Raw genomic sequence first — 72,089 nt, forward strand, 5'->3', positions numbered from 1 at the left:
ATGTTTATAAGTGGGTGGTAATAGTTTACAGTTTAAAGTGTATGAATACAGGATATGCGGAATTAGGTGGCACAAGATGCAAGGCACTGAGATACCCGCAGTTCTGCTATAGCGGGGATGTACGTCTGTATTTATGCCTTACTTATAATTTTTCATTATGAATCACCACTGTATGTAACTCTTTACATTTTGAAAATAAGAAAATAAAAATAGTTTTACATAAAAAAATAATAATAAAGTAATAGTTTCTTAAAGCATCATATTATATGTGGGTGGGGCAGGTCTTCAAAAGATACCTCACAACTTCAAGGTATCACAGCTGTCTACTATCTTCCTATGTGTAAATTAAGGGAAAAGGGATACTCCACTTTATGGTTAACCTTACCTACTACAGTATATTATCCTCTTTTTTATTTATCTTTTCATGTCTGGAGATTCATCTTCAACTAGAAAAAATGGAAAACATTAAAATATAGTGGATGAGCCGGCCTTCCGCTTGCAGATGCAGGTATACTAGCCATACACAGGCATTGGCATGATGTATAAAGATAGAAATTTAGTATATTGGAAGGACTTTCCAGAAATATTTTAAAAATTATTTTACAAGGAAGGTATTTATGAAAATATTTGCTGTAGCCTGTCCTCTTTTATGGCATTGGTTTGAACTTTGTTGTCTCTATAAAATGCAACAGTCATAAAGATTAGTCGCTACGTTAACTAATTTTATACAGGAACTGTGAATATTTGCATGTTTGTGGGGCTGGCATAGAATGAGCACACTAAAAATAACAAAGCTTTACTTTAAAGTATAACCTGTTGTGGCGCCCTACAAAAGTAAACATTTATTGTTATATAAAAAATAACTTACTAGGCTTATAAAAACGTTGTGGTTAAACCAAATGGAAGGCATGTTTCAGATGTGGTTTTATGCAAGTAATTCTTCTCTAAGTGGTAGGGCAAGTCTAGAAGACTATCTGGGCCTAATTTATGTTTCCACAAAATGGGCCTAATTCAGACCTGATCGTAGATGTGCTAAATTTAGCACATCTACGATCAGTCTTCACACATGCGGGGGGACGCCCAGCACAGGGCTAGTAGCATCACGCAGCTGCTGCAGCCACCCCACCCAATGGGCCGGGCATGCCTGCATCGCCCGGACCGCGCCACCTTAACGGCGGGCCAAACGCCGCCGACCCTCCTTCTCCCCCGCCCAGTGACCTCCTCTGCATATCAATCAGGCATAGGCGATCGCAGGGTTAAGACAGCCGTCGGCTGTCTGGCATGCGCCGGTGCACTGCGGCGCATACGCAGTTTAGACCTGATCGTTGCTGTGCGAAAACACACAGCAGTGATCAGGTCTGAATTACGCCCAATGTCCAGTGGGGGTGATTCAGACCTGATCTCTGAGCTGCTAAATTTGTTGTGCTGCGTTCAGATAGTCGCCGCCCAAGGGGAGTGTATATTCGCCGTGCAAGTGTGCGATCGCATGTGTACGCCGAGCTGCAAAAAAAACAAACCTCTGTCAGCGGACAGCTGCAAATCCATTCGCACCTCATTCACCATTGAAAGATTTTTTCACTGTATGCAGTCTGTGCGCAGCCCGGGACAACTACAATGAGATGAGAAGAGGCTGGTGAGGTCTGGAGCTGCTGTCATACACTCTCCCTGAAAACGCTTGGGTACGTCTGCATTTTCCCTGACACTCCCAGAAAACGGTCAGTTACCACCCACAAACGGCCTCTTCCTGTCAATCACCTTGCGAATGGCTGTGCGGTTGAAGTTTCCGCACTAGCCTGTCGCTGTCTGGCAATGCCTGTTGTTGTTTGCTGATGCACGTGCACATTGCTGTGCATACACATGTGCAGTCTATCGCTGATCTCTCTCTGGGCCTAATTCAGACCTGATCGCTGCTGTGCGTTTTCACACAGCAGCCGATCAGGTCTGAACTGCGCATGCGCCAGCGCTGCAGTGCACCGGCGCATGCCAGACAGCTGACGGCTGTCTCAGCCCTGCCACCACTTCCGCCTGATTGACAGGCAGAGGCGGTCCCTGCAAGGGAGGAGGCGGGCCGGTGGCATTTGGCCCCTGTTTTAGGGGTGCGGCTTGGGTAACGCAGGCATGCCCAGACCGTGCGGGAGGCTGGTGCGTAGCGGCTGCGTGACATCACACACAGCTGCTGCGACCCGGACAACGACGAGTAGCTCCCTGCCAGCGTTCAGAAGTGGCGCAGGCTGGAAGCTACTCATCAAGTACAAAAGCATTGCCGCTGTGCGATGCTTTTGTACTTGTGCGGCAAGGTAGGACCTGACATGCGGGAGGACTAGCCCTGTGCTGGGCGTCCCCCCCCCGCATGTCAGGGAACCTGATCGTAGATGTGCTAAATTTAGCACATCTACGATCAGGTCTGAATTAGGCACTCTGTGCCAAAACGCACAGCAGCAATCAGGTCTGATTCACCTCCAATGTTCACGCAATGGAGCAATTATTGGCAAACTGCGCATGTTCTGCGATCGCAATGTGCATGTGTGAGGGTGCCGCTGCGATCCCACTTACACTGAGAACTTTGTTGCAGAGTGATTGACAGGAAGTGACCATTTGGAAGTTTAACGGAGTTATTAATTTATTATTTTATTTATTAACAGTTTCTTATATAGCGCAGCAATTGGAAACAACAGTGATGAAATAGAACAATCAAAACAATTGGAAACAACAGTGATAAAACAAAACTGGGTAAAACAGACAGTCATAGAGGTAGGAAGGCCCTGCTCGCAAGCTTACAATCTATAGGAAAATAGGCATAGATACACAAGGATAGGTGTTATCTTTTGCATAATGGTCCATCAGATTGCAAAAGTTCTTTGTGGGCTGAATGATATGATCACACCCATTCACTAGTGCGATATTACCTGTTTTCAAGTGTCACATTGCATCTCCTTTTCGTGCAATCGCAGATCACACGTGCTGCACGTAAGATTTATCTCAATTGCATGGAAATAGGTTTAATAATATTAGATTGCATAAGATAATCACATGTAAAAATACATTCAAGTAGAAAATCGCAATCCCAGGCCTCCCGGGAAGCTCCCAGCCAGATTGCAGGAAAATTGCATGCATGTCATTGCTGAGATACATCTCCTCTCCATGGTGTATGGGGCCCTTTAGACAGGGGTCAGGAGGATGTGAGAGTGTGTAGAGAGAAAATATGTGAAGATATGTGTGGACTGTACAGTGGAGATTTAATTGGATAGGAAAGTTCTATAGGTGGCCGCAGTACCGGAATTTGATAGGCTTGCCTGAAGAGGAGAGTTTTTAAGGAGCGCTTGATGATTTGGAGAATAGAGGAGAGTCTTATTGTGCGTGGGAGCAGTTAGTTAGGATGAGAACTAAAGCTGGCCATACATCAGGACGATATCTTTCCAACCAGCCAACTAGTTGGCTGGTTGGAAAGATAATCTGGCAGTGTGTGGAAGCAAACGATTATCAGCCGTTTGCTCCCACACGCTGAAAAACGGACAGAAACGGTCTGTCCAACTAGTTGGGAAAATCAAACCTGTTTGATTTTCCCAACCAATCGTTCAGGTGTAGGGGAAACTTTCCCCCCAACTGAACGATAAGTAGGCGGACACTGCTTGCTAGTGTCCGCCTACTGTGCCGGCAGCATGAAAAGCCCCCCTCCCCCCCCCAATCACCTGTGACAGCGGGCTGTGCAGTGCGGGGTCTGAAATGGGGGCGGAGCTACGGCGGCACGAGGGGCGTGGCTACACTGAATAGAGGGGCGGAGCTACACGGAACCAGACAGCTTTGCAGTGACAGCCAGCCAGACTTGGTAAGTGGAGGATGAGAGAGAAGTGAGTGTGTGTGTGTGTGTGTGTGTGTGTGTATATATGTGTGTGTGTGTGTGTGTGTGTGTGTGTGTGTGTGTTTGTATATATGTGTGTGTGTGTGTGTGTGTGTATGGTGGAGATGTGTGTGTGTGCAAGGTGGGGTGTGTGTGTGTGTGTCTGTATATATGTGTGAATTGTGTGTGTGTGAGGTATGTCTGTGTGTGCGCGCTTTATGGACGCCACTGCTAGGGGGGCCATTACATGCAAGGACGCTACTACTATAGGAGGGGCATTACGTATAAGGACGCTACTACTATAGGGGGGGCATTACGTATAAGGACGCTACTATTGCTGGGGGGGGCATTACATATAACGATACTACTGCTGGGGGGGCATTATGTATAAGGACGCTACTATTACTGGGGGGGCATTACCTATAACAATGCTACTACTACTGGGGGGCATTATGTATAAGAACGCTACTACTACATGGGGGCATTACATATAACGATGCTACTACTACTGGGGGGGCATTATGTATAAGAACGCTACTACTACAGGGGGGCATTACATATAACGATGCTACTACTACTGGGGGGCATTATGTATAAGGAGGCTACTAATACTGGGGGGGCATTACATATAAGGACGCTACTACTGGGGGGGCATTATGTATAAAGACTCTTACTACTGGGGGGCATTATGTATAAGGACTCTTACTACTGGGGGGCATTATGTATAAGGACGGTGCTACTACTACTGGGAGGGCATTACATGTAAGGATGCTACTACTACTGGGGGGGCATTATGTATAAGGGCGGTACTACTACTGGGGGAACATTACGTATAAGGATGCTACTACTACAGGGGTGGCATTACGTATAAGGACGCTGGATCAGATGAGTATAATTATCTTTTATTTTCAGGTACCCGTGGATTCTACTTGGAGAAGAGGACCGACTGCTTCGTGTCAACATAGGTAAGTATGTGTGTGTCGACATGTGTGAAATAAAGTTTTACTGTCACGGTGTGTGTCTCCTGTTTTTATTTGGGTATTTTTTTTCCATTAGAACTGCAGGTACCAGCGGGCCCGTTTTTCTCCCGCATGCAGGTACTTGTGGTTCTCCAAGTACCAGCTTGCGGGGGAGGCTTGCTGGGACTTGTAGTACTACTGGACAAAACAATATTCTTTAAATTTTCTCAAGGCTATCAGCCCCCCATCCGCAGCCTTTGGATGGGGGGGACAGCCTCGGGCTTCACCCCTGGCCCTTGGGTGGCTGGGGGGGGGGACCCCTTGATTGAAGTGGTCCCCACTCCCCCAGGGTACCCCGGCCAGGGGTGACTAGTTGGATATTTAATGCCATGGCCGCAGGGCACTGTATAAAAGTGACCCCCGGCTGTGGCATTATCTGTCCAGCTAGTGGAGCCTGATGCTGGTGTAAAAAATATGGGGGACCCCTACTCTTTTTGTCCCCCGTATTTTTTGCACCAGCACCAGGCGCAGAGCCCGGTGCTGGTTTTAAAAATACGGGGGATCCCCTGTCCGCTTTTCCCCCGGATTTTTAGAACCAGGACCGTCTCGAAGAGCCCGAGGCTGGTTATGCGTTGGAGGGGGGACCCCACGCAAATTTTTTTCGGGTTTTTCCCATTCCATTTAAAAAAAAAATATATATATATATATATATATATAATAATAATAATCTTTTTAAAAATATATAAATAATACTTGTGCCTCCAAAAAAGAGGGCACCAGGCAAGCTGTACATTTTACTACATTGGGAGTGCCGAATATCTACATCTTATATATATATATATATATATATATATATATATTTGCCTTGGCAGCCCAACCATGCTGGTATCCATAGTTCAGTATAAAAATAAGTAAATCTAATAAATGTATGGTGGTGAAAGAAAAGCCCAGTTTCACTGAAAAAAAGACACTTCTGCATGTTTTGAAATTAAAAAACAAAACAAAACTGAAGAACTGTAGGCAGGCATTGTCCGCCTACTTCGGTGACATCACAAGTTGGACAGAAGTTGGAAGGTTGGTTGGTCTGTTGAAAAGTTGGTTAGATGTGTGGAGCACTGGTAAAAAGTTGGTGAGATGTGTGGGGCACTGTTTTAGTTGAACAGACAAGTTGGATGGTTGGAAGTTTGGAGTGTTGGAGAAAAGTTGGTCTGATGTATGGCTAGCATAAGAAAGGGTTATGTCCTGAAGACCTAGGGATTGTATTGTTTGTGTAAGAAGATAAGAGTGGTCAACAGTGTCAAAAGCAGCACAGCTGGAGCTAATTATTATTTCACTTGTGATTTTGTGAGGAGACCTGAAACTGTTTGGGGTCCTGAGGACTGAGATTGAGAACCTGTGCCATAGTCCAACCCTTAACTTTGATGTTCTCCGTAATTGCGTATATTCCGCTAATGCATGCGCGATTGCTATTGAGTTTGGGATGACTCTGGTGGGCGTCTCTTTTTCATTCCTGGGTGGCAGCTTCACTTGCTAACATTGGCAGTTCCGTAGCCTTGAGGACCACAATTGCAATTGCATTTGTGTACAAACATGAATTAGCCCCTCCATGCAGAAGCATTTGTGAGATATATATTGGTTTAGCTCTTTAATGTTGAGAATTGTCCATATACATCAGTCTGCCTTTTTTCTGTGAAACAGGTGGCTGATCAAACCCTTGACTGAGTGATCTTACAACTCTGGGGCTGAATCTGAGTTGGGAGCGAAGCAAAATCAATCATGTAGCTTTGCACATAGGCAATCCATAATCATGTTGCAATGCAAGGGTTGCAAATTCTGTACATTAATTTCTATTTTTCAAGTGGGGTCAAAACTTGCTGCTTTTGCATGTTGCCCACAAATACTGGCCAGTGTACTTTTTATACTGCTATTTAGATCTGAGTTTGGATGCACTAATCTTAATTCTAAATCTCTCTGCACATTATATCTGGCCCACGTGCAGTTAAACATGGTTTTGCCAAGGTGCAAAGTTACTTGCTTTTTTATTTTTATTTTTTGCTCTGCTTCCTGCTCGGAATCAGCTGATTCCAATGCCTTGTTATCAAGAAACTGCTGCTAGGTGTGATATGGTGGTGTTAACAACTCTTCTCAGAGCCTCTGAAGTTCAGATCAGTTGTGAGCAACCCTTCCTCTAAAAGAACTTCCTTGGGTGAGAAGTGCATTTCTTTAGATCTGCAAATGATTTTCTAGCCTTATGACTTAATTTTATGCATCTCTCTGATAAAATATGAAAAGTCCGAATTTTGTAGATTAGTAAGCTTCTTAAACCTGGGTGCTAGATTGCTTAACCTCACCTTGTACAGCTATCAAGATCTCCAAAGATTAGATATCTGGTTAAATGATTGGGCAATTATAAGTAGTGCCCTGCTTATGAACTTGTGCAGTGCTACTTTCTAAGCCATAAGGCTTTTTGTAAAGACCTTGGGGCCCATTTATCAAAGTATACTTGTGGCTATATCCCGAAAACCCCTGTATTTGGGGGGTCATTCCGAGTTGTTCGCTCCTTGCTGATTTTCGCTATGCTGCGATTTGTTGCTAATTGCGCATGCGCAAGGCACGCAGGGCGCAAGCGCTTAGTTATTTAACTAAAAAGTTAGCAGATTTGCTGTGGATCCTGCGGCGCTTTTCAGTCGCTCTGCTGATCGTGAAGGATTGACAGGAAAGGGGCGTTTCTAGGTGGTAAATGAGCGTTTTCCGGGAGTGTGTTAAAAAAGGCATGCGTGTCAGGGAAAAACGCGGGAGTGTCTGGAGAAACGGGGGAGTGGCTGGCCGAACGCAGGGCATGTTTGTGACGTCAAACCAGGAACTAAACGGACTGAGGTGATCGCAATGGGCTCACTATGGTATGCCGGCGGTCGGGCTCCCGGCAACCAGCATACCGGCGCCGGGAGCCTGACCGCCGGCTTACCGACAGTGTGGCGAGCGCAAATGAGCCCCTTGCAGGCTCGCTGCGCTCGCCACGCTACGGGCACGGTGGCGCGCGTATTCTCCCTCGTGGACCCCCACGAGGGAGAATAAGTGTCGGTATGCCGGCTGTCGGGATCCCGGCGCCGGTATACTGTGCGCCGGGATCTCGTCAGTCGGCATACTGAAAACCACCCGATCGCAATCTGTGAGTAGGTCTGGAGCTACTCAGAAACTGCAAAGAATTATTTAGTAGCAGTTCTGCTAATCTTTCGTTTGCACTTCTGCTAAGCTAAGATACACTCCCAGAGGGCGGCGGCTTAGCGTGTGAAATGCTGCTAAAAGCAGCTAGCGAGCGAACAACTCGGTATGACACCCCTGGTGCGATCAACTCGGAATGAGGGCCTAGGCTCCGTATGTGTGGCTGCACCCTACATAGATCTGCTCAAGTTCCATGCTGATTTATTTTTATTTTACAAAGTGCAAGTACTGTAGCTTCATATAGTTAGAAATCTCATAGTTTTATGCAAGATCAAGTAGCTCAATGAGTAGATGTTTGACTGGAATGGAATAGGTTATGGGTTTGAATGGCAGTATATTGAAATGTGTTATTTAATAAAGGGTATTGCAACTGAATAACAACAAGCTCTCAAGTGCATGAATGTGGTTTAAAGAGGATTTGTGTTCAAATTTTTTCATGCCCCTTCCCCATGAGGGCATGCGCCTCACGTCCCAACGAGGGCAAGCGATGTCATCTTACTTGTGCGATCGCCTCTGCCTGCTTGACAGGCAGAGGTGGTCGGGGGGGGTGTCGGTGGCCTTAGGATGGCATTGCTGTGGCGTTGGGGGGGGGCATGCCTTTGACAACGGAGATATGTGTGGACAGTTGCTGAGGTTGGTCGCGGCGATTGCATGATGTCACGCGCAGCCGTTGAGGCCAAAAACATGGCAGGTAGCAGCCAGTTTTCAGCATTTTTTTAATCATATATTCAACTTTTATAACTGGTGCAGAGCACCCCTAGATTGGCAGAGGACCCCTTTATGTACAACAAAGCATGGACAACCTACAGTGTCACAATACATGTGTGATTATTAGAGATGAGCGGGTTCGGTTCCTCGGAATCCGAACCCGCCCGAACTTCAGGGTTTTTTACACGGGGCCGAGCAGGCTCGGATCCTCCCGCCTTGCTCGGTTAACCCGAGCGCGCCCGAACGTCATCATCACGCTGTCGGATTCTCGCGAGGCTCGGATTCTATATAAGGAGCCGCGCGTCGCCGCCATTTTTCACACGTGCATTGAGATTCATAGGGAGAGGACGTGGCTGGCGTCCTCTCCGTTTATAGAGATTCGAGAAGAGAGTGAGACAGTCTCACTAGAGAGAGACACAGTAGTAATTTTGGGGAGCATTAGGAGGAGTACTACTACTACTAGTACTTGCTGAAGTGAAGTGATAGATAGTGTGACTGTATTGTATTATCTGACTTGTGGGGGAGACACTGACAGTGGGGAGCAGTTAGAGTCTGAGAGCAGGACTCAGGACTCAGGAGTACATACTACATATAACGTACAGTGCACACTTTTGCTGCCAGAGTGCCACACCAGTATAATATATATTGTGATTGTATGCTTAGGAGTACTACTTGCAAGTTTCTGATAGTGTGACCAGTGACCTGACCACCAGTTTAATAATCACCACCAGTTTAATTAATATATATATATATATAATTGTATATAATTAATATATATATAATATTATAATTGTATACCACCTACCCGTGTTTTTTTTTTTCTTTCTTCTTTATACATACTACTATAGTAGCTTACTGTAGCAGTCTGCGGTGCTGCTGAGCTGACAGTGTCCAGCAGGTCCGTCATCAGTCATTACATAATAAATATATATACCTGTCCGGCTGCAGTACTAGTGATATTATATATACATATATATATTGATTTCATATCATTATCATCCAGTCTATATTAGCAGCAGACACAGTACGTTAGTCCACGGCTGTAGCTACCTCTGTGTCGGCACTCGGCAGTCCATCCATAATTGTATACCACCTACCCGTGGTTTTTTTCTCTATTCTTTCTTCTTGATACATACTACTATAGTAGCTTACTGTAGCAGTCTGCGGTGCTGCTGAGCTGACAGTGTCCAGCAGGTCCGTCATCAGTCATCATTACCTAATAAATATATATCTACCTGTCCGGCTGCAGTACTAGTGATATTATATATACATATATATATTGATTTCATATCATTATCATCCAGTCTATATTAGCAGCAGACACAGTACGTTAGTCCACGGCTGTAGCTACCTCTGTGTCGGCACTCGGCAGTCCATCCATAATTGTATACCACCTACCCGTGGTTTTTTTTTTTTCTTTCTTCTTGATACATACTACTATAGTAGCTTACTGTAGCAGTCTGCGGTGCTGCTGAGCTGACAGTGTCCAGCAGGTCCGTCATCAGTCATCATTACCTAATAAATATATATCTACCTGTCCGGCTGCAGTACTAGTGATATTATATATACATATATATATTGATTTCATATCATTATCATCCAGTCTATATTAGCAGCAGACACAGTACGTTAGTCCACGGCTGTAGCTACCTCTGTGTCGGCACTCGGCAGTCCATCCATAATTGTAAACCACCTACCCGTGGTTTTTTTTTTCTTTCTTCTTGATACATACTACTATAGTAGCTTACTGTAGCAGTCTGCGGTGCTGCTGAGCTGACAGTGTCCAGCAGGTCCGTCATCAGTCATCATTACCTAATAAATATATATCTACCTGTCCGGCTGCAGTACTAGTGATATTATATATACATATATATATTGATTTCATATCATTATCATCCAGTCTATATTAGCAGCAGACACAGTACGTTAGTCCACGGCTGTAGCTACCTCTGTGTCGGCACTCGGCAGTCCATCCATAATTGTATACCACCTACCCGTGGTTTTTTTTTTCTTTCTTCTTGATACATACTACTATAGTAGCTTACTGTAGCAGTCTGCGGTGCTGCTGAGCTGACAGTGTCCAGCAGGTCCGTCATCAGTCATCATTACCTAATAAATATATATCTACCTGTCCGGCTGCAATACTAGTGATATTATATATACATATATATATTGATTTCATATCATTATCATCCAGTCTATATTAGCAGCAGACACAGTACGTTAGTCCACGGCTGTAGCTACCTCTGTGTCGGCACTCGGCAGTCCATCCATAATTGTATACCACCTACCCGTGGTTTTTTTTCTTTCTTTCTTCTTGATACATACTACTATAGTAGCTTACTGTAGCAGTCTGCGGTGCTGCTGAGCTGACAGTGTCCAGCAGGTCCGTCATCAGTCATCATTACCTAATAAATATATATCTACCTGTCCGGCTGCAGTACTAGTGATATTATATATACATATATATATTGATTTCATATCATTATCATCCAGTCTATATTAGCAGCAGACACAGTACGGTAGTCCACGGCTGTATCTACCTCTGTGTCGGCACTCGGCAGTCCATCCATAAGTATACTAGTATCCATCCATCTCCATTGTTTACCTGAGGTGCCTTTTAGTTGTGCCTATTAAAATATGGAGAACAAAAATGTTGAGGTTCCAAAATTAGGGAAAGATCAAGATCCACTTCCACCTCGTGCTGAAGCTGCTGCCACTAGTCATGGCCGAGACGATGAAATGCCAGCAACGTCGTCTGCCAAGGCCGATGCCCAATGTCATAGTACAGAGCATGTCAAATCCAAAACACCAAATATCAGTAAAAAAAGGACTCCAAAACCTAAAATAAAATTGTCGGAGGAGAAGCGTAAACTTGCCAATATGCCATTTACCACACGGAGTGGCAAGGAACTGCTGAGGCCTTGGCCTATGTTCATGGCTAGTGGTTCAGCTTCACATGAGGATGGAAGCACTCAGCCTCTCGCTAGAAAAATGAAAAGACTCAAGCTGGCTAAAGCAGTAGCACCGCAAAGAACTGTGCGTTCTTCGAAATCCCAAATCCACAAGGAGAGTCCGACTCCAATTGTGTCGGTTGCGATGCCTGACCTTCCCAACACTGGACGTGAAGAGCATTCGCCTTCCACCATTTGCACGCCCCCTGCAAGTGCTGGAAGGAGCACCCGCAGTCCAGTTCCTGATAGTCAGATTGAAGATGTCAGTGTTGAAGTACACCAGGATGAGGAGGATATGGGTGTTGCTGGCGCTGGGGAGAAAATTGACCAGGAGGATTCTGATGGTGAGGTGGTTTGTTTAAGTCAGGCACCCGGGGAGACACCTGTTGTCCGTGGGAGGAATATGGCCACTGACATGCCTGGTGAAAATACCAAAAAAATCAGCTCTTCGGTGTGGAAGTATTTCAACAGAAATGCGGACAACAGGTGTCAAGCCGTGTGTTGCCTTTGTCAAGCTGTAATAAGTAGGGGTAAGGACGTTAACCACCTCGGAACATCCTCCCTTATACGTCACCTGCAGCGCATTCATAATAAGTCAGTGACAAGTTCAAAAACTTTGGGTGACAGCGGAAGCAGTCCACTGACCAGTAAATACCTTCCTCTTGTAACCAAGCTCACGCAAACCACCCCACTAACTCCCTCAGTGTCAATTTCCTCCTTCCCCAGGAATGCCAATAGTCCTGCAGGCCATGTCACTGGCAATTCTGACGATTCCTCTCCTGCCTGGGATTCCTCCGATGCATCCTTGCGTGTAACGCCTACTGCTGCTGGCGCTGCTGTTGTTGCTGCTGGGAGTCGATGTTCATCCCAGAGGGGAAGTCGTAAGACCACTTTTACTACTTCCACCAAGCAATTGACTGTCCAACAGTCCTTTGCGAGGAAGATGAAATATCACAGCAGTCATCCTACTGCAAAGCGGATAACTGAGGCCTTGGCATCCTGGGTGGTGAGAAACGTGGTTCCGGTATCCATCATTACTGCAGAGCCAACTAGAGACTTGTTGGAGGTACTGTGTCCCCGGTACCAAATACCATCTAGGTTCCATTTCTCTAGGCAGGCGATACCGAAAATGTACACAGACCTCAGAAAAAGAGTCAGCAGTGTCCTAAAAAATGCAGCTGTACCCAATGTCCACTTAACCACGGACATGTGGACAAGTGGAGCAGGGCAGGGTCAGGACTATATGACTGTGACAGCCCACTGGGTAGATGTATGGACTCCCGCCGCAAGAACAGCAGCGGCGGCACCAGTAGCAGCATCTCGCAAACGCCAACTCTTTCCTAGGCAGGCTACGCTTTGTATCACCGGTTTCCAGAATACGCACACAGCTGAAAACCTCTTACGGCAACTGAGGAAGATCATCGCGGAATGGCTTACCCCAATTGGACTCTCCTGTGGATTTGTGGCATCGGACAACGCCAGCAATATTGTGTGTGCATTAAATATGGGCAAATTCCAGCACGTCCCATGTTTTGCACATACCTTGAATTTGGTGGTGCAGAATTTTTTAAAAAACGACAGGGGCGTGCAAGAGATGCTGTCGGTGGCCAGAAGAATTGCGGGACACTTTCGGCGTACAGGCACCACGTACAGAAGACTGGAGCACCACCAAAAACAACTGAACCTGCCCTGCCATCATCTGAAGCAAGAAGTGGTAACGAGGTGGAATTCAACCCTCTATATGCTTCAGAGGTTGGAGGAGCAGCAAAAGGCCATTCAAGCCTATACAATTGAGCACGATATAGGAGGTGGAATGCACCTGTCTCAAGCGCAGTGGAGAATGATTTCAACGTTGTGCAAGGTTCTGCTGCTCTTTGAACTTGCCACACGTGAAGTCAGTTCAGACACTGCCAGCCTGAGTCAGGTCATTCCCCTCATCAGGCTTTTGCAGAAGAAGCTGGAGACATTGAAGGAGGAGCTAACACGGAGCGATTCCGCTAGGCATGTGGGACTTGTGGATGGAGCCCTTAATTCGCTTAACAAGGATTCACGGGTGGTCAATCTGTTGAAATCAGAGCACTACATTTTGGCCACCGTGCTCGATCCTAGATTTAAAGCCTACCTTGGATCTCTCTTTCCGGCAGACACAAGTCTGCTGGGGTTGAAAGACCTGCTGGTGAGAAAATTGTCAAGTCAAGCGGAACGCGACCTGTCAACATCTCCTCCTTCACATTCTCCCGCAACTGGGGGTGCGAGGAAAAGGCTCAGAATTCCGAGCCCACCCGCTGGCGGTGATGCAGGGCAGTCTGGAGCGACTGCTGATGCTGACATCTGGTCCGGACTGAAGGACCTGACAACGATTACGGACATGTCGTCTACTGTCACTGCATATGATTCTCTCCCCATTGAAAGAATGGAGGATTATATGAGTGACCGCATCCAAGTAGGCACGTCACACATTCCGTACTGGCAGGAAAAAGAGGCAATTTGGAGGCCCTTGCACAAACTGGCTTTATTCTACCTAAGTTGCCCTCCCACAAGTGTGTACTCCGAAAGAGTGTTTAGTGCCGCCGCTCACCTTGTCAGCAATCGGCGTACGAGGTTACATCCAGAAAATGTGGAGAAGATGATGTTCATTAAAATGAATTATAATCAATTCCTCCGTGGAGACATTGACCAGCAGCAATTGCCTCCACAAAGTACACAGGGAGCTGAGATGGTGGATTCCAGTGGGGACGAATTGATAATCTGTGAGGAGGGGGATGTACACGGTGATATATCGGAGGATGATGATGAGGTGGACATCTTGCCTCTGTAGAGCCAGTTTGTGCAAGGAGAGATTAATTGCTTCTTTTTTGGTGGGGGTCCAAACCATCCCGTCATTTCAGTCACAGTCGTATGGCAGACCCTGTCACTGAAATGATGGGTTGGTTAAAGTGTGCATGTCCTGTTTATACAACATAAGGGTGGGTGGGAGGGCCCAAGGACAATTCCATCTTGCACCTCTTTTTTCTTTAATTTTTCTTTGCGTCATGTGCTGTTTGTGGAGTGTTTTTTGGAAGGGCCATCCTGCGTGACACTGCAGTGCCACTCCTAGATGGGCCCGGTGTTTGTGTCGGCCACTAGGGTCGCTTATCTTACTCACACAGCTACCTCATTGCGCCTCTTTTTTTCTTTGCGTCATGTGCTGTTTGGGGAGTGTTTTTTGGAAGGGCCATCCTGCGTGACACTGCAGTGCCACTCCTAGATGGGCCCGGTGTTTGTGTCGGCCACTAGGGTCGCTTATCTTACTCACACAGCTACCTCATTGCGCCTCTTTTTTTCTTTGCGTCATGTGCTGTTTGTGGAGTGTTTTTTGGAAGGGCCATCCTGCGTGACACTGCAGTGACACTCCTAGATGGGCCCGGTGTTTGTGTCGGCCACTAGGGTCGCTTATCTTACTCACACAGCTACCTCATTGCGCCTCTTTTTTTCTTTGCGTCATGTGCTGTTTGTAGAGTGTTTTTTGGAAGGGCCATCCTGCGTGACACTGCAGTGCCACTCCTAGATGGGCCCGGTGTTTGTGTCGGCCACTAGGGTCGCTTATCTTACTCACACAGCTACCTCATTGCGCCTCTTTTTTTCTTTGCGTCATGTGCTGTTTGGGGAGTGTTTTTTGGAAGGGCCATCCTGCGTGACACTGCAGTGCCACTCCTAGATGGGCCCGGTGTTTGTGTCGGCCACTAGGGTCGCTTATCTTACTCACACAGCTACCTCATTGCGCCTCTTTTTTTCTTTGCGTCATGTGCTGTTTGGGGAGTGTTTTTTGGAAGGGCCATCCTGCGTGACACTGCAGTGCCACTCCTAGATGGGCCCGGTGTTTGTGTCGGCCACTAGGGTCGCTTATCTTACTCACACAGCTACCTCATTGCGCCTCTTTTTTTCTTTGCGTCATGTGCTGTTTGGGGAGAGTTTTTTGGAAGGGCCATCCTGCGTGACACTGCAGTGCCACTCCTAGATGGGCCCGGTGTTTGTGTCGGCCACTAGGGTCGCTTATCTTACTCACACAGCTACCTCATTGCGCCTCTTTTTTTCTTTGCGTCATGTGCTGTTTGGGGAGTGTTTTTTGGAAGGGCCATCCTGCGTGACACTGCAGTGCCACTCCTAGATGGGCCAGGTGTTTGTGTCGGCCACTAGGGTCGCTTAGCTTAGTCATCCTGCGACCTCGGTGCAAATTTTAGGACTAAAAATAATATTGTGAGGTGTTCAGAATAGACTGAAAATGAGTGGAAATTATGGTTTTTGAGGTTAATAATACTTTGGGATCAAAATGACCCCCAAATTCTATGATTTAAGCTGTTTTTTAGGTTTTTTGGAAAAAAACACCCGAATCCAAAACACACCCGAATCCGACAAAAAAAATTCGGTGAGGTTTTGCCAAAACGCGGTCGAACCCAAAACACGGCCGCGGAACCGAACCCAAAACCAAAACACAAAACCCGAAAAATTTCCGGCGCTCATCTCTAGTGATTATACACTGCGGTCTGACCGACAGTGTCACAGAAAAATAATAGTATAGTAGCACCAAAAATACATATATATTTTTTTTTTAAATCATATATTTATATGACTGCTGTATGTATAACAAAGCACAATATATACAATATACAGTATATGTGTGTATATATATATATATATATACATACACACATATACATATACACACACACTGCTCAAAAAAATAAAGGGAACACTTAAACAACACAATGGAACTCCAAGTCAATCACACTTCTGTGAAATAAAACTGTTCACTTAGGAAGCAACACTGATTGACAATCAATTTCACATGCTGTTGTGCAAATGGAATAGACAACAGGTGGGAATTATAGGTAATTAGCAAGACACCCCAATGAAGGAGTTGTTCTGCAGATGGTGACCACAGACCACTTCTCAGCTCCTCTGCTTTCTGGCTGATGTTTTGGTCACTTTTGAAAGCTGGCGGTGCTTTCACTCTAGTGGTAGCATGAGATGGAGTCTACAAACCACACAAGTGGCTCAGGTAGTGCAGCTCATCCAGGATGGCACATCAATGCGAGCTGTGGCAAGAAGGTTTGCTGTGTCTGTCAGCGTAGTGTCCAGAGCATGGAGGCGCTACCAGGAGACAGGCCAGTACATCAGGAGACGTGGAGGAGGCCGTAGGAGGGCAACAACCCAGCAGCAGGACCGCTACCTCCGCCTTTGTGCAAGGAGGAACAGGAGGAGCACTGCCAGAGCCCTGCCGAATGACCTTCAGCAAGCCACAAATGTGCATATGTCTACTCAAACGATCAGAAACAGACTCCATGAAGGTGGTATGAGGGCCCGACGTCCACAGGTGGGGGTTGTGCTTACAGCCCAACACCGTGCAGGACGTTTTGAACACCAAGATTGGCAAATTCGCTACTGGCGTCCTGTGCTCTTCACAGATGAAAGCAGGTTCTCACTGAGCACATGTGACAGACGTGACAGAGTCTGGAGACGCCAAGGAGAACGTTCTGCTGCCTGCAACATCCTCCAGCATGACCGGTTTGGCAGTGGGTCAGTAATGGTGTGGGGTGGCATTTATTTGGGGGGCCACACAGCCCTCCATATGCTCGCCAGAGGTAGCCTGACTGCCATTAGGTACCGAGATGAGATCCTCAGACTCCTTGTGAGACCATATGCTGGTGCGGTTGGCCCTGGGTTCCTCCTAATGCAAGACAATGCTAGACCTCATGTGGCTGGAGTGTATCAGCAGTTCCTGCAAGACGAAGGCATTGATGCTATGGACTGGCCCGCCCATTCCCCAGACCCAAATCCAATTGAGCACATCTGGGACATCATGTTTCGCTCCATTCACCAACGCCACGTTGCACCACAGACTGTCCAGGAGTTGGCGGATGCTTTAGTCCAGGTCTGGGAGGAGATCCCTCAGGAGACCATCCGCCACCTCATCAGGAGCATGCCCAGGCGTTGTAGGGAGGTCATACAAGCACGGCGAGACCACACACACACTACTGAGCCTCATTTTGACTTGTTTTAAGGACATTACATCAAAGTTGAATCAGCCTATAGTGTGTTTTTCCACTTTAATTTTAAGTGTGACTCCAAATCCAGACCTCCATGGGTTAATAAATTTGATTTCCATTGATAATTTTTGTGTGATTTTGTTGTCAACACAGTCAACTATGAAAAGAACAAAGTATTTAATAAGAATATTTCATTCATTCAGATCTAGGATGTGTTATTTTAGTGTTCCCTTTATCTTTTTGAGCAGTGTATATATATATATATATATATATATATATATTGTATGTATAATGGTGGTCATTCCGAGTTGTTCGCTTGCAAGCTGCTTTTAGCAGCTTTGCACACACTAAGCCGCCGCCTACTGGGAGTGAATCTTAGCATAGTAAAATTGCGAACGAAAGATTAGCAGAATTGCGAATAGACACTTCTTAGCAGTTTCTGAGTAGCTCCAGACTTACTCGGCAACTGCGATCAGTTCAGTCAGTTTCGTTCATGGTTTGACGTCACAAACACACCCAGCGTTCGCCCAGACACTCCCCCGTTTCTTCAGACACTCCCGCGTTTTTCCCAGAAACGGCAGCATTTTTTCACACACACCCATAAAACGGCCAGTTTCCGCCCAGAAACACCCACTTCCTGTCAATCACATTACGATCACCAGAACGAAGAAAAAACCTCGTAATGCCGTGAGTAAAATACTTAACTGCATAGCAAATTTACTTGGCGCAGTCGCAGTGCAAACATTGCGCATGCGCAATTAGCGGAAAATCGCTGCAATGCGAAGAAAATTACAGAGCGAACAACTCGGAATGAGGGCCAATATGCAGTATATATACATATCACAAGGGAAAACTAGAATTACTCATACAATAATGTAATGGCGCCCAAGATGGCTGCCTCACCTTTTGTATGCTCCTGATCATCTCCATAAAACAGCTTAAATTCACCACAACTGACCTATGAATCATCATAAATATCCAAGGACTTACCTTGAACTTGTACTACTCTACGCGGACATTTCATCAAAACCAACGGATTGCATTCCTGCGCTGAGATACACACTGGATTGAATCCTGGACTGAATCCTCTGCATATCTCCACTGAGAAATCCTTCAGTTTAGCAGCTGCTGTACTCTGCATTGGACATTACCCAGATAAGGTACTGTGGATTACAACCTATCTTTGGCTACATCCAGCCCCTCACTTAGACATCATCCACCTCTGTTCTCTGAGCAACAAATAACTGACTTATTGCATTAATCTACTAATATCAGTATATTCAGGCTCTGAATTGCTGAAGGCTCACTGTTTAAAATCAGGATCCATTTCAAGGACACGTTATCACTACCCCCACACAAAAAAAAAATCTACTTCAAAGGCCTCTCACACTGAGACTTTTCACACCTACACAGTAGGAATTGGCTTCTAACACCTTTCCAAAAGGCTGCCTATCCTAGGATAATTGACTAAATCAGCAGTTATTTTATTTATTACTTGATTCAAATATACACAATAGGTTATAGCAATAACTTTGTTCATAATCCCATTATCATTTTGGATCACATACCGAATTGGGGGAAAACAAAACACAAAAAGGAAAAAAAAACACTGCTTTCTCTCCCTCTCTCATCATCATATGCAGCTCAAATTTATAGTAATCTGTCATTGATGACCAAATGTATACGTATTGCTCCAGCTTCATTCTTTCACTCCGCCCACCACGTTCTGCAGTTCCTATCACACCATCACAGGCTTCTATTCTCCAATCCCTTGGCATTTTAAAAAGAAAACACTGGCGCATTCGTGGGAAGCGAGCAGGCCGGAAATGTATTTCCCCCGGTAACCATCTAAGTCCTTTGCCCACCTGCTCACCCCCATACTCAAAGAACAATCAAATAGAAGTGATACCCAAAAGACGGCCCAGTGTTTGGAAGGACAGAACTGTCAACTCTCACTTTGTGACCCCCATACCCAGAGCTCCTGCACTTAACATAAACAAAACTGAAGGCCCCCTGGTATGCCCAATCAGGTCAGTCCTTTGTAATGCCAGATCTATAAGAAACAAGACTGCAACAATTGCTGACCTTATTGAATCTGCAGATCTAGCCTGTATTACAGAGACCTGGCTAGATGAAAATGCAGCACCTATATTGGAGGCTGCAGTACCAACAAACTACTCTGTCATCCACAAACCAAGACTGGACCGCAGGGGTGGCGGGGTGGCTATCTGCTTCAAAAAAGAACTTAAACTTAGGGTCCACCCTATTGAAACTACTCGCTCATTTGAGTGCATTGCTGCCCGGAGTTCGACAGGATTAGGTTTCAGAGTACTTCTCATTTACCGGCCACCTGGAGATGGAAAGATATTTCTGCAAGAAATTGCAGACACTGTCGCTGGCCTGGTTCTGGAACATCAAAGATGGCTCATCCTCGGGGATTTCAATGCATGGGTGGATGATGAGCTCTCACGGCTTGGCCAAGACCTCCTGTGCACAATGAATGGTCTGGGCTTCACACAGGCCATTCCTTCTGCCACATATAAAAGCGGTCACACTCTTTCAGATTGGATTAGAAGTCACTGACCTAAAAATAAACCCAGTCATCTGGTCAGACCACTACTCCCTCTGGTTCTCAGTTGCAACCCCTCACTTAAGATCTCTGCCCGTGGAGTTGACCAGGTATCGTCCAAGGAGGGGTATGACTCCCCAGGCTCTTGCAGCAAATCTGGATCTCTCTGCTATACTGGGTGCCTGTGAAGGCTGGAATCTCCACAGTGCCATCAAAGGAGTGCCAAACTACAAAGCCTGCCAATATAAGCTACCTGCCTTCATGGACCAGCTTTGATCCAGTGGATGTAAAGGACACTGCTGAAAATGCTCGGATTTTGCGTCCCACCACCTGTGATCTGGACCCAGCCTCAACCAAGCTTCTAATAGGTTGTATGGATATAATTGGTCCTGTCTTTACAAAAATTGTTCACTGCTCTTTGCAGACAGGCATTTTTCCTGGACCCTAAAGGAAGCAATTGTTAGACCGCTTCTTAAAAAACCTAATTTAGATCCCGACTGCATGACCAACTACAGACCGGTATCAAACCTTCCTTTCCTGGGAAAGATTATTGAGAAAGTCGTTGCAAATCAACTGGAAACCCGCCTGACAACCCATGATATTTATGATCCATTTCAATCAGGATTCAGGAGAAGACATAGCACTGAAACAGCCCTGGTGTGTGTGTTAAATGATCTTCTGATGGCAAAAGACAGAGGTGACTGTTCAATATTAATCCTTCTGGATCTCTCGGCAGCATTTGATACCGTGGACCATGGGCTTCTGATTGAGCGACTGATACATTTCTGTGGTCTGGATGGCACAGTTCTAAGCTGGTTCAAATCATTTCTCACAGGCAGGTCACAGAGAGTATCATCTGGATTATACTCATCACCACCAGTGCCATTGCCATGTGGTGTCCCACAAGGTTCTATACTATCCCCCATGCTTTTTGCAGTATACATGCTCCCATTGTGCGAAATAATCAGGCGCCATGGCCTGGTCTACTACTGCTATGCAGATGATACACAACTGTACTTGTCCTTTGCTCCGGGCACTGATAACCCAATAGCAACCCTAAATGGCTGTCTAGCTGAACTACTGGAGTGGATGAGTGCCAGTTGGCTGCGACTGAACCCGGATAAAACAGAGGTCCTTATGATACGACCGCAACATCAAAGGACAAGACTGCAGCATAGCCAACCAACTGGACTTACACTCGGGGATTCAGAATTACAGACCAGTGATCATGTGCGGAATCTTGGCGTTGTCCTGGATGGTGGCTTGACACTTAAACATCAGATATCAGCCACAATCAAATCCTCATTCTTTCACCTGAGGAACATAGCCAGAATCAAGCACTTAATTCCCTCAGATGATATGCCAAAAGTCATACATGCATTTGTATCATCTCGTTTAGACTACTGTAATGACCTCTACCTTGGTCTACCAGCAAAAGAATTGCAGCGCTTACAGCTGGTGCAAAACACAGCTGCCAGGCTATTAACCAACCAGCCCTGTTCTAGCCACATAACACCCATCCTCTACTCCCTTCACTGGCTGCCTGTACGATGGCGAATCATCTTCAAGATTGGCTTACTGAGTTTCAAAGCATTACATGACCAAGGCCCAAGGTACCTGAAACAGCTTCTGACCCCATACTGCCCCACTCGATTACTGCGATCTGTAGATGAAGGACTTTTAGCAGTACCTAGAATCTACCGTAATTCATCTGGGGGTCGAGCTTTTAGTCATGCGGCTCCGACTCTATGGAACTCACTTCCCCGCACAGTGCGAGAGGCCCCAACTATAGAATCCTTCAAAAGTAGACTCAAGACTTTTCTGTTTACTCAAGCATTTCCATAATGTCCCTTTTAGTATCTTCATGCTTCTGTATTTTATGAAAATGTACTTCATTATTTTCTGTACTATATTATGCTATGTATCTGTTAAGCGCCTTGGGTTCTATTGGAGAAAGAGCGCTATATAAATAAAATTATTATTATTATTATTATTATTATTATTAAACCTATCTAATTACAAAACATTTTAATAGTATGGGCTAGATGTAATGGCTTGTGAGATGGCCAGGGCTCCGAGACTCCGGACGAACTCATATGTTTTTTTTAAAGCAGCAAACATTTACATGGCAAAAAACGGATGAGTTTGGCTGGAGTCTCGGAGCTCCAGCCATGCCTCAAGCCATTACAGTGCATCCGGAAAGTATTCACAGTGCTTCACTTTTTCCACATTTTGTTATGTTGCAGCCTTATTCCAAAATGGAATAGATTAATTTTTTCCTTCAAAATTCTGCACGTGGCAGCCCGACTAGAGTTTTCAAAAATGTGCCTGAAGGACTCTCAGACCATGAGAAACAAAATTCTCTGGTCTGATGAGACAAAGATTGAACTATTTGGCGTTAATGCCAGGCATCATGTTTGGAGGAAGCCAGGCACCTCTCATCACCAGGCCAATACCATCCCTACAGTGAAGCATGGTGGTGGCATCATCATGCTGTTGGGATGTTATTCAGTGGCAGGAACTGGGAGACTAGTCAGGATAGAGGGAAAGATGAATGCAGCAATATACAGAGACATCTTCGATGAAAACCGGCTTCAGAACGCTCTTGACCTTAGACTGGGGCGATAGTTCATCTTTTAGCAGGACAACAACCCTAAGCACACAGCCAAGATATCAAAGGAGTGGCTTCAGGACAACTCTGTGAATGTCTTTGTGTGGCCCAGCCAGAGCCCAGATTTGAATCCAATTGAACATCTCTTGAGAGATCTAAAAATGGCTGTGAACCGACGCTTCCCATTCAACCTGATGGAGCTTGAGAGGTGCTGCAAAGAGGAATGGATGGAACTGCCTAAAGATAGGTGTGCCAAGCTTGTGGCATCATATTCAAAAAGACTTGAGGCTGTTATTGCTGCCAAAGGTGCATCAACAAAGTATTGAGCAAAGGCTGTGAATACTGATGTACATGTGATTTCTTAGTTTTTTATTTTTAATAAATTTGCTAAAAATCTAAAAAAAAAAAACATTTTTCATGTTGTCATTAAAATGAAGATAGACTTAACACAACACATCAATATACAGAGCAGTGACTAGACTTTTTGGTGCCCTGTACTAGAAAGAGAATTGGCACTGACCCTCTCCCCCTTCCCCCCATTTTTCCAATAGGGACATAAAGCGCATGCCCTTGTGGGGAAGGGGCATGAAAAAATTTGAACACAAATCTTCTTTATACCACATTCATGCACTTGAGAGCTTGCTGTTATTCAGTTGCAATACCCTTTATTAAATAACACATTTCAATATACTGCCATTCAAACCCATAACCTATTCCATTCCAGTCAAACATCTACTAATTGAGCTACTTGATCTTGCATAAAACTATGAGATTTCTAACTATATGAAGCTACAGTACTTGCACTTTGCAAAATAATAATAAATCACCATAGCAATTGAGCAGATCTATGTAGTGTGCAGCCACACATACTGGGCCTAGGCCCTCATTCCGAGTTGATCGCATCAAGCAACTTTTTGCTGCTAGATACTTACCCTGTGTGACGGCCCCAGCGATGAAGGTCCCGGTCCTGATGACAGACATCCGCCCAACAAACGCCTCGACACGCCTGTGTTGGACTCACCACACCTGAAAAACGGTGAGTATCTGTCCCGGAACGCCTCCCGCCTGTCCATCTACTTGCAATCACTGCCGCACACGCGCATTTCTAACCCGTTCGCACCGCAGCGAAGAACCGCTGCGTGCGAATGGGTTGGAATTACCTCCCTAATGCAGATCTGACCGCAGCAGCAAATTTGTTAGCTAATGGACAAAACCATGTACACTGCGGGGGGGATGGGGGTGCGGGGGTGCAGGTGTAACAAGTACAAAGAGAGTTAGATTTGGGTGGGGTGTGTTCAAACTGAAATCTAAATTGCAGTGTAGAAATAAAGCAGCCAGTATTTACCTTGCACAGAAACAATATAACCAACCCAAAATATAACTCTCCCTGCACATGTTATATCTACCCCCCCCCCCCTGCAGTGCACATGGTTTTGCCCATTAGCTAAACAAATATGCTGCTGCGATCAGATCTGAATTAGGCTCACAATCCTTGCAGCCACACACTATATAGAGCTGCTCAGCTGCAATGCTGATCATTTTTCACACAGTATAAGGTAAGCCTCAAACAGTTAGAATTCTCTAGCTTTCTATGTAAGGATAGATAGCTTAATGAATAGTGTATGACTGCAATGCCACAAGCAATGGGTTCAAATCCCGGGTATGTCAGCATCTTGAAATGTAATAAAGGACAGTGTGACTGAATAACAAAGTTAACAAGTTGAGTTCATGAATGCTGTATAGGTATTAGTGACAGAAGTGGTCAGGAGATGCTGGGCTTCAAAAAGGGGGAAGCTGCAAGTGAAGGTAATAAAACAGAAAATTGACAAGTGCTGCCAACAGCTCCTCCTACCCTGCAGCGCTGTGTGCGGTGACACACTCCGTACAAACCTAGTTACAGCCCTGTCAATATAGATGCACACACATAAATACATGTACCCCTGAGGTAATGCCAAAATTAGGTAATAAATTAACAATAAAATAATCACTTAGCCAAAGTCCAGCAAATAGCTTACTTAATAATTACAAACAGATAACCTTTCTTTATGTACAATAATTAATAAAATATTATCATTTGATCCTCTAGAGCTGCATAGTACACACACGGGACTCCAGTTGACCGGACTTCTGCAGCATGGCTGACCAGTTATAGTCCCTTTTCTTATTCTGGGACAAGTGCATCTGGGGTCTGATACAGATGTGGTTGGAGGTGCTATTACTGCTGTTAGAACATGGAACCAGCAGTAATAGCAATAATGGGCATAATTCAGACCTGTTTGGTGCTGTGAGTTTTCGCACAGCAGCCAATCAGGTCTGAACTGGGCATGAGCCGGGGGCCGCAGTGCGCCGAAGACTGTCTCAGCCCTGCGATCGCCTCTGCCTGATTGACACTGGGTGGGAGGGACGGGCCGGTGGTGTTTGGCCACCGTTTTAAGGGCGCGGTCCGTGCAACGCAGGCGTGCCCGGACCGTGCGGGGGGTGGGGCGCGGCAACTGCGTGACATCACATGCATCCGCTGTTACCCTCACAGCGACAAGTAGCTCCCTGCCAGCGCTTGTGTGGGTGTGGGGTCGGGCCTGACATGCGAGGCAGACTAGCCCTGTGCTGGATGTCCCCCCGCATGTCTGTATGACTGATCATAGATGTCCTAAATTTAGCACATCTACGATCAGGTCTGAATTAGGCCCATTATGTTAATGCAGTAGGAAGCTTCTGATATAAGTAGACGTCTACTGCTTGCACTAGTGATCACCTGCAACACCATCAGCCAGCTGCACGACCCATGGACCCCATGAAAGGATTTGATCTGGTAAGACCATAAATTCCATTTTCTTTTCATCCACTAGAGGGTACAGGAGAGTTAGCTGTCCACTCAAGGGCAGGGATGCCCCTGGACTGCACTCAGGACACTATGCCGAAATACTGCAGCAGCCGATGCAAAAGTATCAAAGGCATAAAACCTGATCTCTGAGCAAAAGACCACATGGCCACCCTGCAAAGTTGTTCTGCAGAGGCCCCATGGCTAGCTGTCCAATAAGCTTCCACGAACAAGTGGAGTGAGCTGTGACTCCCGTAGTGATAGGAAGTTTTGCTGCCAAATAGGCCTGAAGAATAGTCAACCGGAGCCACCTGGCCAAGGTCTGCTTTGAAGCCCCATTTGTAAAAATCATACAGGATATTAGGAAATTTAATTTACAAACTTCTTTCATTCTTTTCACGTAAATGTGAAGAGCCCGGACAACATGCAGAATGGTCTTCTCAGAGGATCCCCCCGCAAAAGCTGGGACTACTATCTCCTGGTTCACGTGTGTAGGTAGTCCAAATGACTTGTCTGAGAGCTGTATCTTGGAACCTGGTGGTTGTGATGAGATGCCATCATGTCACTGTCTGGGGACCCCACAATTAGACCAGCATCTTAAACACCTCTGGGTGTAAAGCCCACTTGCCGGAGTGAATGTCCTGATGATTTAGAAAGTCTGTGTCCCAGTTGAGCACTCCAGGGATGAATACTACTGACAGAGCTGGTAGATGACATTCCACCCAGTGGAAGATCCTTGTTACCTCTGCTGTCACACAGCGATTGCGGGTGGCTCCTTGATGATTTATGTAGGTGATGGCTGTCGTGTTGTTTGACTGCACTTTTACTGGGTAACCCCAGAGGAGGTGCTGTGCTGCAGAAAGGGCTCAGAAGACTGCTCTGAGCTCCAGTATATTGATGGGGAGACGGCTTTCCTGAACTGTCCAGTGGCCCTGGAATGACTGAGGGTCGCAGACTGCTTGAAGGCTCGAAGACTGGCATCAATGGTTATCCATACCCAATCCAGAACGAGTGGCCTTTATGTCAGGTTGGATTGCAGTAGCCTCCACGTGGGGGATTGCCAAACATTCCAAGAGAGGACAATGGTTTGTGTTTTGATGTGCGATAGGACCCATTCAACTAGTTGAGTACCTGTAGCTGCAGGGGATGGGAGTGAAACTGAGCGTACTCCACCATGTCTAATGTTGCTACCATTGATCCTAGGATCTTCATACACGCATTCTAGTGCCAGAATAATGGATTGGAGGGACGCCATGCGAAACTTGGGTATTTGAAGATACTTGTTTAGTTTCTTTAGGTTGTGAATGGGTCGGTAGAAGCTATTACTGTAACCTGCTGAAGTCCTGTGCTACAGAAACTCTGTGGAGAGCGTCTCCGAAATGTCAGTGCTTATCCCTGGGAGATGACACCTATGACTCATTGTTATGCACACCAGTGCCTGCAGGAAAGTACTGGTGTCAGAACTGTTATGCACTCCAGTGCCTGCAGGAATGTACTGGTGTTTGAACTGTTATGCAAAACAAATGGACTCACAGACAGACTGGGGAATATGACATAACGTACACAGAAGGTGATAGGGTAACAAAATACACACAAGGTGAACAGAGAAGCCCAGAGGCTAAGGAACTGGGTATCTCCCTTGTATTAGAACTGCTCAGATGGGAAAAGCAAGATGTTGTGTTTTAATACGTAGAGAACCCGAAATGCTGTTGCTAAGGGCAACAGCAAAACCCTAAAGGGTTACCAACGGGTGTGGCAGTAAACTCCTTGGTCAGAGATGGAATGATAGACACAAGGAGAGTCTCCACAATCCTAATTCTCACTTGCAGTGCACAGGTTCAGCTTACTGCCACTAAACTGACCCCTGACACCTAGCACAGTGAGACAGGATTAGACAGGCAAGTCTTAGAATACAGCCGCAAACTTGCTAAGTTCACAGAGTAGTAACAGAACCCCAGCAAGCTAAACGACTGACTCCAGTCTTACTGCTAGGTCTGGATTGGCAGAGTGTAATACCAAATCCCCAGGCCTATTTGCAGTAAGCAACAAACAAATACAAAGCTACACAGTACTGGTTAACTTTCAGGAACTGACTAACCAACAAAGATTCAGCAGCATCTGCTTACCCTGAGAAGAAGCCTTATAAAGCAGGTGCTGTCCACGCCCCACTCAGACCTCACAGACTGTGAGCACAAAAACCAGCACCGGATCCCCTGCCGTGCACAGAGCCTATAACCACTGCACAGCAAAAGACCCGAACCGGAGTATCAGCTGCGCTCAGGTTACTCCGCTAGCACTTGTCTCCCGGTTGCCATGACGACGTGGCAGCACAGGGCAGGAGACCCTAACAGTAACCCCCCTCTGACGAGGGGTCAAAGAACCCCTACCACCGGGTTTATCGGGGAACTGCGAGAAGAAAGAGCGTATCAGTCTGGGGGCATGAAGATCACAACTGCGCACCCACGACCGCTCCTCCGGGCCATACCCCTTCCAGTGCACCAAAAATGACAGCCGACCCCGAACCACCTTGGAGTCAAGAATCCTTTCAACAACAAACTCCCTCTGGCCACGTATCAGAAGAGGGGAAGGTCTTCCACTGGAAGAAGGATTACTAATCGCCCGTTTTAAAAGGGAACAATGAAATGTTTTATTGATACCCAAAGAACGGGGCAGATCTAACTGAAATGCCACCGGATTGATAACCCTGGTGATCTTATAAGGGCCGATGAACCGGGGGCCTAACTTATGAGATGGCTGTCTCAACTTCAAATTCTTGGTAGACAACCAGACGAAGTCTCCTAATTTGAAGCTGCAGGGTCTTTTCCGCTTATCAAAAACCCTTTTGGTCACTAATGACACAGACACAAGGGCTTTCTTCACTTTCCGCCAAATACCTCTAAGGACCGAAACCACAGAGGAACCACCAGGCGTGAAGTCCAGGGGGTCAAAAGAATTGGCCTTAGGATGATGCCCATACACACAAAGGAAGGGAGAGATCCCTGTAGCAGAGTGAGCCGCGTTGTTATAGGCAAACTCCGCCATGGACAGATGAGCAACCCAGTCAGTCTGACACTTGGAGACATAACACCTGAGGAACTGCTCCAAGGACTGGTTCACCCTTTCAGTCTGCCCATTAGACTGCGGATGGTAGCCTGACGACAAGCTGACAGAAATCTGGAGATCGGAACAAAATGCCCTCCAGAATTTGGCCACAAACTGGGATCCGCGGTCAGAGACCACATCAAGTGGCAACCCGTGGAGACGCACAACATGCAGCATAAATAATTCAGACAGGCGTCTGGCCGATGGCAGCCCAACCAGTGGAACGAAGTGCGCCATCTTCGAAAACCTGTCAACGACAACCCAGATGGCTGTCATCCCCGAGGATTTGGGCAAGTCCACCACAAAATCCATTGAAATGTGGGTCCATGGCTTAGATTGGATAGAGAGTGGATGTAATGGGCCAACAGGAACCCCTCTAGGAGTCTTATTTCGGGCACAGATGTCACATGCCCGAACCCACTGATCCACATCCTTAGCCACCGAGGGCCACCACACCGCCCTAGATAGCAACTCCCGAGTTCTGGCAATACCCGGGTGACCTGCCGACTTCTTGGCATGGAATTCCAGGAACACTCGCTGTCTTAACCTAGGAGGCACAAACAAAAGACCTACCGGAAGGTCTGGAGGAGCCTGCTCCTGTGCTCTAAGGACTAATGATAAGAGGTCCTGGGTAATGCCCACTTTAATACATGATGGGGAAACAATGGGCAACGGCTCCTCGGTGGTCTCCTGGATTGGAGCAAAACTCCGCGAGATCGCATCAGCCTTGATGTTTTTTGACCCAGGGCGATATGTTATCAAAAAATTAAAGCGAGCAAAAAACAAAGCCCATCGTGCCTGCCTGGCATTGAGACGCTTTGCTGACTCTAAATATGCCAGATTCTTATGGTCAGTGAGAATTGAGACCACAAACTTAGCCCCCTCAAGCCAGTGTCTCCACTCCTCGAGTGCATCCTTAATAGCCAACAATTCCCGGTTACCCACGTCATAATTCATCTCGGCAGGCGAAAATTTACGGGAAAAGTAAGCACAGGGATGAAGGCGATTATCAGACACTCCCATCTGAGAAAGCACTGCCCCAATACCCATCTCAGAGGCATCCACCTCCACCACAAAAGGACGCTCTGGATCTGGGTGTCGCAGCACCTTGGCCGAAACAAATGCCCTTTTGAGACGGGCAAAAGCCGCTTTAGCCTCACAAGACCAGTGAGCAACATCCGCCCCTTTCTTAGTGAGTGCCACCAAGGGCGCCACTATAGACGAAAATCCAGCGATAAATCGTCTATAAAAATTTGCAAAGCCCAGGAAACGCTGAAGCGCCTTCAAACTAGTGGGCTGCACCCAATCCAGGACTGCCTGTACCTTGGAACCCTCCATTTGGAAACCTTCTGGGGAGATAATATATCCTAGAAATGCGATTTGCTGAACTTCAAATTCGCACTTCTCCAGCTTCGCCCCAAGCCGGTGGTCTCTGAGTTTCTGGAGGACTAAGCGTACATGCTTCCGATGTTCCTCCAGGGAATGGGAGAAGATTAGGATGTCATCTAAGTATACAACTAAGAATCTATCCAAATATTCCCTGAGCACATCATTCATGAAATCCTGGAAGACTGCCGCGGCATTACAGAGCCCAAAAGGCATCACCAAATATTCATAATGCCCTGAGTGGGTATTAAAGGCAGTCTTCCATTCATCCCCCTCTCTTATTCGGATTAGATTGTACGCACCGCGTAGGTCAATCTTAGAAAAAATGGTGGCAGTACGAAGCTGGTCAAACAAGACCGAAATGAGAGGCAGTGGGTATGAGTTTTTAATCGTGATACGGTTCAATTCCCTGAAGTCGATGCAGGGTCGCAACGAACCGTCCTTTTTACCCACGAAGAAGAACCCCGACCCAACTGGAGACTGTGAAGGTCTGATAAATCCCTTAGCCAAGTTCTCCTGAATGTACTCTGCCATAGCCTGAGTCTCAGGACGTGACAGGGAGTACAACCTGCTCTTGGGAAGCTTAGCATTTGGCAACAAATCAATGGCACAGTCATAGGGGCGATGGGGAGGTAGTACCTCTGCAACTTTTTTGGAGAACACGTCCGCAAAATCTGCATAACACCCTGGCAATCCTGGCAAACTTAGCTGCGAGAGCCTGACTGGAAGGCTCAAGCAACTCCTGAAACAATCAGTACCCCAACTAAGAATCTCCCCAGAGACCCAGTCAAATTGAGGATTGTGGACCCTTAACCAGGGTAACCCCAACACCAATGGGTCAAAAGTACAGACAGTCACATAAAAGGACAATTTTTCAGAGTGTGTGGCTCCAATAAACAAAGAAATCTGGCTAGTGCAAGAGGTAATTTTACCTTGGGATAATGGTTCCCCGTTTAACCCACAAATCTCAATTTCCGATGCCAAGGGTACTAAGGGAACAGAGTGTTTCAGGGCGAATTGGCGGTCCATAAAAACCCCGTCGGCCCCACTGTCCACAAAGGCCTCAGTCTTGACAGTTTGACCGAGGATCTTCAAGGTCACCGGAATGATAAAAGTCTTCTTGGGAAATTCTGACTTCTGGCCTGACAGGATATTTCCCATCACCCTCAGGCCCTGAAGTTTTCCGGCTTTTCTGGGCATGATACTACCACATGACCTTTATTCCCACAGTACAAACACAACCCCTGCTGTCTCCTCCGCGTCTTCTCACGCGAGGAGAGGCGGGTAGCCCCAATCTGTATAGGCTCCTCGGAAAATTCCTCAGAGTCTGAGGTTCCCTTGGGAAGGAAGGAAATCTCAGTCTCCCTTTCAAGCCTACGCTCTCTCAGCCGTCTATCCACCCGGATGGATAACTGCATGAGCTGACCCAAGCTATCAGGCAAGGGATATTGTACCAGTTGGTCCTTTATCTGGTTAGAAAGACCTCTTCGGTACTGGTGTCTCAGGGCTGGGTCATTCCACTGGGTATCATGGGCCAACCTCTGAAACTCCGTACAGTAAACCTCAACTGGCCTTCGCCCTTGCTTAAGGATCGAAATCTGAGCCTCGGCTGAGGCCGTCTTGTCAGGGTCATCATACAACATGCCCAGTGCCGTAAAAAAAGCATCAACACTTTTAAGCGACGGACAGTCAGGCTGCAACCCATATGCCCAGACCTGTGGGTCTCCTTGTAGCAAGGAAATCACTATGCCCACCCGCTGAATCTCCGACCCAGAAGACTGAGGCCTAAGCCGGAAGTATAGCTTGCAGCTCTCCTTGAAACAAAAGAACTGCGAGCGATCTCCAGAAAAACGATCCGGGAGATTTACTTTCGGCTCCTTAACCCCTGCAGGTGCTGCTGCTGCGGGAGCTCCGCCAGCAGCCTGGGAGGTGTGCATTTTAATGGACAAATCATTAAATTGTCGAGTCAGGACCTGCACCTGATCGACCACCTGTTGCAACGTATTTTGAGGGGTATGCTCCATATTCCCACAAAATTTCAACAGGAGTATTAGGCTGCTGAATATGTTATGCACACCAGTGCCTGCAGGAAAGTACTGGTGTCAGAACTGTTATGCACTCCAGTGCCTGCAGGAATGTACTGGTGTTTGAACTGTTATGCAAAACAAGTGGACTCACAGACAGACTGGGGAATATGACATAACGTACACAGAAGGTGATAGGGTAACAAAATACACACAAGGTGAACAGAGAAGCCCAGAGGCTAAGGAACTGGGTATCTCCCTTGTATTAGAACTGCTCAGATGGGAAAAGCAAGATGTTGTGTTTTAATACGTAGAGAACCCGAAATGCTGTTGCTAAGGGCAACAGCAAAACCCTAAAGGGTTACCAACGGGTGTGGCAGTAAACTCCTTGGTCAGAGATGGAATGATAGACACAAGGAGAGTCTCCACAATCCTAATTCTCACTTGCAGTGCACAGGTTCAGCTTACTGCCACTAAACTGACCCCTGACACCTAGCACAGTGAGACAGGATTAGACAGGCAAGTCTTAGAATACAGCCGCAAACTTGCTAAGTTCACAGAGTAGTAACAGAACCCCAGCAAGCTAAACGACTGACTCCAGTCTTACTGCTAGGTCTGGATTGGCAGAGTGTAATACCAAATCCCCAGGCCTATTTGCAGTAAGCAACAAACAAATACAAAGCTACACAGTACTGGTTAACTTTCAGGAACTGACTAACCAACAAAGATTCAGCAGCATCTGCTTACCCTGAGAAGAGGCCTTATAAAGCAGGTGCTGTCCACGCCCCACTCAGACCTCACAGACTGTGAGCACAAAAACCAGCACCGGATCCCCTGCCGTGCACAGAGCCTATAACCACTGCACAGCAAAAGACCCGAACCGGAGTATCAGCTGCGCTCAGGTTACTCCGCTAGCACTTGTCTCCCGGTTGCCATGACGACGTGGCAGCACAGGGCAGGAGACCCTAACACTCATGCATCTGTTGTGGTATCCATCCACCTCAGAGCAAAAGACAGAAGTCAGCCTCCTACCCTGGGGTCCCCCAGGAGGAGGCCTGTCCCATCAGGAGGTGGGCTTCTCGGGGTGCTTGGGAGATAGTCATCTGGTAGCCCAGGGCTGCTTTGCTCAAGGCTAAGAGCTCTTGGATGGAGGCTGATATCTAGAGAATGCCTGACCTTTAGTGGGCGAAAGGAGCGAAAAGTAGTAATGGCTCGAGGTGGTGCAGCTGAAGGCACGAAGGCCATCTTAGATGCCGGCAGTGTAGACAGACAGAGAAATATTTACAAATCATTATTATAATATGTACAAGCAGGGGTTATAATGCCTTTATTTGAAAATAGATCATATCAATACAATAGATACATCAGTCCCTGTTAAATGAGATTTTTTTATTATCACTTTTTCTTCATCTTGATTCACTCTATATTTTAACATATTTCATATTGGCTGGTATGTTATTATACCTTTTTTTTTAAAAAGTATAATTAAACAATTGAAGTTTCAACAATTTATTTTTTGAGGTTCTCAGTGTCACTGACCTGGGCTGAGAGAACTCTGGGATTCTTCAGTTAGTCAGGAAGAGGAACCGTAGCTGAGTCGCAATAAAGACGGATGTAGGTTTTCTTCATGCAGCTTTATTAATAATAGATACTTGAGAACAATGCCAGAAACCATGGCAGGAAATAGGTGATAATGAATGAACGATGCTGGGATCATGGAATGAAGAAGGACTGATGACTTGAAAGCGGTTCTGAAGAACTCTGAATGAAGAAATGAAAGATGATTTGAGAACAATGCTGAAGATCTCTATATGAAGAAAAGAATGATGATTTGAGAACGATGCTGAAGAACTCTGTATGTCAGTGAGAACTGAAATCGCACTCGCAATGCTGGGAGTCTGAGAATGCACTTGTAATGCTGGAAACTGGGAACACACTTATAATGCTGGAGATTGAAAACACACTTGCAGTGCTGGAGACTGGGAAAACACTTGCATTGCTGGAGACTGGGAACACACTTGCATTGCTGGAGACTGGGAACACACTTGCATTTCTGGAGACTGGGAACACACTTGCATTTCTGGAGACTGGGAACACACTTGCATTTCTGGAGACTGGGAACACACTTGCATTTCTGGAGACTGGGAACACACTTGCACTGCTGGAGACTGGGAACACACTTGCACTGCTGGAGACTGGGAACACACTTGCACTGCTGGAGACTGGGAACACACTTGCAATGCTGGAGACTGGGAACACACTTGCATTGCTGGAGACTGGGAACACACTTGCATTGCTGGAGACTGGGAACACACTTGCATTGCTGGAGACTGGGAACACACTTGCATTGCTGGAGACTGGGACAAGGAGAGCTAGGGAACACTCTTTCTGGAACTGCAGCGTGAGCCTGGGAACAGCTGTGAAGCGACGATACTCAGGCACCGGAGCTTTGCCCAGCATCTCCCTTTAAACTTCCTGCTCTGTTCTTATTGGCCGCTGCGGTCACATGACGGCTGACACACATCACTGGCCCAGCGATGGAGCACACAGCGGAGAGGTAAGCGCGGCGGCCACCGTTGCCCCTTTGTGACACTCAGTACACCAACACAACGGCTTTCTTTTTCTTGTGTCGGGGTTGTAGCAGTTAGTAGCTTATCGGTTGGTATTTTATTTCTTTTCACTTCATCACTTTCCAAGGCTCAATGTCATGGACGTGCCCACCCTCAGAACTACTTCCAAATTGTGTGGTTGTGACATTGGTGTTTTGCAAATTATCCTAACAATAAAATATATTGGCCTGCCGCACTAAGGGGTTTCTGTGAAGCAAATCCTCACACAGTGGCCATAATGCTTTGCTTACAAGGCCGTAGGCCTAAGAACACAGAATATCAGAATTTCTAATCTTACAGTTACAAAAAAAAGAATTACAAAGAGTATTTAATTATTTAAAAATACACACTGAATACAGACAATTTAAATGAAAATAAAGAGGATAAAAACAGTTCAAGTATCACCTTTTGGAATCAAACAATGCTTAGAATAAAGACATTTTCGCCATACGGCTACCTTAACTGAATAACAAATGAATCAGCTACAGGCACATATATATATCCTTCCATCAAAACTGCTTCTTGGCGCACACACACACCCTTGGGATTTAACACTTTCAATACCAGAACTGATTGTGGCCCATGTGTCTTTTGTGTGCTCTTAATACAGGGTTTTCCCTGCCAGACCATCAGGGTCATTTAATTACTTGCTTCATTCTGTTTAAAGCCTAAGACCTGTGATTTACCAATATACTGGGCAGTTTTATGGACTTGCAAGAAGGAGAATGGCCTGGCCAGATGCTCTCCTTGAGAAATTTCTATCACAGAGGTAGAAGCAAAGTCCTTTATAGCTCACACCTGGCCCCCCTGCTGTCTACAGTAAACATAGAGTTCCTATACAATCTAGTAAGTAAATTCACTTAACCTGTTAATTACAGAAACGCAATTTGCCATAGAGTTTTGAAAATAACTTTCCCCATACAGTATATACATTGATACAACATACAATTTGAACAATACTATTTGTTAAAGCCCATTTCATATCGGAATGAGCATAGTATCACTACAATTAGTTAGTGATGAGCGGGTTCGGATCCTCGGGATCCGAACCCGCCCGAACTTCACCTTTTTTTTCACAGGTCCGAGCAACTCGGATCCTCCCGCCTTGCTCGGTTAACCCGAGCGCGCCCAAACGTCATCATCCCGCGGTCGGATTCTCGCGAGATTCGTATTCTATATAAGGAGCCGCGCGTCGCCGCCATTTTTCACTCGTGCATTGGAGATGATCGTGAGAGGACGTGGCTGGCGTCCTCTCAGTTTCTATGTTCAGTGGGCTGCAAATTGTGCTGCAAATATCTGTGCTCAGTGTGCTGCAAGTGCAAATATCTACGTTCTCTGCCTGAAAAACGCTCCATATCTGACTGTGCTCAGTGTGCTGGAAATATCTGTGCTCAGTGTGCTAATTGCTTTATTGTGGAGACTGGGGACCAGCAGTATTATATAGTAGGAGGACAGTGCAGAGTTTTGCTGACCAGTGACCACCAGTATTATACGTTCTCTGCCTGAAAAACGCTCCATATCTGTGCTTCATTGTAGTATATAGTAGGAGGACAGTGCAGAATTTTGCTGACCACCAGTATAACTATATATATAGCAGTACGGTACAGTAGTCCACTGCTCTACCTACCTCTGTGTCGTCAAGTATACTATCCATCCATACCTGTGGTGCATTTCAGTTTTGCACAGTTTGCAGACCACCAGTATATACTATATAGCAGTACGGTACAGAAGGCCACTGCTCTACCTACCTCTGTGTCGTCAAGTATACTATCCATCCATACCTGTGGTGCATTTCAGTTTTGCACAGTTTGCTGACTACCAGTATATACTATATAGCAGTACGGTACAGAAGGCCACTGCTTTACCTACCTCTGTGTCGTCAAGTATACTATCCATCCATACCTGTGGTGCATTTCAGTTTTGCACAGTATGCTGTCCACCAGTATATAATAAATAGCAGTATGGTACAGTAGGCCACTGCTCTACCTACCTCTGTGTCGTCATGTATACTATCCATCCATACCTGTGGTGCATTTCAGTTTTGCACAGTTTGCTGACCACCAGTATATACTATATAGCAGTACGGTACAGTAGGCCACTGCTCTATCTACCTCTGTGTCGTCAAGTATACTATCCATCCATACCTGTGGTGCATTTTAGTTTTGCACAGTTTGCTGTCCACCAGTATATAATATATAGCAGTACGGTACAGTAGGCCACTGCTCTACCTACCTCTGTGTCGTCAAGTATACTATCCATCCATACCTGTGGTGCATTTCAGTTTTGCACAGTTTGCTGACCACCAGTATATACTATATAGAAGTACGGTACAGTAGGCCACTGCTCCACCTACCTCTGTGTCGTCAAGTATACTATCCATCCATACCTGTTGTGCATTTCAGTTTTGCACAGTTTGCTGACCACCAGTATATACTATATAGCAGTACGGTACAGTAGGCCACTGCTCTACCTACCTCTGTGTCGTCAAGTGTACTATCCATCCATACCTGTGGTGCATTTCAGTTGTGCGCAGTATATATAGTAGTAGGCCATTGCCATTGGTATATTACTGGCATATAATTCCACACATTAAAAAATGGAGAACAAAAATGTGGAGGGTAAAATAGGGAAAGATCAAGATCCACTTCCACCTCGTGCTGAAGCTGCTGCCACTAGTCATGGCCGAGACGATGAAATGCCATCAACGTCGTCTGCCAAGGCCGATGCCCAATGTCATAGTAGAGCGCATGTAAAATCCAAAAAAATAAAGCTCAGTAAAATGACCCAAAAATCTAAATCAAAATCATCTGAGGAGAAGCGTAAACTTGCCAATGTGCCATTTATGACACGGAGTGGCAAGGAACGGCTGAGGCCCTGGCCTATGTTCAAGGCTAGTGGTTCAGCTTCACCTGAGGATGGAAGCACTCATCCTCCTGCTAGAAAACTTAAAAGAGTTAAGATGGCAAAAGCACAGCAAAGAACTGTGCGTTCTTCTAAATCACAAATCCCCAAGGAGAGTCCAATTGTGTCGGTTGCGATGCCTGACCTTCCCAACACTGGACGGGAAGAGGTTGCGCCTTCCACCATTTGCACGCCCCCTGCAAGTGCTGGAAGGAGCACCCGCAGTCCAGTTCCTGATAGTCAAATTGAAGATGTCACTGTTGAAGTACACCAGGATGAGGATATGGGTGTTGCTGGCGCTGGGGAGGAAATTGACAAGGAGGATTCTGATGGTGAGGTGGTTTGTTTAAGTCAGGCACCCGGGGAGACACCTGTTGTCCGTGGGACAAATATGGCCATTGACATGCCTGGTCAAAATACAAAAAAAAATCACCTCTTCGGTGTGGAATTATTTCAACAGAAATGCGGACAACTGGTGTCAAGCCGTGTGTTGCCTTTGTCAAGCTGTAATAAGTAGGGGTAAGGACGTTAACCACCTAGGAACATCCTCCCTTATACGTCACCTGGACCGCATTCATCAGAAGTCAGTGACAAGTTCAAAAACTTTGGATGACAGCGGAAGCAGTCCACTGACCACTAAATCCCTTCCTCTTGTAACCAAGCTCCTACAAACCACACCACCAACTCCCTCAGTGTCAATTTCCTCCTTAGACAGGAAAGCCAATAGTCCTGCAGGCCATGTCACTGTCAAGTCTGACGAGTACTCTCCTGCCTGGGATTCCTCTGATGCATCCTTGAGTGTAACGCCTACTGCTGCTGGCGCTGCTGTTGTTGCTGCTGGGAGTCGATCGTCATCCCAGAGGGGAAGTCGGAAGACCACTTGTACTACTTCCAGTAAGCAATTGACTGTCCAACAGTCCTTTGCGAGGAAGATGAAATATCACAGCAGTCATCCTGCTGCAAAGCGGATAGCTCAGGCCTTGGCAGCCTGGGCGGTGTTAAACGTGTTTCCGGTATCCACCGTTAATTCACAGGAAACTAGAGAATTGCTTGAGGTACTGTGTCCCCGGTACCAAATACCATCTAGGTTCCATTTCTCTAGGCAGGTGATACCGAGAATGTACACAGACGTCAGAAAAAGAGTCACCAGTGTCCTAAAAAATGCAGTTGTACCCAGTGTCCACTTAACCACGGACATGTGGACAAGTGGAGCAGGGCAGACTCAGGACTATATGACTGTGACAGCCCACTGGGTAGATGTATTGCCTCCCGCAGCAAGAACAGCAGCGGCGGCACTAGTAGCAGCATCTCGCAAACGCCAACTCGTTCCTAGGCAGGCTACGCTTTGTATCACCGCTTTCCATAAAAGGCACACAGCTGACAACCTCTTACGGAAACTGAGGAACATCATCGCAGAATGGATTACCCCAATTGGACTCTCCTGGGGATTTGTGACATCGGACAACGCCACCAATATTGTGCGTGCATTACATCTGGGCAAATTTCAGCACGTCCCATGTTTTGCACATACATTGAATTTGGTGGTGCAGAATTATTTAAAAAATGACAGGGGCGTGCAAGAGATGCTGTCGGTGGCCCGAAGAATTGCGGGCCACTTTCGGCATTCAGCCACCGCGTGCCGAAGTCTGGAGCACCAGCAAACAGTCCTGAACCTGCCCTGCCATCATCTGAAGCAAGAGGTGGTAACGAGGTGGAATTCAACCCTCTATATGCTTCAGAGTATGGAGGAGCAGCAAAAGGCCATTCAAGCCTATACATCTGCCTACGATATAGGCAAAGGAAGGGGAATGCACCTGACTCAAGCGCAGTGGAGAATGATTTAAACGTTGTGCAAGGTTCTGCAACCCTTTGAACTTGCCACACGTGAAGTCAGTTCAGACACTGCCAGCCTGAGTCAGGTCATTCCCCTCATCAGGCTTTTGCAGAAGAAGCTGGAGACATTGAAGGAGGAGCTAAAACAGAGCAATTCCGCTAGGCATGTGGGACTTGTGGATGGAGCCCTTAATTCACTTAACCAGGATTCACGGGTGGTCAATCTGTTGAAATCAGAGCACTACATTTTGGCCACCGTGCTCGATCCTAGATTTAAAACCTACGTTGTATCTCTCTTTCCGGCAGACACAAGTCTGCAGAGGTTCAAAGACCTGCTGGTGAGAAAATTGTCAAGTCATGCGGAACGTGACCCGTCAACAGCTCCTCCTTCACATTCTCCCGCAACTGGGGCTGCGAGGAAAAGGCTAAGAATTCCGAGCCCACCCGCTGGCGGTGATGCAGGGCAGTCTGGAGCGAGTGCTGACATCTGGTCCAGACTGAAGGACCTGCCAACCATTACTGACATGTCGTCTACTGTCACTGCATATGATTCTGTCACCATTGAAAGAATGGTGGAGTATTATATGAGTGACCGCATCCAAGTAGGCACATCAGACAGTCCGTACGTATACTGGCAGGAAAAAGAGGCAATTTGGAGGCCCTTGCACAAACTGGCTTTATTTTACCTATGTTGCCCCCCCCCCTGCAGTGTGTACTCCGAAAGAGTGTTTAGTGCAGCAGCTCACCTTGTCAGCAATCGGCGTACGAGGTTACTTCCAGAAAATGTGAAGAAGATGATGTTCATCAAAATGAATTATAATCAATTCCTCCGTGGAGACATTCACCAGCAATTGCCTCCAGAAAGTACACAGGGACCTGAGATGGTGGATTCCAGTGGGGACGAATTAATAATCTGTGAGAAGGGGGATGTACACAGTGAAAGGGGTGAGGAATCGGACGATGAGGAGGAGGTGGACATCTTGCCTCTGTAGAGCCAGTTTGTGCAAGGAGAGATTGATTGCTTCTTTTTTGGTGAGGGCCCAAACTAACCAGTCATTTCAGTCACAGTCGTGTGGCAGACCCTGTCGCTGAAATGATGGGTTCGTTAAAGTGTGCATGTCCTGTTTATACAACATAAGGGTGGGTGGGAGGGCCCAAGGACAATTCCATCTTGCACCTCTTTTTTCTTTCATTTTTCTTTGCATCATGTGCTGTTTGTGGACTATTTTTTTTGAAGTGCCATCCTGCCTGACACTGCAGTGCCACTCCTAGATGGGCCAGGTGTTTGTGTCGGCCACTTGTGTCGCTTAGCTTAGCCATCCAGCAACCTTGGTGCACCTCTTTTTTTTACTTTGCATCATGTGCTGTTTGGGGACTATTTTTTTGAAGTGCCATCCTGCCTTACACTGCAGTGCCACTCCTAGATGGGCCAGGTGTTTGTGTCGGCCACTTGGGTCGCTTATCTTAGTCACACAGCTACCTCATTGCGCCTCTTTTTTTCTTTGCATCATGTGCTGTTTGGGGACTATTTTTTTGAAGTGCCATCCTGCCTGACACTGCAGTGCCACTCCTAGATGGGCCAGGTGTTTGTGTCGGCCACTTGTGTCGCTTAGCTTAGCCATCCAGCGACCTTGGTTCACCTCTTTTTTTCTTTGCATCATGTGCTGTTTGGGGACTATTTTTTAATTCTACCATCCTGTCTGACACTGCAGTGCCACTCCTAGATGGGCCAGGTGTTTGTGTCGGCCACTTGGGATTTAACACTTTCAATACCAGAACTGATTGTGGCCCATGTGTCTTTTGTGTGCTCTTAATACAGGGTTTTCCCTGCCAGACCATCAGGGTCATTTAATTACTTGCTTCATTCTGTTTAAAGCCTAAGACCTGTGATTTACCAATATACTGGGCAGTTTTATGGACTTGCAAGAAGGAGAATGGCCTGGCCAGATGCTCTCCTTGAGAAATTTCTATCACCGAGGTAGAAGCAAAGTCCTTTATAGCTCACACCTGGCCCCCCTGCTGTCTACAGTAAACATAGAGTTCCTATACAATCTCGTAAGTAAATTCACTTGACCTGTTAATTACAGAAACGCAATTTGCCATACAGTTTTGAAAATAACTTTCCCCATACAGTATATACATTGATACAACATACAATTTGAACAATACTACTTGTTAAAGCCCATTTCATATCGGAATGAGCATATTTTCACTACAATTAGTTAGTGATGAGCGGGTTCGGATCCTCGGGATCCGAACCCGCTCGAACTTCGCCTTTTTTTCCACGGGTCCGAGCAACTCGGATCCTCCCGCCTTGCTCGGTTAACCCGAGCGCGCCCGAACGTCATCATCCCGCGGTCGGATTCTCGCGAGATTCATATTCTATATAAGGAACCGCGCGTCGCCACCATTTTTCACTCGTGCATTGGAGATGATCGTGAGAGGACGTGGCTGGCGTCCTCTCAGTTTCTATGTTCAGTGGGCTGCAAATTGTGCTGCAAATATCTGTGCTCAGTGTGCTGCAAATATCTGTGCTCAGTGTGCTGCAAGTGCAAATATCTACATTCTCTGCCTGAAAAACGCTCCATATCTGACTGTGCTCAATGTGCTGCAAATATCTGTGCTCAGTGTGCTAATTGCTTTATTGTGGGGACTGGGGACCAGCAGTATTATATAGTAGGAGGACAGTGCAGAGTTTTGCTGACCAGTGACCAGAGACCACCAGTATTATACGTTCTCTGCCTGAAAAACGCTCCATATCTGTGCTTCATTGTAGTATATAGTAGGAGGACAGTGCAGAATTTTGCTGACCACCAGTATAACTATATATATAGCAGTACGGTACAGTAGTCCACTGCTCTACCTACCTCTGTGTCGTCAAGTATACTATCCATCCATACCAGTGGTGTATTTCAGTTTTGCACAGTTTGCTGACCACCAGTATATACTATATAGCAGTACGGTATAGAAGGCCACTGCTCTACCCACCTCTGTGTCGTCAAGTATACTATCCATCCATACCTGTGGTGCATTTAAGTTTTGCACAGTTTGCTGACCACCAGTATATACTATATAGCAGTACGGTACAGAAGGCTACTGCTCTACCTACCTCTGTGTCGTCAAGTATACTATCCATCCATACCTGTGGTGCATTTCAGTTTTGCACAGTTTGCTGACCACCAGTATATACTATATAGCAGTACGGTACAGTAGGCCACTGCTTTACCTACCTCTGTGTCGTCAAGTATACTATCCATCCATACCTGTGGTGCATTTCAGTTTTGCACAGTTTGCTGTCCACCAGTATATAATATATAGCAGTATGGTACAGAAGGCCACTGCTCTACCTACCTCTGTGTCGTAAAGTACACTATCCATCCATACCTGTGGTGCATTTCAGTTTTGCACAGTTTTCTGACCACCAGTATATACTATATAGCAGTATGGTACAGAAGGCCACTGCTCTACCTACCTCTGTGTCGTCAAGTATACTATCCATCCATACCTGTGGTGCATTTCAGTTTTGCACAGTTTGCTGACCACCAGTATATACTATATAACAGTACGGTACAGTAGGCCACTGCTCTACCTACCTCTGTGTCGTCAAGTATACTATCCATCCATACCTGTGGTGCATTTCAGTTTTGCACAGTTTGCTGTCCACCAGTATATAATATATAGCAGTATGGTACAGTAGGCCACTGCTCTACCTACCTCTGTTTCGTCAAGTATACTATCCATCCATACCTGTGGTGCATTTCAGTTTTGCACAGTTTGCTGTCCACCAGTATATAATATATAGCAGTACGGTACAGTAGGCCACTACTCTACCTACCTCTGTGTCGTCAAGTATACTATCCATCCATACCTGTGGTGCATTTCAGTTTTGCACAGTTTGCTGACCACCAGTATATACTATATAGCAGTACGGTACAGTAGACCACTGCTCTACCTACCTCTGTGTCGTCAAGTATACTATCCATCCATACCTGTGGTGCATTTCAGTTTTGCACAGTTTGCTGTCCACCAGTATATAATATATAGCAGTACGGTACAGTAGGCCACTGCTCTACCTACCTCTGTGTCATCAAGTATACTATCCATCCATACCTGTGGTGCATTTCAGATTTGCACAGTTTTCTGACCACCAGTATATACTATATAGCAGTACGGTACAGTAGGCCACTGCTCTACCTACCTCTGTGTTGTCGAGTATACTATCCATCCATACCTGTGGTGCATTTCAGTTGTGCGCAGTATATATAGTAGTAGGCCATTGCTATTGATATATTACTGGCATATAATTCCACACATTAAAAAATGGAGAACAAAAATGTGGAGGGTAAAATAGGGAAAGATCAAGATCCACTTCCACCTCGTGCTGAAGCTGCTGCCACTAGTCATGGCCGAGACAATGAAATGCCATCAACGTCGTCTGCCAAGGCCGATGCCCAATGTCATAGTAGAGAGCATGTAAAATCCAAAAGCATAAAGCTCAGTAAAATGACCCAAAAATCTAAATCAAAATCGTCTGAGGAGAAGCGTAAACTTGCCAATGTGCCATTTACGACACGGAGTGGCAAGGAACGGCTGAGGCCCTGGCCTATGTTCAAGGCTAGTGGTTCAGCTTCACCTGAGGATGGAAGCACTCATCCTCCTGCTAGAAAACTTAAAAGAGTTAAGATGGCAAAAGCACAGCAAAGAACTGTGCGTTATTCTAAAACACAAATCCCCAAGGAGAGTCCAATTGTGTCGGTTGTGATGCCTGACCTTCCCAACACTGGACGGGAAGAGGTTGCGCCTTCCACCATTTGCACGCCCCTTGCAAGTGCTGGAAGGAGCACCCGCAGTCCAGTTCCTGATAGTCAAATTGAAGATGTCACTGTTGAAGTACACCGGGATGAGGATATGGGTGTTGCTGGCGCTGGGGAGGAAATTGACAAGGAGGATTCTGATGGTGAGGTGGTTTGTTTAAGTCAGGCACCCATGGAGACACCTGTTGTCCGTGGGACGAATATGGCCATTGACATGCCTGGTCAAAATAAAAATAAAACTCACCTCTTCGGTGTGGAATTATTTCAACAGAAATGTGGACAACTGGTGTCAAGCCGTGTGTTGCCTTTGTCAAGCTGTAATAAGTAGGGGTAAGGACGTTAACCACCTAGGAACATCCTCCCTTATACGTCACCTTGACCGCATTCATCAGAAGTCAGTGACAAGTTCAAAAACTTTGGATGACAGCAGAAGCAGTCCACTGACCACTAAATCCCTTCCTCTTGTAACCAAGCTCCTGCAAACCACACCACCAACTCCCTCAGGGTCAATTTCCTCCTTAGACAGGAAAGCCAATAGTCCTGCAGGCCATGTCACTGTCAAGTCTGACGAGTCCTCTCCTGCCTGGGATTCCTCTGATGCATCCTTGAGTGTAACGCCTACTGCTGCTGGCGCTGCTGTTGTTGCTGCTGGGAGTCGATCGTCATCCCAGAGGGGAAGTCGGAAGACCACTTGTACTACTTCCAGTAAGCAATTGACTGTCCAACAGTCCTTTGCGAGGAAGATGAAATATCACAGCAGTCATCCTGCTGCAAAGCGGATAACTCAGGCCTTGGCAGCCTGGGTGGTGTTAAACGTGTTTCCGGTATCCACCGTTAATTCACAGGAAACTAGAGAATTGCTTGAGGTACTGTGTCCCCGGTACCAAAGACCATCTAGGTTCCATTTCTCTAGGCAGGCGATACCGAGAATGTACACAGACGTCAGAAAAAGAGTCACCAGTGTTCTAAAAAATGCAGTTGTACCCAATGTCCACTTAACCACGGACATGTGGACAAGTGGAGCAGGGCAGACTCAGGACTATATGACTGTGACAGCCCACTGGGTAGATGTATTGCCTCCCGCAGCAAGAACAGCAGCGGCGGCACCAGTAGCAGCATCTCGCAAACGCCAACTCGTTCCTAGGCAGGCTACGCTTTGTATCACCGCTTTCCATAAAAGGCACACAGCTGACAACCTCTTACGGAAACTGAGGAACATCATCGCAGAATGGATTACCCCAATTGGACTCTCCTGGGGATTTGTGACATCGGACAACGCCACCAATATTGTGCGTGCATTACATCTGGGCAAATTCCAGCACGTCCCATGTTTTGCACATACATTGAATTTGGTGGTGCAGAATTATTTAAAAAACGACAGGGGCGTGCAAGAGATGCTGTCGGTGGCCCGAAGAATTGCGGGCCACTTTCGGCATTCATCCACCGCGTGCCGAAGACTGGAGCACCAGCAAACAGTCCTGAACCTGCCCTGCCATCATCTGAAGCAAGAGGTGGTAACAAGGTGGAATTCAACCCTCTATATGCTTCAGAGGATGGAGGAGCAACAAAAGGCCATTCAAGCCTATACATCTGCCCACGATATAGGCAAAGGAGGGGGAATGCACCTGACTCAAGCGCAGTGGAGAATGATTTCAACGTTGTGCAAGGTTCTGCAACCCTTTGAACTTGCCACACGTGAAGTCAGTTCAGACACTGCCAGCCTGAGTCAGGTCATTCCCCTCATCAGGCTTTTACAGAAGAAGCTGGAGACATTGAAGGAGGAGCTAAAACAGAGCGATTCCGCTAGGCATGTGGGACTTGTGGATGGAGCCCTTAATTCGCTTAACCAGGATTCACGGGTGGTCAATCTGTTGAAATCAGAGCACTACATTTTGGCCACCGTGCTCGATCCTAGATTTAAAACCTACGTTGTATCTCTCTTTCCGGCAGACACAAGTCTGCAGAGGTTCAAAGACCTGCTGGTGAGAAAATTGTCAAGTCAAGCGGAACATGACCCGTGAACAGCTCCTCCTTCACATTCTCCCGCAACTGGGGCTGCGAGGAAAAGGCTAAGAATTCCGAGCCCACCCGCTGGCGGTGATGCAGGGCAGTCTGGAGCGAGTGCTGACATCTGGTCCGGACTGAAGGACCTGCCAACGATTACTGACATGTCGTCTACTGTCACTGCATATGATTCTGTCACCATTGAAAGAATGGTGGAGGATTATATGAGTGACCGCATCCAAGTAGGCACGTCAGACAGTCCGTACGTATACTGGCAGGAAAAATAGGTAATTTGGAGGCCCTTGTACAAACTTGGTTTATTTACCTAAGTTGCCCCCCCTCCAGTGTGTACTCCGAAAGAGTGTTTAGTGCAGCCGCTCACCTTGTCAGCAATCGGCGTACGAGGTTACTTCCAGAAAATGTGGAGAAGATGATGTTCATCAAAATTAATTCTAATCAATTCCTCCGTGGAGACATTCACCAGCAATTGCCTCCAGAAAGTACACAGGGACCTGAGATGGTGGATTCCAGTGGGGATGAATTAATAATCTGTGAGGAGGGGGATGTACACAGTGAAAGGGGTGAGGAATCGGACGATGAGGAGGAGGTGGACATCTTGCCTCTGTAGAGCCAGTTTGTGCAAGGAGAGATTGATTGCTTCTTTTTTGGTGGGAGGGCCCAAGGACAATTCCATCTTGCACCTCTTTTTTCTTTCATTTTTCTTTGCATCATGTGCTGTTTGGGGACTATTTTTTTGAAGTGCCATCCTGCAGTGCCACTCCTAGATGGGCCAGGTGTTTGTGTCGGCCACTTGTGTCGCTTAGCTTAGCCATCCAGCGACCTTGGTGCACCTCTTTTTTTCTTTGCATCATGTGCTGTTTGGGGACTATTTTTTAAATCTGCCATCCTGCCTGACACTGCAGTGCCACTCCTAGATGGGCCAGGTGTTTGTGTCGGCCACTTGGGTCGCTTAGCTTAGTCACACAGCTACCTCATTGTGCCTCTTTTTTTCTTTGCATCATGTGCTGTTTGGGGACTATTTTTTTGAAGTGCCATCCTGTCTGACACTGCAGTGCCACTCCTAGATGTGCCAGGTGTTTGTGTCGGCCACTTGGGTCGCTTAGCTTAGTCATCCAGCGACCTCGGTGCAAATTTTAGGACTAAAAATAATATTGTGAGGTGTGAGGTGTTCAGAATAGACTGAAAATGAGTGGAAATTATGGTTATTGAGGTTAATAATACTATGGGATCAAAATGACCCCCAAATTCTATGATATTTAAGCTGTTTTTAGTAAAAAAACACCCGAATCCAAAACACACCCGAATCCGACAAAAAAATTTCAGGGAGGTTTTGCCAAAACGCGTCCGAATCCAAAACACGGCCTCGGAACCGAATCCAAAACCAAAACACAAAACCCGAAAAATTTCCAGTGCACATCACTACAATTGGTACATCTGCCCCTTAGCAAGATCTACTTGCTAATAAAAATGCACTAATACTACAATGTAGTTTTCATGGCTTGTTCATGTATAGTGTTCTATTCACAAGTGGTTCTATATAAGTGACTATCAGAAACCTTAAACCCAGGGGCGTTTCTACAGAGGAGGGGGCCGTGTGCACCTCTGGGTGGACCCCCTCATCTGCATGGCGCTGTAGTCTACTGCGCATGCGCAGGTCTCCGGAAACATGCGCGGCAGCCATTTTGGCTGTGATTTCCATCGTGATCACAGCTCCCGGCGCTGGACTCCGGAAAGAAAAGTATTAAAATGGGTGCAATGGGTGGGGTGTGGGCCCCCTGGACCCAATGGCCCGTGTGCACCGCACACATTTCACCCATTATAGAAACGCCAATTATTAAACCTTAAAATAGGATTTTAATTACCTACCAGTAAATCCTTTTCTCGTAGTCCGATGAGCAGGAGTGGGGAACCTCAGGCCCGCGGGCCATATAAGGCCCTCAAAGCCACTTGATCCGGCCCTCCCAGGCTCACCTAACCAAGGGAGATGCCGGGCGCCTGCTGAGATTTTGTTACTAGCGGGCCCCCGGCTTCTTCCCCTCAGCAGCAGCCAGAGGTAGGAGCTCACTCATGAGCTCCGGCAGTGTGCGTGAGTGCCTGTGCGGTGCTATGGGAGAGATGTCATGACATCTCTCCTGTAGTTCTGAGGAGCGGGCAGCCAAGCAGAGGGCAAAGGTCCGGAAGCAGGAGCGGGACTGGTGAGTATTGTGTTTTTTCTTTCTTTTAATGTGTGTGTGTGTGTGTGTGTGTGTGTGTGTGTGTGTGTGTGTGTGTGTGTGTGTAAGCGGCGCTACTAGGGGTCATATCTAATGGGGGCATATCTACTGGGGGCAGGCTAATTTTTAAGTTGATCATTTTTGTATGGCCCCCGAAGGATTTTATAAATATCCAAATGGCCCTTGGTAGAATAAAGGTTCCCCTCCCCTGCCGTAGAGGATGCTGGGGTCCACATTAGTACCATGGGGTATAGACGGGTCCACTAAGAGTCATTGGCACTTTAGGAGTTTGTGAGTGTGTTCTGGCTCCTCCCTCTATGCTCCTCATACCAGACTCAGTCTAGAAACTGTGCCCAAGGAGACGGACAACTTCGAGAGAAGGATTTTACACAGATAGTGGCGAGATTCACACCACCTCACACATACAAGGCAAACCAAGCTAACCAGCTTGAAAACTCAGCAATGGCTGAACAAGATTACTTCACCAAGTAACAAAACAGTACTGAACCAAGTAACCACTGCAGGATCGCAAAGCGCTGGACGGGTGCCCAGCATCCTCTACGGACTACGAGAATAGGATTTACCGGTAGGTAATTAAAATCCTATTTTTTCTTACATCCTAGAGGATGCTGGGGTCCACATTAGTACCATGGTGATGCACAAAAGCTCCCAAAACTGGAGGCTCCTGCAGAACTGATTGACCAAACTTTAGGTCCTCAGAGGCCAAAGTATCAAACTTGTAGAACTTAGCAAACGTGTACGACCCAGACCAGGTAGCCGCTCGGCAAAGCTGTAAAGCCGAGACATCCTGGGCAGCTGCCCAGGAAGAACCCACCTTACGAGTAGAGTGGCCCTTAACAGATGTAGGACACGGCAATCATGCCGTAGAATACGCATGCTGGATAGTGAACCTGATCCAGCAAGAGATAGTCTGCTTAGAACCAGAACACCCAATTTTCTTGAGATCATACCGGACAAACAAAGAGTCCGATTTTCGGTGATGAGCAGTCCTCTAAAACATAGATTTTCAGAGCCCTTACAACATCCAAGGACTTCGATGAAAATGAGGAGTCAGTAGCAACTGGCACTACTATAGTTTGGTTGATATGAAATACTGACACAACCTTCGGAAGTAACTGCTGACGTGTCCGGAGCTCAACTCTATCTTCTTGAAAGATCAAGTAGGGGCTTTTACAAGACAAAGCCCCCAACTCCGGCACACGCCTAGCAGAAGCTAAGGACAACAAAGTGACAGCCTTCCACATGAGAAACTTGACCTCAACCTCCGGTAGAGGTTCGAACCAATCCGATTGGAGGAACTGTAAAACCACGTTAAGATCCCAAGGCGCCGTAGGTGGCACAAAGGGAGGCTGGATGTGCAGAGCCCCTTTCAAAAAAGTCTGAACCTCAGGGAGGGAAGCCAACTGATTCTGGAAGAAAATGGAAAGGGCCGAAATTTAGACCTTTACGGATCCCAACCGCAGGCCCATATCCACACCTGCTTGCAGGAAGAGGCAAAAACTTCTCAGTTGAAACGCCACCATAGGAAACTTCTTGGACTCACACCAAAATAGATACTTTTTCCAAATGCGATGGTAATATTTATACGTTACTCCTTTCCTAGCCTGTATCAGGGTAGGAATAACCTTGTTCGGAATGCCCTTCCGAGCTAAGATCTGGCGTGGTGAAATCCTTGCTTTCGGCAACAGACGTATCTTCAGGTGCATATGTGTCTAGGAGATCCAATTGGAAGGATTGAGCATAAAACCTTTCGAACTGCAAAGCCTCGTAAGAGGCAACCATCTTCCCCAGAAGACAAATGCACTGATTAATCGATACCCGGGCTGGCTTCAGGACATCCCGGACCATTGATTGTATTTACCAATGCTTTCTCCACCAGTAGAAACACCCTCTGCTCTTCCGTGTCAAGGATTATCCCCAGGAAAGACAATCTCCTTGTTAGCTCCAAATGTGACTTCGGAAGGTTCAGTATTCAACCATGGACCCAGAGCAGATGAGTCGTGAGAGCAATGGACTGTAAATGCTTCTCCCTGGATGACGCCTTTATCAGCAGATCATCCAGGTATGGAATTATGTTCACTCCCCGTCTGCGGAGAACCATCATCTCTGCCATCACCTTGGTGAACACCCTCGGTGCAATGGAGAGACCGAATGGCAGTACCTGAAACTGATAATGACTAATAGTGCAAATCTGAGATAAGCCTGGTGCAGAGGCCAAATTGGAATGTGGAGATACGCATCCTTGATATTAAGAATACCAGAAACTCCCCCTCCTCCAGACCTGAGATTACCGCTTTTAGAGACTCCATTTTGAATTTGAACTCCCTTAGATAAGGGTTTAACGATTTCAAGTTCAAAATTGGTCTGACCGAACCATCCGGTTTCGGTACCACAAAAAGGTTTGAATAGTAACCCACGTTGTGCATATGAGGTGGAACTGGGACAATGACCTCTGACCTTTCCAATTTCTGGATAGCTTCCAGTTAGACAGTTCTGTCTGTCAGTAAAGCTTGCAAGCCTGATTTGAAGAATCGGTGAGGTGGGGTTTCTTGAAACTCCAGTCTGTACCCTTGGGACACAATGGCCCTCATTCCGAGTTGTTCGCTAGGTAAAAATCTTCGCATCGCAGCGATTTTCCGCTTAATGCGCATGCGCAATGTCCGCACTGCGACTGCGCCAAGTAAATTTGCTATGCACTTAGTAATTTTACTCACGGCTTTTTCATCTTTCAGGCGATCGTAATGTGATTGACAGGAAATGGGTGTTACTGGGCGGAAACAGGCCGTTTTATGGGCGTGTGGGAAAAAACGCTACCGTTTCCGGAAAAAACGCAGGAGTGGCCGGAGGAACGGAGGAGTGTCTGGGCGAACGCTGGGTGTGTTTGTGACGTCAAACCAGGAACGACAAGCACTGAACTGATCGCAGATGTCGAGTAAGTCTGGAGCTACTCAGAAACTGCTACGAGGTGTGTAATCGCAATATTGCGAATACATCGTTCGCATTTTTAAGATGCTAAGATTCACTCCCAGTAGGCGGCGGCTTAGCATGAGCAAATCTGCTAAAATCCGCTTGCGAGCGAACAACTCGGAATGAGGGCCAATATCCTGTACCCAGGGATCCAGGCCGGACGACACCCAGACGTGGCTGAAATGTCTGAGTCTCGCCCCCACCAGCCCATCCTCCAGGCTGCGTGGTCCACCATCATGCTGAGGATTTTGAGGTACCAGAAGCTGGCTTCTGGTCCTGGGAGCCTGAGGGTGCAGGATTTTTGGATTTTGCCTGCCCACTTCTAAAGAAGGTGGTAGGAGGTTTGGACTTTTTGTCTTAGCGGTCCGAAAGGACTGCAATGCGGATGAAGAAAAAGGTTTCTTCGTAGGAGGAGTAGCTGAAGGAAGAAAAGGTGACTTACCCGCGGTTGCCGTTGAAATCCACGCATCCAATTCTTCCCCAAATAGAGCCTGACCTGTGTAGGGTAGGTTCTCCACACTTCTCCTGGATTCCGCGTCTGCTGACCATTGGCGTAGCCAGAGTCCCCTGCGAGCTGAGACAGACATGGAAGATATTCTTGCAGTCGGCGTACCCAGGTCCTTCATGGATTCCACCATGAATCCCGCAGAATACTGTATGTTACGTAAAAATAATTCAATGTCACTTCTATCTAGTGAATCCAAATCCTCTAGTAATGTGCCTGACCACTTTACTATAGCTTTAGAGATCCATGGGCAGGCAATAGTAGGCCTCAACGCCTCCCCTGAAGCAGTGTATATGGATTTGAGCGTAGTGTCAATCTTACGATCCGCCGGTTCTTTTAACGCGGTAGATCCAGGGACAGGTAAAACCACCTTTTTCGACAGTCTGGAAACAGACGCATCAACTATGGGTGGGTTTTCCCATTTTTTTCCTATCTTCCTCAGGGAAGGGAAAAGCAACCAGAACCCTTTTTGGGATCTGGAATTTTTTCTCCGTGTTTTCCCAGGATTTTTCAAATAAAGCGTTTAATTCTTTAGGCGTAGGGAAGGTTAGCTAGGCTTTCTTATTGTATGTGAAGTAAGCCTCCTCAACCTGCTCAGGTGTTGTGTCAGTAATATTTAACACATCTCTAAGGGCCTCAATCATTAGCTGCACCACTTTTGTAAGGGATGCCGCCCCCCTCAGCACATCCCCTTCACCGTCTGCGGTGTCGGAGTCAGTATCCATGTCATCTTGCATAATCTGGGCAAGTGCACGTTTCTGTGGGTATATGCTAGGGGATTTTGAAGGAATAGGGACAGAACCTGACCAAACTGCCATAGATTTCTTTAAAACCTGAGTTTCAGTCTCAGTATGAGCTACCCTAGTAGAGATCTGAGAGATCATACCCTTAATAGAGGTTAACCACTTAGGATTTCCTCCTGAGAGGAAATGTCCTCTGCAGCATAAGACACAGATGCCCTAGACATGGCTATGTGAGACAACAAACACCCACACACACACACACACACACACACACACACGGAAATGTCAGACACAGTTTCCCTCCAAGTATGCCACAGAGAAACACAAAGATTGGAGCCAACCCACACACAGCGCTTTCCTAGGTAGGTATAATACCACTACCTGGCGCTTACTGTGTACCCCCTTCTACAACCCCCTGGTACCGCACAGGATAGCTGGAGTTGCTTGGAGGGACAGCTCTCCCTGTCAGCATCTCTGTAGAGGGTCTGCAGGTAGGAAAATGGCGCTGAACGCTGCTGGGTCCGCTCTGATGAGAAGCTCCGCCCCCTTAACAAGGCGCTGCTTCCCGCTCTACAGTTTTTTATACTGGCCTGAGGATTGTTGCTGGCAGTGTAACCGAGGTCCCTGACAGGCTTGTGACCAGTGTACGGTATAGGCGCTTGCTCAGAGCACCCCTCACAGTGCCGCACTATGTACCGATGAGCCTCTGGAGCGCAGTTAATACTGCGCTCCCACCCTGTTGCCACCATCTTCACACCGGCTCCCTGCTTGCCAGGGGGGCCGGTGACTCACTCGCCACCAGAATCTTCTGGCTCTGTAAGGGGGTGGCGGCATGCTGCGGGAGTGAGCGGTCACCTGGGGCGGCTAGCGATCATCACCCTCAGGAGCTCAGTGTCCTGTCACCGGAGATAGTGGCTCAGACCCCTTAGGGTAGACACTACCCCCCCCCCCCCCCTTAGTCCCACGAAGCAGGGAGGCTGTTGCCAGCAGCCTCCCTGTGCCTAAATAACTCTTAGAAAAAAATAAAACTAAAGAAGCTCTAGGAGCTCCCCTAGTTGTGACCAGCTCCTCCGGGCACATATTCTAAACTGAGCATGGTAGGAGGGGTATAGAGGGAGGAGCCAGCCCACACTCTCAATCTCTTAAAGTGCCAATGGCTCCTAGTGGACCAACCTATACCCCATGGTACAAATGTGGACCCCAGCATTCTCTAGGACGTAAGAGAAATAAATTTGCATGTCGTCATAGTGCTTATTGTGTCTTTATAACCAATGCAGGTAAATGGCAATGATTTTAATTTTAATGCATATATTTCATGGAATTCTTTTTTTTCCCAAGAGTAGAACAGCCACATAATGGGGGTAAGGTACAATAAGGGAGATTGCGACACTATTCAGGGAGTCAGGGAGATTGCTACTATTTAAAGTGGAGTCTCCCTGACTATCGAGGAGATCTGGCAAGTATGATTTAAGATAAAAATTATGCCTTTTTTATAGACCTTTCTTTTATAGATCTTTCTTTTATAGAACTTTATTTATAGACCACTTTTATAGGTCTTTTTATAGGCACAGGCACATCTGCATACATGACAGTAGGCGGTATTTTTCATCTTATCATTTTATTTAAGAAAGCAAAATCTATCAGACAGAAATAACAAAATATACATCACCAAAAAAGATTAGATGGCAAAATGTAACACGTAACAGCTTATTAACCGTAAAGGATTTTACAAAAGTAAGACTAAAACAAAGAAAAACATAAAGGGAATTAGGGTAGGGGCAGTGAGTAAAAGGGGAAGATTACAAAGAAAATAGGGAGAAGCAAAAATCAGAGGATTGCAATGTGTGTCAATCTGTAAAATAATGGGGGTAATTCCAAGTTGATCGCAGCAGGAATTTAGTTAGCAATTGGGCTAAAAAAAATAATCGGGTTCGAAGACAAGGGGAATAGGACAAAAAATGTGTTTGGTATTAACCAAAAAAGTGAAAAAGAGAAATTAATAGACTAAAGTAAAAGAAAAGAAAATATTTCTAACATGGGCAGAGGGGAGGCAAGCTGGGGAAGAGAAGGAAAAAGAAAAGAGGAAGACATAGAAATTAGAAAAAATTGAAGAGGATCAGAGGTAAATATTAGCAGGAACAGAGGGAACGCAGTTTAGTAAGGGCAGGGACGGGGGAGGGGGAGCTTACAGCCTGAGCTCTATACATGAAACTTGTCCACTGGGTTGTTTTGGAGCATCCATTATATACTCCATTTTGGCCACAAATCAAAATGCGGTTGAGAAGCTTTTGGCGGGATAAGGGTGTGATTATTTCCATGTTCTAGCAATTTTGTATTTAGCAGCATAAGAGATATGTAGGACCAATTTATTCTCATGTTTGGATAATTGGCAGACTGGAGCACACAGAAGCAATGAGGCTAGGGTAAGGGGAGTTTCCAGGGGGACCAATGAAGAAATAAGAGATTGGACTATCAACCAGAAGGAGGCAATATGTGGACAAGTCCACCAGACATGAAAAGGAGAACCGATTTGTCCGTATTGTCTCCATCAGAGGTTAGAGGTATCAGGATAAATTTGATGTAAACACTCAGGGACAAGAGTGTATACCTTATAAGAGTTCTCTTTTATGAAAATACTAATAGAAAATGTTGACATATTAAGGCAAATTGCGTCCCATGTGTGTTCACTCAGAGAGGTGCCTAAGTCTGATTCCCAACAGCGTTCATGGGTCTCAAGGAGTGGGTTGTCCTGGACTAAGACAGAATGGTAAATTTTAAGATTTAAAGCCCTTATCCAGAGGCCTGTAGATACAAAGATGCTCCATAGCCATGGGATTACGTAGAGAGTCTGGAAAATAAAGACATACTGTAAAGAAATAAAATGACAAATCTGGAGCTATTGATAGATGCAGGACTGTGGTAGAAAGTGCTTCTCCCAGAGTTCCGAGAAAGATTGTGGATCGAATCTCCTCAGAATGTTATGAAAGTGGCTAATGCCAACCACTGACCAAGTAGGCCATGTGAGGAGAGTGCCTCGGGGGGAAAAAGAGGGGTGAAACCATATAGGTGTTTGAGGCAATGGGTGAGTAGACAAAGCAAACTTAGTATCTGTCAAGCCGCAGAACTTACCGCTGCAGCGTCGGGTCCTGAGGTCCGTCTGGTCGGCTGGCTGTGGCGCTGGGATGCGTGAGTGCGATGCGGTCGGCTATGGGAGTGACTGCTTCCGGGAGGCAGGAGGGAGGACCTAGTGGCCAAGGTTCCATGTGTGTCTGCAGTATGGGGGCGGCCATGTTGTAGACCAAAGTGCAGCACCAATGAGCGTGATGGGTGAGTGACAGCCAATCCTGATCCCCTGCTTTCTATAAGTAGACTGGGATTTTTGCATCCTGTGCCAGTGCTTTGTTGTAGTTACTCTGTGCCTCAGCTCTGTGCTCCCGCAGCTTGTTCTGTGTATCTCCGGTTAATTGGTCCCGTCTGGCTCTCCGAGTCCTCTGCCGACTCTCACTGCATAACGCCCGCCAACACTTCCGTGTGCGGTCGCGGTCGCCCGCTCTCCCACCGGTGCCTTCGGATTCCGCAGAATCCCCGTGGTAGTTCGCCAGTGTCCAGTTTTCACAGTTCTTCATCCACGTCTTCAAATCATCCATCATCCAGTTTTCACAGTACTTCATCCACGTCTTCAAATCATCCAGCATCCAGTTTTCACAGTTCTTCATCCACTTCTTCAAATCAGCCAGCATCCAGTTTTCTCAGTTTCTTCATCCACGTCTTCAAATCATCCAGCATCCAATTTTCTCAGTTCTTCATCCACGTCTTCAAATCATCCAGCACCCAGTTTTCTCAGTTCTTCATCCTCGCCTTCATACCCTCCAGCAACCAGCCTTCACAGCTCTTCAACCTTGCCATCGCATCATTCTACTAACTTGTCTTCACAATTCTTCAGTCTCGTCCGTACATCAACCTGCGAACATCCTACAGTTACACAACCTCGACTTCCTATCACTCAGTGACTTGCTTCCCAGCAGTTTCCCAGTCCTGAACTAATTAGCCCAGGTGCCCTGCAGTCTCATTCATATCTGTTGTCCTCAATAAATATATGACAAGGAATTACCTTCGTCCTCCTTGTTTCCAGCACTCAGGGGCATCTGCTCCTTCGGTTGGTCTGAGTCCAACGGATCCACAAACACCACCTGCCCATACAGTAAGCACTGGTCCCATGGATCCGACAGGCGATCAGGCCTTCAGGGGCGATTCTACGGCCCACATTCTCTCACGCTTGGAGATTCAGGAGTCCACTCAGTCGAAAATTGTGCAATTAATGCAAACTATGTCAGATCGGTTAGAGGCTCTTCACGCGGCCATTAGGGCCCCTTAGTCCCCGGCTCCAGTAGTTTCTTCCTCTGCAGTGATTTATCCGGCGACAGTCTCAACATCTCGACTGCAGCTACCACCACCTAGCAAGTTCGATGGCTCTCCAAAACTTTGTAGAGGATTCCTTAAACAGTGTGAAATCCTGTTTGAGCTCCAGCCGGCTAATTTTCCATCGGCTCGCACCAAGATCGCAAATATCATTTCTCTCCTCACTGGTCAAGCGTTGGAGTGGGCGTCTCCGCTTTGGGAGAGAGGGGACCCAATTCTCTTCAATTATCGCTGCAGCGGCGGGTCCTGAGGTCCGTCCGGGTCCGGTCGGCTGACTGCGGCGCGGGCTGCAGGGAGTGTGGCGCGGTCGGCGGAGGGAGTGACTGCTTCCGGGAGGCAGAAGGGAGTACCTAGTGGCCAAGGTTCACTGTGTGTCTGCAGTAGACACCAATGTTGATCCCATGCTGCCTATAAGTATGCTGGGATTTTTGCATCCTGTGCTAGTGCTTTGTTGTAGTTACTCTGTGCCTCAGCTCTGTGCTCCCGCAGCTTTATTATTATTATTATTATTATCCTTTATTTATATGGCGCCACAAGGGTTCTGCAGCACCCAATTACAGAGTACATATGTACATAATCAAAACAGGATAACAGTGACTTACAGTTGAAGACAAAATAGGACAAGTACAGGGTAACTAAGCATAACTACACCAGTAAAAACATAGCGATAAATTCCAAGGTGGCCAAAAAACTGCAGGATTTGGGCAGTTGATGATTATTATAGTAAGAAAAGGATAAGTACATGAGGGAAGAGGGCCCTACTCGTGAGAGCTTACATTCTAAGGGGAGGGGTAGACAGACAGGGGTGACACAGATGGGGTACATAGAGAGCGTGGAACAGAGGGTTAGGGTGAGATTTGGCTGGGTTTGGTAAAGAAGTGGGTCTTAAGAGCCCGTTTGAAGTTTTGTAGAGAGGTGGAGAGTCTGAGGGGGAGAAGTAAAGAATTCCAGAGAAAGGGAGCAGCACGGGGAAAATCTTGGAGATAGGAGTGGAAGTAATCAGAACACAGGAGAGTCGGCGTGCATTAGCAGAGCGAAGAGGGCAGGTGGGAGAGTAAAGGGAGATTAGGTCAGAGATGTAAATGGGAGAGGAGTGGGTGAGGGCTTTGTAAGTGAGTGTGAGAAGTTTGAATTGGATTCTGAAAGGGAAGGGATGCCAGTAAAGGGCTTGTAGGAGAGGGGAGGTGGATGTAGTGCATTTGGTGAGGAATATGAGCCAGGCAGCAGCATTGAGGATAGATTGGAGTGGAGAGAGGTAATTGTCAGGGAGGCCAGTTAGGAGGAGATTACAGTATTCCAGTCTGGAAATAATCAGTGAGTGAATAATGGTCTTAGTGGCATCCTAGTTGAGAAAAGGTCTGATCATGGAAATGTTTTTGAGATGAAAATGACAGGTTTGTGAGAAGTGCTGAATGTGTGGTTTGAAGGAGAGGGAGGAGTCAAGGATTACACCAAGACAGCGTACTTGGGGGCTATAGGAGATAGTCATGCCATCAATGGATAATGAGATTGTGGGAGGTGAGATTGTGCGGGAGGGTGGGAAGATGATCAACTCAGTCTTAGACATGTTGAGTTTAAGAAAGCGCTGGGACATCCAGGAAGAGAAAGCAGAAAGACAGTTGGAGGTACGAGTGAGGAGAGCGGGGGAGAGATCAGGGGAGGAGAGGTAGATTTGAGTGTCATCAGCATAGAGGTGGTATTGGAAGTTAAAAGAACTAATGAGTTCACCTAAAGAGGACGTATAGAGAGAGGAAAGGAGAGGACCAAGAACAGAGCCTTGGGGGACACCAACAGTGTTCTGTGTATCTCTGGTTAATTGGTCCCATCTGGCTCTCCGAGTCCTCTGACGACTCTCGCCGTACAACGCCTGCCAGCACTTCCGTGTGTGGTCATGGTTGCCCCTTCTCCCACCGGTGCCTTCGGATTCCGCAGGATCCCCAGTGTCCAGTTTTCACAGTTCTTCATCCACTTCTTCAAATCATCCAGCATCCAGTTTTCACAGTTCTTCAGCCATGTCTACAAATCATCCAGAATCCAGTTTTCTCATATGTCCTAGAGGATGCTGGGGATGCTGGGGATGCTTCAAGAACCATGGGATATAGACGGGATCCGCAGGAGACATGGGCACTTTAAGACTTTAAATGGGTGTGAACTGGCTCCTCCGTCTATGCCCCTCCTCCAGACTCCAGTTAGATTCTGTGCCCAGGGAGACTAGTCACACACAGGGTAGCTCTACTGAGTTTCTCTAAAAAAGTCTTTGTTAGGTTTATTATTTTCAGGGAGACCTGCTGGCAACAGGCTCCCTGCATCGTGGGACTGAGGGGAGAGAAGCAGACCTACTTCTGTGCGTTTCAAGGCTCTGCTTCTTAGGCTACTGGACACCATTAGCTCCAGAGGGTCTGATCGCTAGGTACGTCTACATGCTCGTTCCCGGAGCCGCACCGTCACCCCCCTTGCAGAGCCAGAAGTCAGAAGACGGGTGAGTAAAAGAAGATCAGAAGACTTCAGTGACGGCAGAAGACTTCAGTGTCTTTGAGGTCCCGCGCAGCAGCCGCGCTGCGCGCCATGCTCCCACACACACAGTGGCACTACAGGGTGCAGGGGGGGGGGGTGCCCTGGGCAGCATAATTCCTCATAAATACCTGGCAAAAGAGGAATACAGTGCTTTGGCACTATATCCAGACCCCCGCCAGTATAAAGAATTTGAAAATTAACGGGACTGAAGCGCGCCATTAAGGGGGCGTGGCTTAGCCCTTACAGCTCTAATCAGCGCCATTTCCTCTTCACAGAGCTTTAGAAACGCTTGTCCTGGCCTCCTACACTACTGTCCAAGTAACAGGGTGCAAAACGGGGGGGGGGGGGGGGGGGGCACAGTAAATTTGGTGCTGTTTTAATAATTATAAAAGCGCTAACAGGTCTGAGGCATTGTGTGTAAGTTTCAGTACCGGGATAGGCGCTGGGTTGTGAGCTGGCAAACTCCCTCTGTGTTTCTCTGACAGGCTTTACTGTGGGTCTGTCCCCTATAGCCCAGTGTGGTCGTGGGTGTCGGTAAGCGTGTGTCGACATGTCTGAGGCTGAATGCTCTTCCCAGGAGGAGGCTGGAGTGGGGACAGAAAAGACTGTGGGAGTGACCGTGTCGGCACCGCCGACGGCTGATTGCGTTAATGTTTTGAGTGTTTTGAATGCAAATGTGGCTCAATTAAATAAGAGATTAGATAAATCTGAGTCTCAGAACCAGACATGGAGAAAATCCATGGAGAATGCATTATCACAAGTTCAGACCCCCTCGGGGTCACAGAAGCGTTAATTTACCCAGATAGCGGATACAGATACCGACACGGACTCTGATTCCAGTGTCGACTATAGTGATGCCAGATTGAATCCTAAACTGGCTAAGAGCATTCAGTACATGATTGTGGCGATAAAAAACGTATTACATATCACGGAAGACCCTGCTGTTCCTGATACTAGGGTCTGTATGTTTAAGGGAAAGAAACCTGAGGTGACGTTTCCTCTCTCTCATGAACTGAACGCTCTTTTTGAAAAAGCTTGGGAAAATCCTGACAAGAAGTTACAGGTTCCCAGGAGAATTTCGGTGGCATATCCGTTCCCCTCTGGGGACAGGAAAAAGTGGGAGTCAACCCCCACGGTGGACAAAGCTCTATCGCGTCTGTCCAAAAAGGTGGCGCTTCCATCTCCTGACACGGCAGCCCTAAAGGATCCTGCGGATCGTAAGCAGGAAAATACACTAAAATCCATTTATGTCGCTTCAGGTGCGCTGCTCAGGCCTGCCATTGCATTTGAAAAGTGGGCAGATAACTTGTCATCTGATATAGATTCCCTGGACAGAGATAGCGTTCTTTTGACACAGGGTCATATCAGGGACGCTGCAGCCTATCTAAAGGAAACTGCGAGGGATATTGGCCTTTTGGGATCAAGGGCCAATGCCATGGCAGTCTTGGCTAGGAGGGCATTGTGGATTCATCAATGGAATGCTGATGCTGACTCTAAGAAGGCTATGGAGTCTCTGCCGTATAAAGGTGGTGTCTTGTTTGGTGACGGCCTTGCTGACCTGGTATCTATGGCTACCGTGAGTAAGTCATCGTTTCTACCTTATGTCCCTGCACAACAGAAGAAAACGCCACACTATCAGATGCAGTCCTTTCGGCCCAATAAATACAAAAAAGGATGAGGGTCCTCCTTCCTTGCTGCGAGAGGAAGAGGAAAGGGAAATAGGTCACAGGCTGTGGCAAGTTCCCAAGAGCAGAAGTCCTCCCCGGCTTCTACCAAATCCACCGCATGACACTGAGGCTCCTCTGCGGGAGTCCGCACCGGTGAGGGCTCGTCTCCGACTCTTCAGTCAGGTCTGGGTTCGCTCGGCCCTGGATCCTTGGGTATTGGAAATAGTAGCCCAAGGGTACAAATTGGAGTTTCAAGACGTGCCCCTCACCGATTTTTCAAATCGGCCTTGCCAGCTTCTCTTCCAGAAAGGGAGGTAGTATGCCCTGCAATACTAAAGCTGTGTCAAAATCAAGTCATTGTCACAGTACCCCCGTCACAACAGGGGGTAGGCTTTTATTCGAGCCTGTTCGTGGTCCCGAAGCCGGATGGCTCAGTCAGACCGATTCTGAACCTAAAATCCCTCAATTTCTATAAAAAAAAATTCAAATTCAAGATGGAATCTCTCCGAGCAGTGATCTCCAGTCTGGAGGAGGGGAATTTTATGGTGTCGGTCGACATAAAGGATGCCTACTTACACATCCCCATATATCCTCCACATCAGGCTTATCTGAGGTTTGCTGTTCAGGATTGTCATTACCAATTTCAGACGTTGCTGTTTGGTCTGCCCACGGCTCCGAGAATTTTCACCAAGGTTATGGCGGAAATGATGCGCAAGCAGGGAATCACAATTATCCCGTACTTGGACGATCTCCTGACAATTCTGAAACAACATGGTTGGCTCCTAAACTTGCCAAAATCACAGCTGGTTCCGACAACACGGCTGTCATTCTTGGGTATGATTCTGGACACAGAATTACAGAGAGTCTTTCTTCCGGTGGAAAGGGCTCTGGAAATACAGAACATGGTCAAACAGATTCTGAAACTGGCAAGAGTGTCGATTCTTCAATGCACTCGGTTGCTGGGGAAGATGGTGGCGGCCTACGAGGCTATTCACTTTGACAGGTTCCATGCCAGGGTATTTCAGTGGGACCTGTTGGACAAGTGGTCCGGGTCTCACCTGCACGGGAAAATAATCCTATCTTCCAGGACCACAATCTCTCTCCTGTGGTGGCTGCACAGTTCTCACCTCCTAGAGGGATGCAGGTTCGGGATTCAGGATTGGATCCTGGTGACCACAGATGCAAGTCTCTGAGGCTGGGGAGCAGTCACACAGGGGGAAAATTTCCAGGGAAAATGGTCAAGCCAGGAAGCTTGTCTGCACATAAACATTCTGGAATTAAGGGCCATTTACAACGGCCTTCTGCAAGCAGAACATCTTCTTCGCGGTCTGCCCGTCTTGATTCAGTGAGACAATGTAACAGCAGTGGCGTACATAAACCGCCAGGGTGGAACAAAGAGCAGAGTGGCGATGGCGGAGGCCACAAAAGTTCTTCGCTGGGCAGAGAAACATGCAAGCGCTCTGTCAGCAGTCTTCATTTCAGGAGTGGACAACTGGGAAGCAGACTTCCTCAGCAGACACGATCTCCATCCAAGAGAGTGGGGTCTTCATCAAGAGGTCTTTGCAGAAGTGACATGTCGTGGGGAATTCCTCAAATAGACATGATGGCGTCTCGCCTCAACAAGAAACTTCAGAGATATTGTTCCAGGTCGAGGGACCCTCAAGCAATAGCGGTGGATGCCCTGGTGACACCGTGGGTGTTTCAGTCGGTCTACGTGTTCCCTCCGCTTCCACTCATTCCAAAGGTGATAAAGATCATAAGAAGAACAAGGGTTCAGGCGATACTCATTGTTCCAGACTGGCCAAGGAGGGCCTGGTATCCGGATCTTCAAGAATTACTCATAGAAGATCCCTGGCCTCTTCCTCTACGAGAGGACCTGTTACAGCAAGGACCGTGCGTGTATCAAGACTTACCGCGGCTACGTTTGACGGCATGGCGGTTGAACGCCAAATCCTAGCCCGAAAGGGTATTCCCAGTGAAGTCATTCCCACACTACTTCAGGCTAGAAAAGCAGTAACGGCGAAGCATTACCACCGTATTTGGAGGAAATATGTGTCTTGGTGTGAATCCAAGAAGGCTCCTACGGAAGAATTTCAACTGGGGCGTTTGCTCCATTTTTTGCAAGCAGGTGTGGATGTGGGCCTAAAGTTAGGCTCCATTAAAGTACAAATTTCGGCCTTATCAATTTTCTTTCAGAAACAATTGGCCTCCCTTCCAGAAGTTCAGACCTTCGTGAAAGGCATGCTGCACATCCAATCTCCCTTTGTGCCCCCAGTGGCACCATGGGATCTTAATGTGGTGTTGCAGTTCCTGCAATCTCATTGATTTGAACTTTTACGTAAGGTTGAGTTGAAATTCCTTACTTAGAATGTAGTCATGCTGTTGGCCTTGGCATCCGCAAGACGGGTGTCTGAATTGGCGGCTTTGTCTCACAAAAGCCCCTATTTAATCTTCCTGCAGATAGAGCGGAGTTGAGAACTCGTCAACAATTTCTGCCAAAAGTGGTTTCATCGTTTTACGTAAACTAGCCTATTGTGGTGCCAGTGGCTACTGACGCCTTGGCGGAATCGAAGTCTCTTGATGTGGTCAGAGCTTTGAAAATCTATGTCGCCAGAACGGCTCAGATTAGGAAAACAGAGGCTCTGTTTGACCTGTGGGCTCCCAACAAGATTGGAGCTCCTGCTTTGAAGCAGACTATTGCACGCTGATCTGTAATTCGATTCAGCAGGCTCATTCTACGGCGGGATTGCCGTTACCGAAATCGGTGAAGGCCCATTCTACCAGAAAGGTGGGCTCATCCTGGGCGGCTGCCCGAGGGGTCTCGGCATTACAGCTTTGCCGAGCTGCTACTTGGTCGGGATCAAACACCTTTGCGAAGTTTTACAAGTTTAATACCCTGGCTGAGGAGGACCTCTTGTTTGGTCAATCGGTGCTGCAGAGTCATCCGCACTGTCCCGCCCGTTCTGGAGCTTTGGTATAAACCCCATGGTTCTTGAAGCATCCCCAGCATCCTCTAGGACGTATGAGAAAATAGGATTTTAATACCTACCGTAAATCCTTTTCTCTTAGTCCGTAGAGGATGCCGGGCGCCCGTCCCTGTGCGGACACTATCTGCAGTACTTGTTTAATTAGTTATTGCTTGTGTCACACAAAGGTTGTGTTTCAGTTATGGGCAGCCTGTTGCTGATTTTGTTCATGCCGTTGACTGGACCTTTTGCTAATGCCATGTTGTACGTCGTGTTTGGGGTGTGAGCTGGTGTGTATCTCACCCTTAGTTTAACAATAAATCCTTTTCCTTGAAATGTCCGTCTCCCTGGGCACAGTTCCTATAACTGGAGTCTGGAGGAGGGGTATAGAGGGAGGAGCCAGTTCACACCCATTTAAAGTCTTAAAGTGCCCATGTTTCATGCGGATCCCGTCTATACCTCATGGTTCTTGAAGCATCCATAGCATCCTCTGCGGACTAAGAGAAAAGGATTTACCGGTAGGTATTAAAATCCTATTTTCTCAGTTCTTTATCCACGTCTTCTAATCACACAGCACCCAGTTTTCACAGTTCTTCATCCACGTCTTCAAATCATCCAGCATCCAGTTTTCACAGTTCTTCATCCACATCTTCAAATCATCCAGCATCCAGTTTTCTCAGTTCTTCATCCACGTCTTCAAATCATCCAGCATAATTTTCTCAGTTCTTCATTCTCGCCTTCATACCCTCTAGCAACCAGCCTTTACAGCTCTTCAACCTTGCCATTGCATCATTCTACTAACTCGTCTTCACAATTTTTTCAGTCTCGTCCTTATATCAACCTACAAACATCCTACAGTTACACAACCTCGACTTCCTATCACTCAGTGACTCGCTTCCCAGCAGTTTCCCAGTCCTTAACTAATTAGCCCCAGCATCCCTGCAGGCTCATTCATATCTGTTGTCCTCAATAAATATATGAAAAGGAATTACCTTTGTCCTCCTTGTTTCCAGCACTCAGGGGCATCTGCTCCTTCGGTTGGTCTGAGTCCAACGGATCCACAAACACCACCTGCCCTGACAGTATCAATAGAGTCCCAAACCAAAAGTGTAAGTACAATTGAGGGTACTGAGGATGATTGAGAGAGGTCTAAATGTCTGAGGCAGCCAAGGAAGGTTAGAGGCTGAGGGAACCTTACTAAGTTCAGATTCAAGATCAACTCAGTGTTTGGCACTTTTTGGAAAATGCCAGACAACCAGCTGGCTGAGCCTAGCGTCTTGGTAATAACTAGACAACGATGGGAGAATGAGACCACCATCTGTGGTACCCTTTAAGAGAAGGGAGAGTAAGACTGGGAACTGCTACAGGAAGAGTCTGGAATAGGTAAAGACGTTTGAGAAAAACATTCATTTTAATTCCAGTAATACGACTCATCCATGAGATGAACAAAGTCCGCCAGTGAGAGAGGTCTCATTCTATAGCTCTGAACAGGGAGGGAGGTAGTTTGCTTTGTAGAGACAATGATAAGACTTTGTAAGGTAGATTCCTAAATATTTAATAGAAATTGTACGCCAAGTGAGAGTGAAGTTGAGGCGAAGAAGGTCTATGTATGGCTTTAGGATGTGAAGTTGGTAGGGCTTCCGATTTATCATTATTAACTAAGGGCCTAATTCAGATCTGTTTGCTCGCTAGCATTTTTTGCTGCGCAGCGATCAGGTAACTACTGTGCATGCGTATGCACCGCAATGCGCAGGCGCGTTGTACGGGTACAAAGCGTATCATTGCTGTGCACTGGTTCTAACTAAGAATCCATTCGCACAGCCGATCGCAAGGAGACTGACAGGAAGATAGGCGTTTGTGAGTGGCAACTGACCGTTTTCAGGGCGGGTGTCTGACGTCAATTGGCTGAAGTGGGATTACCGGGTTACATCGTGTCTTGAGATGGAAGTGATCGCAGAGTGGATGGCAACGAAGATTGACAGGAAGGAGGCGTGACAGGGTGGATCCGGACCATTTGGAGCCATTTTTGGGGAGTGGTGAGTGTAACGCAGGCGTGTCCAGCAGAACGGAGGGCGGAGGAGTGACGTCAAAGCCGGGCCCATCATTGCTGGATCCATCGCACAGGGTAAGTATGTCCAGGCCTAGTATACTTCTGCTTGAAATTTTTTTAGTTTAGCAGGGCTGCACAAGCGATCGCAGCCCTGCTAAGCTAAAATACACTCCCCCATAGGCGTGTACTAGTTGCTGGCTGCGATCAACTCGGAATGACCACCTATATACAGAGTTTGCCTGCTTACTTTGTCTGAATTTCGGCATATTTTACAGGGCCAAGTAACATTGCCTGCACCTACTGCCACTAAGCGTACTGCGCCTTCCTCACAGTCTACGCTACTCTCTGATTCTGAGGAATCCTCTGCTACTGCAGATCAAACTGATATTTCTGATGCAGAATCCCCCTCAGGGGATGAGGAGGTACACTCCAAATCTAATGTGGCTGCGTTAAATTTTGTTAAATTCTCACTTCAACTAGAAGATGCTAGACATGTCCCTATAACTAAGGATCCTTTGTGCAAACGGCAGAAGGTTGTGGTAGCTGAGTTTCTGCACTCGGATCACTACTCGGAAGCTTGGAATGAGGCTTGGAAAACTCTTACTAAGAAATTTACTGTTCCCAAAAGGCTCAGCTACTTTTACTAGTTGCCCAAAGCTGATTGTACAAAATGGGAAAATCCGCCTATGGTGGATGCTCATTTGACACATTTAATTAAAAGGTCCATCCTTCCTATCCCGATTATGTCGTCTCTTAAGGAACTACCGGATAGACAACTGGATGCGATCTTTGTACTTCCTTACAGGAACTACAGCCAGACTAGGTATGGCTACAGCCTGGGTGGATAAAGCCAAAGAAACTTGGGCTGACAACTTTAAATACAGTGTCACTTCTAAACCTACCTGTGATATGAGACAATTGACTCTACTGCCATCTTGTGGTTTTATTGTTCCTTTGTACTTTTAATACTTTGGTGAGTGTGGATAACAGGATGTTGCATACATCACTGTACATTCTTTTGTGCATCATATATCCTGTTGCTATATGACCTATCAGTATGTGAGCTTTAGGTTTAGGCCCTTTTATGGTATTGCCACATCTGAGGCTGGTCAGTAGCTCTATAAGTATGTGATCTTTGGGTGGATCAGGAGCTTTTTACACCCAGACTGACTGCAGACATAGTGGGATATCTGACGTATCCAGCCTACATGGTAGGGAGGGGTTCCTGGATTATGAATTGCTGTAACCAAATATTTTCTGACTGAATGGAAATTGGCAGCTAAGTACATTGTATATTAATCTGCATTTTTCATATATTGTGTGTATTTTTGCCTTTACCTAATACTCCATTGCACTTGTATAACCCTATAACTGTTTCCACAGGAAACAATTGTCTCTAATTGCCAATATCAGGGATGTAGTCTATTACATTGGTGAAGCTGCTTTAGATTCTGTTCTGTTAGCCTCCACAGCTTCCGTTGTTTCCAATAAAGCATGCTGCATAGTGTGTCTCTGTTCCTGGAAAGCGGATTCGGACCCCAAGAAGGCCCTGGAAGCTCTGCCGTACATTGGTGATGTCAAAGTCGAAAATATTACACTTACACTCAACACGTGCAAACACCACACAGAGTGGCCTCTGTACGGGTGCGTACTTGCCTTGCGTGCACATACCCGCACGCTGCATACATTGGCCCACGAAGCCCTGCGTATTAGCGCGTGGTATGAGTAAATACAGTAGCATACACATTCGCATAGAAAAGCCACAAAGCCATATTCATATTTTATCTATATAGTGCATAATTTACACATAGTCTATACATACTTCACCAGCAAGTTACTGTGTGCATTACGGTAGAAGATGCATGTGTTAATAAATGTCATATTGTCACAAAATAGCAAACCTCTCTTACATACACATTCAAAGGTGATACTTCCAGGAATACAATACAGTGTCTTAAACGTATCAGACTGTCTTGTTTAAGCAGGCATTGTGACCATGGCAGATGGACCTTGGACTGAGGGAATGTGTAAATACCATTGTTTGCCCCAATTGTTTTAGAGCTGTATATTGAGTCAATAGATACTGGACTGTCATTGTTACACTAGAGGTCAGAACAAACAAGAACACAATATAACCTACACAAACATAAGCCAGACCCTTGTTTGCTTAATACCTTTCAAAACTACAAAAAAGCTGAAATTACAGACCAAACATTGATGTATGATATATCAAATGTATGACATTTATATTCTCATACACATAGTTTAAACACATCTAATCCATGGTTTTTATATATATATATATATATATATATATTTATTTCATAATGTAATTGTAATAGCAGGAAACTATATATACATATATATATATATATATATATATATATATACAAATGATATCTCTGTGGAGTGCACTTCTTTAACGTATTAGGCAATTATTTGTCTAATGATAATACTTTTTCTGAATATATATATATATATATATATATATATAGATAAAGAGAGGATGACTTTACACATTTAGACACCCATATTAAAAAAACACATGTTTTTATTGTTAAGACAATGTAGTTCAAAATCACATTTGCAATAAAAATTATAATTGTTTCCGTACAAAGTAATATTGATCATTAGGAATACAATTGTTTATTATTAATTTTAAATGTATAAACTGAACAAAGATGCTTTCAGTCAACGCGTTTCGTCTTATAGCGACTTCTTCAGGGGTGTTTACTAAACAACATTTTTTTTCTCTTATTGAAAATGCTCTCAAACTTTGAGGAGATGTTTCCTTCTTAAGAGGTTATAGAAAGTGATCTTTTGATCAAACCAATTATTATACTAGATATAAATCTGGATTAAATTTGGAGGATTTGGCATTTAGATAAGGTAATTTCCACAGTATGACAAAATTTAGTTGGATTCCCTAATTAGGACCATCTAATTACTAGTATCAGTATTAGTGTCCAAAAAGAGGGCTTTTAGCTGTTATCAAGCATCAAGCTCCTTTCAATTCTCCAGCAGGCTATCAACCAAAGGGAGTGATTTTTTTTCTGTACAGAAAATCTAAAAGTGTGGGGTGTTGAAATAAAGTGTGAGTGGATTGAACCAAGACAAAGCGGGATCTCGTTGGTGATGAGACACTGAGTTAGCAGAGGCTCAGTGGCGTGAAGGATTGCAACCTTACGTATTGATTAGTATTGAAGCACGTAGTGTGTGTGTTTTTACAGGGAAAAAGGTGCAGAGGAGCGTGATAGATAGATTATGAAGGTGTTGTATTGATTATAGACTGACCAAAGGGTTGGTGTCACGCTCCGGCTGTGGAGCGCAGCTTGTGAATTCGACTCCCGTAATCGTAGAGCGTATAGATAACAAGTATCTATAAGCCATGCGATTGGACCGCGTGTCTGTGAGTGTGATACGCGGTGCAACGTGATACCATTTGCATGATTTTGCGCAAATTGCGTTATCATACGCGCTATGTTAGCATACGCAGATGTGATTTGTGTAAAGCGCTAAAGGAATTTTTCGCTGATTCTCTCAGGAAAACATTCCAACAGACTTTTAACCTCCACTAGAAGAAAAAAAATTCCAGTGCTGAGGGGTCTGGTAGGAGCCTAAAGCTGGGTACACAGGGTTATCACTATTCGGAGTGAGTCGTAGTAATGGCCAGCAGAGGCAGGAGTGGATGAAAAGTGCTCGGTAAGGACTTTTCACCGTCGTCTCGTGTGGGTCATTTAGGTGTGTTGTGAAAAAGCCCACAATGGGAGCCAAATGGGCACGCGAGGGGCGTTCTGGAGAAAGGGTTCAGGCTGAGGAGCAGAGACCAAGAGGGTGCGCTCGGTATATTGTGAGAAGGAAGTACGGTCCCTACACGGAGGCTTTTTGTGATGCATGGATACGGTTGGTAGTTTTGAACCAGAGGTGCTGCAAAATGTTAGAAATAGGATATGTCTGATCAAATCCAAGAAACAAAGGAGCAGACATAACGACTGTTTAAACATATGGCAACAAGAGGGAGATATGCAAAAGGAACTTGCTCATGCAGCAAGTTCCAAACCAAACAGGAATGCGAATGCAAATACACCACCACCGTCATATGTCGATGGAGAGAAAGCTGCTACAACCAATAGTACATCAGAAAATGATAGGAAAGCACTTATAAATTGTATTAACCTTAACCCATGCAAATTGTACCCTGTTTTAAGTTCTCTCAAAGATCATAGCTCAGAAGAAGATGATGGATCCAGCCTAACCTCATCCCTCTATCAGGCAGCCACCTTGCAGGAAACACAGGTGGGCACAGCCCAACAAGTAAGAGTAGTGGCGGTGTCTTCCACTGGAAGGACGGGTGAGATCATAGCCACCGGTAAGTATGAGACTGTTCATTATGCAGAGACAGTAACACCCCACGGTGAGCCAAATAGGAATGGAGTGGTTGGGTTACATCCTGTCTGGGTAATAGCAACTCCCAATGGGAGAACCGATAGCCAGGGAGTAACACCCATCAAGAATACTGCATTGTATTGCCCGTGGACCAGATCGGAACTGCGATCAATCATTTCAGAATTCCCCGATCTCAGGAGAGATTTAGCCAGATGTCAGAAGTTTATTAAGGATCTGGGTAATGCCCATGAACCCACAAACAAAGATTGGCGGACAGTGTGCATTCCCCCTAATATTGACACCCAAAAGTTTATCACGGATTGTAAGATAGAGGCAGACGGTCCTCTGACTGACGAATACAATCAGGAGAACGTGAAACAAATCAATGTACAACTTGGATTGTATTTCCTCACAATTGTAAAATTAAGTAAAATTTTCAAACAGAGAGAAAATTAACTGACATCTGAATATTTTCATAGAGCTTTACAAGTTATGGCAGAGAGAGTTAGATTTGGGTGGGGTGTATTCAAACTGAAATCTAAATTGCAGTGTAAAAATAAAGCAGCCAGTATTTACCCTGCACAGAAACAAAATAACTAGAGATGAGCGGGTTCGGTTCCTCGGAATCCGAACCCCCCCGAACTTCACCCATTTTACACGGGTCCGAGGCAGACTCGGATCCTCCCGCCTTGCTCGGTTAACCCGAGCGCGCCCGAACGTCATCATCCCGCTGTCGGATTCTCGCGAGATTCGTATTCTATATAAGGAGCCGCGCGTCGCCGCCATTTTCACTCGTGCATTGGAGATGATAGGGAGAGGACGTGTGCAGCGTTCTCTCAGTTGTGTTCAGTGTGCTGCAAATATCTGTGCTCAGTGTGCTGCAAATATCTGTGCTCAGTGTGCTTGCAAATATCTGTGCTCAGTGTGCTGAAAATATCTACGTTCTCTGCCTGAAAAACGCTCCATATCTGTGCTGCATTGTAGTATATAGTAGGAGGACAGTGCAGAATTTTGCTGACCAGTGACCACCAGTATTATATCAGTACGGTACAGTAGTCCACTGCTCTACCTACCTCTGTGTCGTCAAGTATACTATCCATCCATACCTGTGGTGCATTTTAGTTGTTGTACGCAGTAGTAGGAGGACAGTGCATAATTTTGCTGACCACCAGTATATAATATATAGCAGTACGGTACAGTAGTCCACTGCTCTACCTACCTCTGTGTCGTCAAGTATAC

The sequence above is a fragment of the Pseudophryne corroboree genome, chromosome 4, assembly GCF_028390025.1.
Source record: "Pseudophryne corroboree isolate aPseCor3 chromosome 4, aPseCor3.hap2, whole genome shotgun sequence".
Classification (NCBI taxonomy): Eukaryota; Metazoa; Chordata; class Amphibia; order Anura; family Myobatrachidae; genus Pseudophryne; species Pseudophryne corroboree.